The 62767-nt window shown below is 34.0% G+C and overlaps 4 protein-coding genes, 2 long non-coding RNA genes and 1 pseudogene across 9 annotated transcripts; 1 reads left to right on the forward strand and 6 right to left on the reverse strand.

The window, feature by feature from the left end:
* Positions 1–14180: 14180 nt before the first annotated feature.
* LOC127150150 (uncharacterized) lies at positions 14181–14679 on the forward strand. Its single transcript, XR_007822157.1, has 2 exons — positions 14181–14392; positions 14500–14679. It is a non-coding gene; the product is annotated as an uncharacterized LOC127150150 (long non-coding RNA).
* Positions 14680–15256: 577 nt separating this feature from the next.
* On the reverse strand, positions 15257–17954 carry LOC127150402 (uncharacterized). The gene is made up of 5 exons (XM_051088111.1): positions 17875–17954; positions 16669–16901; positions 16323–16561; positions 15728–15842; positions 15257–15618 (listed from the first exon to the last, which is right to left on the reverse strand). Exons 1-5 carry the CDS (start codon positions 17952–17954, stop codon positions 15464–15466), a joined length of 822 nt encoding a protein of 273 aa, XP_050944068.1. The 3' UTR covers positions 15257–15463.
* A 984-nt stretch (positions 17955–18938) lies between these two features.
* LOC127150403 (uncharacterized) lies at positions 18939–19319 on the reverse strand. Its single transcript, XM_051088112.1, has one exon. The coding sequence runs from the start codon at positions 19317–19319 to the stop codon at positions 18939–18941; it is 381 nt and encodes a 126-aa protein (XP_050944069.1).
* A 5769-nt stretch (positions 19320–25088) lies between these two features.
* On the reverse strand, positions 25089–28405 carry LOC127150151 (uncharacterized). Its single transcript, XR_007822158.1, has 2 exons — positions 26533–28405; positions 25089–25395 (listed from the first exon to the last, which is right to left on the reverse strand). It is a non-coding gene; the product is annotated as an uncharacterized LOC127150151 (long non-coding RNA).
* Positions 28406–33252: 4847 nt separating this feature from the next.
* On the reverse strand, positions 33253–46724 carry LOC103492966 (anaphase-promoting complex subunit 5). Of its 4 annotated transcripts, XM_051087034.1 has the most exons (21): positions 46598–46691; positions 46220–46484; positions 45917–46076; positions 45596–45717; positions 45052–45298; positions 42315–42492; positions 41787–41865; positions 41602–41687; positions 41074–41203; positions 40909–40941; positions 40443–40691; positions 39382–39459; positions 37844–38106; positions 36892–36951; positions 36710–36777; positions 35895–36000; positions 35678–35819; positions 35329–35427; positions 34712–34976; positions 33957–34024; positions 33253–33629 (listed from the first exon to the last, which is right to left on the reverse strand). In XM_051087034.1, the coding sequence occupies exons 2-21, from the start codon at positions 46388–46390 to the stop codon at positions 33468–33470; spliced, it is 2766 nt and encodes a 921-aa protein (XP_050942991.1). In that variant the 5' UTR covers positions 46391–46484; positions 46598–46691; the 3' UTR covers positions 33253–33467. The 4 variants fall into 4 exon arrangements, with proteins under 4 accessions (XP_050942991.1, XP_008451782.2, XP_016901128.2 ...); XM_008453560.2 differs by having other exon boundaries at positions 46220–46723; XM_017045639.2 differs by lacking the exon at positions 33253–33629 and adding an exon at positions 33651–33829 and having other exon boundaries at positions 46220–46724.
* An 817-nt stretch (positions 46725–47541) lies between these two features.
* LOC103492967 (60S ribosomal protein L10-like) lies at positions 47542–50032 on the reverse strand. The gene is made up of 2 exons (XM_008453563.3): positions 49589–50032; positions 47542–48354 (listed from the first exon to the last, which is right to left on the reverse strand). The coding sequence occupies exon 2, from the start codon at positions 48335–48337 to the stop codon at positions 47675–47677; it is 663 nt and encodes a 220-aa protein (XP_008451785.1). The 5' UTR covers positions 48338–48354; positions 49589–50032; the 3' UTR covers positions 47542–47674.
* Positions 50033–51041: 1009 nt separating this feature from the next.
* On the reverse strand, positions 51042–55700 carry LOC103493241 (ABC transporter G family member 31-like; annotated as a pseudogene).
* Between the last annotated feature and the right edge of the window lie 7067 nt (positions 55701–62767).

Genomic DNA, 62767 nt, shown 5'->3' on the forward strand with positions numbered 1-62767 from the left:
GAAAAGAAAGGCAGTTTAAAGAAAAATAGAAAAGTGAAAAAAAGAGAAGGGCAAAAGTTGAATGAAAATCAAGAGGGAAAAAAAGTGATTTTGTGGAAGAAAGAAAGAATGTGAACTTGGTTATAAGAAAGGTGGAAGTGGGAGACTTGTTTTCAAATGAAGCACCAAACTTTGTACTTGTGTGCAAAGGAATATGTTTAGTGGTTGTTCATAACTCTAATGATGTTCAGTGGAATATGCATGCTCTGATACCACATGATAGAGATTAAACAAGCAGGGCGGAAGAAGGACCAAAAGATTACCCTAATTACAACTAATTAACAAAAAAAACCCTAAATCGAAATAAGATAAAATTAGGGTTTTTAAGAAAAACTTATGTTCGAAGTTCCGATTGATGTTTGAACCATCACTAGGGTTGACCTACTATCCTCTGGAGTCAGAACCGGGTTGTGGGACCTGTTGGATGAAGGAAATCGAGAGAGAGAGGAAAAGATGGAAAATAAAATGTGAAAAAAATTGCGTTTTTAGTTTAAAATCAGCAGCCCAATTTTTTGTTCTTTTAAAAAATCACAAACCTCTTTACTTTAGGCCCTAAGAGCCCAATTTATAGAGAGTTTACATGCAAGGTTTCATGTCCATGCAAATACATGGGCCAACAACACATAACCCACTAACCATTAGTGGGCTTAATGTCTTCATAGTTTGCTAACACCTATCCCACTATAGTTAGTGAGTTTATCCAACAAAATGTTGGATTTTCCCACTAACTTTGGTCAAAGGGTAAAATTGTCATTTGGTTAAAGCCAAACTTTGACTTTTCAAACTAAAAAGTCAACATTTTGACTTTTTACGATGTTGTCCGTCTTGACTAATTTTGACCTTCCGAGCATGAATCTGCATTTATTTTCTCACGATTCAAATCACATTTGAATATATTGTCGGTCAAAGTTTGACTTTTCAAAAGTCAAAAGTCAACATTTTGACTTTTTACAACTTTGACTATTTCCATTTTTTCTGAGCTTTCGAGTATGAATCCACATTCATATCTTTAATATTTAAATCCTATTTAAGCATAAAGCTCTATTAGTAGTTTAACACAGACGGCTATATCACATATACTTGTCGGTTTCTCTCTCTTCTCCTATTTCAAACAATTTGACTCATTCCATCATACTGTTCTAAGTTTATTCCATATGAGCTAGCAAGGGAACCTAATGGACCTATAGATCACAGGCTCCAACCATCTGAAATTAACAGGCTAAACTCTTTTATACCGAGCTAATCAACATTCGTTAACTAACAGGTCATTCCACTAAAATCTCGTAGTTGCACTCCCCTCACTATAGATATATTTGTGTCCATTTGATATAACCATGATCAATAAGTTAACCCTTCACAGGTTGTTCGTAAGCTTGGCTGGACCGAAAAGTATCGTTTTACCCCTAAGACTACATCTTTCTCCTTAAGTCCCACTAATCCACTATTTAACAATTGGTTTTAAAGTACAATCTATAAACTGGATCCCTCTCGGGCCAATGAGAGGGTGGGGCCCCATTGTTCAAGACTTGGATTCAATCTTTAAGGGAACAACCTATCTACTAACCCTAAAGCGGGTAGGAGTGAATTTCGTCTTGCACCCTGTGTTCCAAACTATACATTCGATCTCACCCCTGAAATGGGAGGCTTATTGGGCCAACGCTAATCAATTGCCCCCACCTATGCAGATCTAAGGATAATCTCGTGTGAACTCGATAATCTCGTGTGAACAGGAGTTCAAAGTTAGCTCAGGATTAAGATTAAGTTACCTAAGTAATCAATAATCGAGATAGTCAATTTTAAACAGTAAACGGCATTATAGCCTAAAAATGACTATTTCATGGTTCTGTCTTATGTAAACCTTTTACATAGGATGCCCTCACTTTCATGTCTGTACATGAACGATTCAGGATTACATTGTTTATATTAACTATAAAGCGGGCCGCATCCATAGTATCTCTGAATAAGGCGCCCGACCTTTATTTATATACTATAGACTATTTGGGCTATTTATTCGAACTTAATTCATATTTATGTCTCTACATAAAGTTCAAGTTTACGCAAACTAGCCTTGGGATCTTAGTTTATTGGATTTAAGATTATAGTATTCAATTTCTCAATAACGACTTTATTGAATAGAATATGATTAAAACTACGAGTTTTAGGACATAAATTCCAACATCAATCCATCAACAAAATAACGGTAAAATATCGACATCTTATTCCTAGATTAGATGACATGTTAGATGAATTACAAGGTGCAAATTTGTTTTCAAAACTTAATCTTAAAAGTGGCTATCATCAAATTTGAATACATGTGAGAGATGAGTGGAAAACGATTTTCAAAACAAAATTTGATCTTTATGAGTGGCTTGTTATGCCCTTTGGTCTAACTAATGCACCAAACACTTTTGTGAAGCTAATAAACTATGTTTTGAGAGAATATATAGGAAAGTTTGTTCTTGCATACTTTGAACATATTTCGCATGTCAAGTCAATTTTTCTTAAACTTAAAAAAGAAAAGCTTTATGTCAAGTTTAAGTTGAAAAGAGGAAAAATTTCTCAAAGTCCATAAGCTAGGCATTTTGACCTTGGTAGGTGGCCAAAAGAGAGAAAGATAACCTCTAAAGAGGTTATTAGAGCGAGTTGAGACAAGCTAGGCGGCCAAAGACAAGTGAGGAGTGGTGGTCGAGAAAGGGTTTGGATAACCTCTAAGTGTACTTGACGAGATGATCTAGGCTACGCGAGAAGGCTTGTCCATTGAGGTTAGCTAGACGGTGAAGGTGTGTCACTAGGTGTTTTGGCTTGTTCTTAACTATGCGAGGAAGCTTACATAAAGGTTAGTGAGGCGTGAAGAACCAGGTGTGGAGGTAGGGCATGCGAGATGGGGTTTACGACTAAGGCTAAAGAGGTTAGCAAGGCATTCCAAAGGCTTAAGGCATTTTTTTAGGCATTTTAAGTGAAGTTGGGTGAGATGGTAAGTCGGTTCAGAGGTGTCCATGTGTCATTGCATGATTAATTTAAATTTTGGCAAGCATGCAGGAGGTGTCAAGAATTTTTCAGGTAAGGCTCACTATAAATAGGTCACTTCATAAAGGAATTTCTCTCATTTTATTAGTACATTTTGGCTGGATAACTCCCAAAAGTTCAAAAATTGAGAGTAGTTTCTAAGCGGGGGTTGCTGATTAAATTTGAGAAGAGGAAAGTTGAGTTTGAGTTGAAAGAAAGAAGAAATGTCATTTTTGGAAGGAATCTGAGTAGTCTTCATTTCAAGGAGGCTACAGAACATATATCTAGAGTTTTTTGCTGAAATTTTGAGGTAACCAATTTAAGAAATTTTACAGCAACTTTGTAGAAGAAAGTTTTCCAAAAAACGTTATGGATGTTTAGTTATGAGTTTTCAAAGTGGAGTTAAGTTTCTAGACAACAATTGAGTTCTGGGTAATATTGGTGGTTGGCTAAGTGACAAGGTTTGCAAGGCAAGATGAGCGTGGATTTTTTAGTTGAAAGAGGTTAGCATGGTGATGTTGGGTATGCAAGGCATAGAACAACGCATGGCCACGCAGCATGAAGCATGCGCCTATGTCATACGCCCTACCTTGCACGCTAAGGATGCACACGAGACACTGAGCATGTGCCAAGTGAGGCGCTCAGTGTGCCCCTTGCAAGGTTAGCATGTGACAATGCCTACACAAGCCCTACACGCACATGCCAGCCCTTGCTATCATGCTCTACAGGCTAACCCATGTCATTGGGTGATTTTGGGCTGTTCTGGTGATTTTTAAAAATTTTAAGTAAACTTTTGTTATTTTATGATTAAATGGAATTAAATGGAATTATTCCCCATTTTTTCAAGTCAAGAAGAGATCGAGTAAATTTACAAGCCAGGGATCTAAGCAATAATCTATGTGTGATAAAATGATTTCTAAAGAAGTTTCTATACCTATTTTACAAGATATTCTCGGAATTATGTTTGAGATAAACATTGAGTTAATTTGATTTTTAAAGCATGTTAAAAGTATGATCTATGCTTCACTAATGTTTGTTGCAATTTATCAGTAAAGTTACATGTTTCCAATTAGACTATTTGAATGAGTTTGAGCTAGTAAACGATAGTTAATGAGTAAGCTTTGAAGTTCTGAAAGAAAGTTATGTACTGTTTTGGAAAGATACTTGTAAAAGCATGAATTTAATGAGAAGGATTTTAAGCAAGAAAACCATGTTTGTTCTATATACCAAGTTCTCGTGGTCAATATGCATGAAGTTTCAAGGGTATAGAGTTATGCTGACTACATAGCTGCTATCACCGAGTTCAGGCAGTATAGTATAAATAAAACTCCGGTATCTTGATTGAGTTTAGGCATGATATAGTCAAGACTGAGTTCAGGAACAGTAAGTCAAGCTAGTTACTATCGTGACTGAGTTTCCAGGATATAGAATTAAAGATTTGTTTTAGAAAGCAAAAGAGCTATTGGAGATTAAAAAAAAAAAAAAAAAAAAAAAAAAAAAAAAGGAGAGATTTTTTAAAATAGAAAAGAGCTTAGCATAGAAAAGTTTTAAAATTTTATACTTTATGTTACATTTTATGAATGATTTATGAAAAAGACTAAAGTTTAATTATTTCAAAAGTATGTTTTATAAAACTCAATTACTGGGCTATTTAGCTCACCCTTCCCAAATGTTTTTCCACTTTCCAAAAAGAGATTATGGTGGTTGAGTTGAATTTATATTAATTTTTGAGAATATAAGTTGAGGTGGATATTGGTCGACTTGTTTTCTTTATTCCATTCTCACTATGTTTGGTATTAATATTATATAGAACCAAACTTCCTCAATAATTACATCTGTTCAATCTCATTCTAATTTATTAATATTACCACATAATTTGATAGACACACATAATAAACACTCCATTAAATAGCTAATACAAATATTTACTTTGAACAATGAAAATTTGAGGACATTATAAGAATAAGAAAATACATGCATTGAACAAATGATTTTTATCACAAGAAGGTTCTATTAGCTCATAATTGTATTGTTAATTGTCTACGAAATAGAAAGATATTATATGGGGATAAGGTTCAAAATGAGGAATGTGGGTTACATCGTATTCGAAATATTTACAACAATAAATCCCACAGTGACCCGAACGTGATATAATGACCACAGTGTCCTAAGCAGATTGGGCTTCAACGTGAAAACACCACTGCGGTGCAAAAGAGTTGGGACTAAATACCTCATGTTGTCGAGTTCTTTAGCCAGCTTCAAATCCGACGTCAAATCAATAAATGAATCTCATATCATGATTCATTCTTCGACGATGTCCAGCAAGATCAAAACTAGTGACATCCTTTGATGTTGTAAGGCATGTAGATGTAGCCGACATCCATTCATGGCTTGTCATAGTCTGGTAATTCCTCCATCACGTATTTCAAGATGATTACGTCTTTGACCCAGGTGTACTCAACATCAACTGGACGAGTGCCCCTCTTAATCTTCTCCTACAATCCTGGGATACGCCTTAGGAAATTCTGCAGAGTAGGGTCAACCAAAACAAACACTATTAATAAGTTATGACTAACAATTTAATCAGAAGAATTTGAACTTACCACGATGGTACGTTTGACTATAGTGAAACTTTTCTACACGTGCGATGCACTGAAATTGTCCTTTAACTTTTTTCTAAGTGCACGGGAACAATGTGTTGATTGTCTGTAACTAGTGGATAGCAACTCGTTAGTGTCAAAGATAACTAACATAGTGAAAAACACAATTTTGAAATACATACGTCGTCGTCCATGCATGTGGTCAGGGTTAGGAGATTCGTGAACCACAAAAGCCTCTTGAGCTTCTCATGGTCTTCCACAACTCCTTTGCTCTCCTTGGATCCTCGAGGTATGCATAAAACTATTTATCAAACTTAGCATGAATTTTGCAGGCAAGATTGTACGGTAAACCCATCTTCTTTCTCTTCTTTCCCCTATCCTTGTTTAATAATTGGGCTCCGCAATTTCCATGGTATCCATCTCTTCCTTTTCGTCCTTTCCTTAGGTATAACCTTTGTAAAATCGAAAAGCGAGATGACCTCTACATCAAAATTCATAGGTTGAACAATTTGTGATTCAATACTGTTAATGTTATAACTAAAATCACCTTAAACTAATACAATTGATAATTCAGTATACCTCTTCTTTCGGCTCTAGCAGGTTTTGGACAGAAGGTGGTGGGACATCCTCCCTCCTGAAGATATGTCGATCGGTACAATACTATCTTTAAGGTCTTCACTTATGGATGTTTCAATTTCGTCATCCAATGTGTTGGTCATCAATGTTGAAAGTCGGAATATCCACGAATACATCCTCCACTTTGTTATAAACCTTTGATGCATTAAACAAAAAATCTTCACCTACGTCATAACATTATTGGGAGTCAATCGCCTTGCCATATTAACAAAGCAATAGGAACATCGAGATTACTCCTTAAATAAAAAAAACCAAGAAACAAGGGAACTTGAAGACATTCATACCTTAACTAATACCAGCAAAAGCTCTTTTTATGATCAATAACTCGGCTACAATGGATAGCTACGTTCATCTAAGAACTCATCCATCCGATCTAATCTAGCTTCCAAGCACCGTAGATGCTGGCTACAATCCCACGTCACCCGAGATCTATTGGGCTGAGTAGGCTGCTCCGTAGATGAGGTGGAGAAATCATCGTTTCAAGAAGAAGAATGGGATTATTGGACACGAGCAGGGGCAGGGGATGCTCGACATGAGAAGGAGTAAGGGGTGCTCAACATAAGTACGTGCAAGAGCATGCTCGACATGAAAAGGAGTAGGGGCAAGCGAGCCTTCCACATAATCTTCTATCATCGAAGTTTTAAGACTCCGATCCAAGTAAGCACACTCATTATCTGTCAGATCAATCTTATATATGTAGGCCTAAAATTGGAACATCATTAGGTGATAAAATTAAGACCCTAAACTCTAAACTACTATAGTTATAGTGGAAGAAGAAAACGAATCGTAACATACTATTTACGACCCGAAGACTTGTGACTCAATCATTTTTAACCTAGGTGAGTGCGTGCAACTCCATCACATGATGTGTGGTAACACTTCGTGCAAATCCCTATAGGAAACCCATCTGCTGATAGAAGATACTATCTCGTAGGCCCAAACCTACAAATACAATGATATCGTTAACACAAGCATATAACTAATAAGCATAAATAATAACCTGAAAGGCGCAGGAAAAATCATATAAGCTATACGAGTAAAGGACTTGTAATTTTTAGGTTTTTTCTTGTGCAAGGCTACTTTTCCATTAAGTTCCCCTTTCAAATTAGTAAGGGTCTTAACTCATATCAATTCACCCTAGTCGTAGCTGATGAAGTCCTCATAATTGTCAATAAGGCCTAACATGGTCCAATCCATATGTTGTCTCCTCTCCCTATCCATCATCGCAAGCTCTATGAAATAGAATACAGACATCTTCACTACATCCACGTCGCTCTCAAACTAAAGATTTGGGTAATCCTTGGCCAACTCAGATCTATTCATGTTTTCCCTATCCTTAAATATTATTGTCTTAATCTAAGGGCTTTTTCCCTCACGTTTGGGCCTATACCTCAACCTTGTTATAATATCAAAATCCTCATGCCCGAAGGAGACCTTATCTCCCAGTAATTTAAAACTAATTATGTCATCTCGTCGATCCTCAACCTCCCTCAATAAGATGTAATATCATAGAGGTCCATTAAACACCAACTTCACATCCAAGAAAGGTCTAAAGACAGTTTTTCTAAACATATAAAGTTGCCTAGGTGTTAACTAATTTTTTATGTTTGAGACGATCTTCGATAAATGCAAAAAACATGTCAAGTTTGCAAGGAAGAAATCAGAACTGCTAATTTTGGTGATAAGAGGCATCTCCAAAACAAACAAAAAACATCTAACAGAAAAAAAAAAAAAAAAAAAAGTAATTTGTCCTAAAACTCAAGCCAATTGCGAGGCAATCTCGACCAAGAATAACATAAATTAACAATTGAACTTAGACATCATTGCACTTGGATGCCACGAGATAAGGGTTTTATATGCATTCTATGATATATCTTGGTCTAATCTCAAGTGAAATCATTTCCTAGATTACCCCACAAAATGCATGTGAAATACAACAAATCTCGGGACTCATTGAGACAATTTCATCAATCTCAGTCGAGCTTCTTCATCTACACAACCCCAAATTGATGAAATTGTTGAGATTCATCAAAGGAAATTAGTTGCATTAACTTAAAATCTAGTTCTACATCCAACTACAATAGAACTATGTTGGATTTTATATCGAGTTCTGCCAAGATGGGCCAAGAAATTATGTTAAAATAATTTCTAAAAATTTTAGAAGAATCTCGATGTCAAGGTCGGTCGAAATTGATCGAGTAAAAAAAATTTATGAGATTTTTGAAAACGTGCTACTTTTGAAATGTAAAACCAAAAGTGTGTTACTTCTCAAAATTTTCCATAATTTCGTGGCAATTCATAAGCGGCAAAACTCTCAATTAATTGGGTATGTCACAAAGTTTTCTGCGTCAAGTTCAGATTTCATCGCATCATGTGACATATTTCGTTATTGTTGCAAAACATTTGCAACAATATAATTGTTCGTCACACAACAATAGCGATAATTTTGGATAAATCGTCTCAAGTATGCAATTTATCATTATTTCGTTGCATGAATAATAGAGATAGAAAATTGTATTTCGTTGTTGAAAATGTGACGATACTAACACTACAAAAGGTGGGGAGACTCCCGATACAAAAAAACATTGGCAGAAGTGGTAAAGAAATCAGAAAACAAATTTTCGATGCAGAAAGGAACGTCGAGAAGACCATCGGAAGAAACGCGTCGGGAGACCAATTCTCGATGCATCACCAACAAGGCATCAAAAATAATCTTCTCCCCACGTTGTCTTTACCAACATCTTCGATGCGTCGACAACAAATCATCTCTGACACCTACAGTTCCTACGTCAACTATGCATTGGAAATAACTACTCCCGATGTTTTTATATCTGAGTCACCATACGTCGAGAATAACTATTTTCGACGTGACGTTTGCACCATATTCTCAATGTTTGTACTGCATCGGAAAATATTTTAAATATGTAATTTTTATTTTTTTTCCTGAAATATTTTCATGTAATATTTTTCTGTAAGATATATTTCCTGAAATATTTGCATTCGTTTTCAATTAAAGAAAATTCAAAATAAAGTAGTAAATTACGAAATACAAACACAAATTCAACAAAAAATTAAATATTCATAATACAAAAAAAAATGTAACAACGTTATTAATACAAATAAAAAATATTCCTTGTTCCAAAAAAAAGCGCAAAGAAAGTAGTACTTCATAACGTACGTCTCCTAACAAGCCTTGTACGCCATTCTACATCGCGGGTCCTATAATGATACAAAAGAGACTAAGTTTAGTACATATATATGCATATCATCACTGTATACTGTCATTTCAAGAACTTAAGAATAATGAAAACATATATACGTACCGTAAAGCTAAGGATCATGTGGTGGTCCTTGTTGTGGCCAAGTCATGTCTTTTATGACCTTTCGCATTCGTTCCACTTCTGAAACTAATGCTTCGTGATTTCTTGTATGCTCTTCAATTCGTTGCATAGCTTAATCAAGCTTAGCCTATAACTAAAGCTCTACTGTGGACTGCAGACATGACATCGTGGAACTACTCGCACTAGTCGTCTTGCGGGCTTTCGACTTGGATCCCCAACCAAGACCTTTTGAGTAGCCCGGTCATCTACCCAGCACCTTCTCGCATATCTCATCCCTAGAGAGTGACTGACTACCCTCTGTGGTAGGCTAGGATTGGAGTTCTAGCATTTGATGCTGCAACAAATTTAGAAACTATCTTAGAAAGTAAAAAATATATTATATATTAAAGAGGACAAATAAGAGCAGAAGTGTTGCTTGGATAACTTACATTCACATCCTCCGCAGCCTAGGACACGAACATCTCATCTCGAACTTATGTTTATCGAAATAACTCCACACGGCTGACTGGCTCCCCGCTTTGCTCAACGAGCTCATGCTATTATTGTAGAAACGACTTTGACCCATTGTTATGATTGTAAAGCTGCTTTTGTCTACCAGCCTTGTTCGTCTATGATTGCTCGTGCATGAAAACAATTATATTTTTTATTTCTTATTCATATTAAAAGTTGAAATCATAACTAACCATGACAAATGGTTCTGTTGCTCACCTGGAATGTACGGCTGATGTAGTGGTCACAGAGGTAGTGTCAATCCTCATCACGTCTCATCAATAGGTACGGCGGGTTGGCACGAGCCTCCTCGGGGTCGCTGTACTTTTTGAAGTGCCTATGATAGTCGCCCTGAAACTCTTTAAAGGTGTTGAGCATCTAATGCTCAACGAACCTATTCATTGCTTGATCATTGAAATCAAGCACAAAAAACCGCTACACATTAGCTTGGTTAACTTAAATATGTTTCAAAAGAAAACATAAGTATAGTGGACTTACCTGGAGGTTGTACTTGACGACCTCGATTTATTATCTGCCTACGTTCGTCCATATAAGGCAGCAGACGGAAAATGTCTTTTGCACACACATACCTATCGCCTGGCTGAAGCAAACAGCATGTAGGAAACTAGGCTTGTCTGTGCCAGGGGCGATTGTCATCGGAATCCACCTATTGGCTACAACGTAGTGCTCCAACTCTAAAAGTTAAGACTGTGCACGTCTTCTAGGAGTTGGAGTCGCAGATGGTTGAGAAGTACCTGCTCAATAAATTATAAGAACATATAATGTTAAAAGAGAACTTGAAATAATCCTAAGTTAAAATGTATATCATTATTAGACTCACCCTAATTGTCACCCACCGACAATGACCCTTCTGCAAGGTTATCTAGATCCTCTACAAACTCGTGGAACATGGCATCCATCTTAAGCGGGAATGACAACTTAGTGACTGTGGACATAAAAAAACAAACATTCAATAAGCAAATACGAACACATAGCTAGAATTGAAATACATAAACTACATAAATATGTGGGTACGTGGTTCGTCACTATAATTCGTTGTCATCGCTTGTTTTGCTTACATGTGACAAGTGTTTATCCACATCGTCGATGAAGCCGCCAGTGACATGACGCACAATCGGTCTTTCAACGATTGTGGGATCGACATCAGTCCTGCACAGAGTGTCATCCTCGATGTGCTCATCTAGTCAAAAGTCTATAACTCTTTTAGTTTCTCAATCAATGGTTGGAGATACACATCGATTTTCCTACCAGGAGATCTAGGACCAGGTATGAGCAGTGACATGAAGAAATTTGCCTCTTTTATGCATTTCCATGGTGACAAACTGTAAAGAAGTAACACAACAGGCCACATACTGTATGAGGTACTCATTTAACCAAATGGGTTAAATCAATCTGAAGTCAACCCCAAACGCACGTTCTATGGATCAAAAGCAAAATCAGGAAATTCAGAATCAAAGTGCTTTCATCCCTCTGCATTAACTGGATGTCTCAACACATTATTTGTTTCCACACATTTATCCCTATGTCATCTTATGTCAGTAGACTCTTCCTACAATACAAACAAGCGTTGTAATCCCGGTACCAAAGAAAAGTGGCACAATACCTTATGCGAAATTATTTTTCCTCTGTTATGATTAACCTTGTACCGAGTCTCGCCACATGTAGGACAATGTTGCAAATGAGCAAACTCTTTCTAATACAATACAAAGTCGTACTTGTACGTGTGAACAGTCTCGTATCCCAAGCCCAAGTCACGAAGTTTTCGCTTGGCCTCATAAAATGAACTAAGGATAGTACTACTACACATTTGAAACGTTGCTCTTAAGTGTTCTAACAACATATCGAACGACTTTTTACTCCAACCATTTAGAACATTCATATGCATCAACTTAACCAAAAAATTCAAAGACGAAAATTTAGAACAATCGGGGTACAACTCATTACGTGCTTCATTCAATAAGTTCTAAAATATGTTTGTTGTATCTTCATCTATATCTATCCCAATATTCCTCGATATTTCATCTTCCAAACGACCTTCCTCCGTTTCCTATTCCTATTCAATCGGGACTTGTAAATCGTTCAGCATACCAAACATATCATCTTCTTCATCAAGCTGCCTACTACTAGTTCCTTCATTAAAAGGGTTATTACTAGTTCCTTCCTCAAAGTTTTCTGTAACTCTAAAGCTTAATGACTCTCATTGATACACCCATTCTGTATAGTAGAGGGATATTTCAATAGTCAGTAGATGTCATTCCACACCCTCTAGTGAGTTCCAATTTAAATTCATACATCTCTTGCTTGGACACCTTATTCGTCTATATGCATCAACGTGAAACTTGGCAAAGTCTAAATTGGGTCACTTTCTCTCTATACTCAAGAGAAAACTTATTCCTAAGTTTCATCCAACCCTTGTCCATCGTTTAAGTCCTTAAAACATAAATAGGTTTGATTAGAAACATATTCCTCTTCTCTCACATCCTAAACTTACTCCCCTGAATATACAATCTCTCAAAATTTTCACTAAAACTAACTTCAAACTACAAAGGCTACCATAACTGTAGGTTAGCCAGTACAACCTAATTATTAACCACAAACAACTTCAATCTTCGCATCCTACCCACCCCTTCCAACAATGCTACCTTACAAGCTATCCTACTACCACCCATTCAAACCCTCATAAACACAAACAAATTCAAAACAAAAAAGCTATTATAACTGCAGGATAGTCATCCCAAATCAACAACAAAGTTATTCAAAACTACTAAGAAATAAACTATTAGAATTGAACTAAATGCTACCATAACTGCAGGATAGCCAAAACTAATCTTAACACACATTATAGAATTTTTAACACAATAATATACATTGCCCCCCCCCCCTCCCCCTCAAAATTTCAACCCTAATCCCTTAAATTTTCAAGTCAAACCCCCTACCCCCTTCAAAATTTCAATTCAACCCCCCCCCCCCACTTCAAAATTTCAATTCAACCCCTCCTCCCCCATAATTTTCAACCCACCCCTTCAAATATTCAATTAAACCCCACTCCCACTCTTCAAATTCAACCCACAAATTTAAAATTTCAATTCTTCAAATCAATTTCTCAAATACCCCCCCCCCCTCCCCTAAACCCACATTCAAAATTCCAACTTCAAAAACCAAAATCTATACCTAAACAATATCCTAAAACTAATTCATCATTAAAATCCTAAAACTAATTTTAAAAAACAAAAACCTAAACTATTTAAACAAACTTAACCTAAACTAACATTTTTAAGGATTTAGGATTTTAAACTTACCTCAAATAAGGATGTGTAGTGGCAGACTGGCAGGAGAGACACGACAATAGGCTCAGGCAACAAGGGCAATGACAGCGACGACTGAAAGTTTCTCCTCTCTTCGTTTCGCTAGCCAAACGGATCTCCTCTTCCTCTTTCTCTTTCATTTCAGTTATGTGTTTCACAGAACTTAAACATCTATTTTATAAGGAAACTCCCAACGCAGCACGAAAACGTCGGGAGCTCCCTTACTTCCGACGTCATTCCCGACGAATCACTAATGACGTCAGGGTTTTTCATTACTCCCGGTGCCATTTCTGACGAACCAAAAATGGCGTCAGGAGCTCCCCTTACTTCAGGTGACATCTCCGACACCATGCAGGATGTGTCGGAAATCTCTATCTAACATAATTGATGTTTAAAAATTTCCGACTGGGAGTTTCCGACACGTGCATTGGATGTTGGGATAAGTTATTATTTCTGATGCCCTACACCTAGACGTCGAAAATATCGTCTTCTTTTCCGACGACTCTATCACAGCGTTAGAAAAAGGTCCTTTGCCTGACGTGGGAAAAGTGGCGTCCGATAAAGGGGGTATTTTCTGAAGTTGTTTCTTCCGACGTCTTATTGTGCGTCAGGAAAACCTCGATTTCTTGTAGGGTAAAATAGTCGTTGCTAAAAGCCAGATTTCTTCTATTGCAAGCCACTATTTATTAGCAATTTGGTAAGCATGAGTGGATTACAAGGCCACTAAGGCCTTGAATACAAGGCCACTAAGGGTGCGTTTGGGGGAAGGGTTGATTTAGGGAAGGGTTAGTGTTAAGATAAAACTAGTGTTAAGTTAAACCTAGTTTTATCATAACCCTTGTTTGGGGGAAGGGTTTAAAAAGGTAGTTTTATGATAATATGTGTTTGGGGGAAGGGTTAGGTGGGAAGAGTTAATGGGGATTTTATGATAAAATGTGTTTGGGGGAAGGGTTAGGTGGGGAGGATTAATGGGGATTTTATGATAAGATGTGTTTGGGGGAAGGGTTAGGTGGGTAGTTTAATGGGGATTTTATTATAAAATGTGTTTGGGGGAAGGGTTAGGTGGGTAGTTTTATGGGAATTTTATGATAAAATGTGTTTGGGGGAAGGGTTAAGTGGGTAGGTTTATGTGGATTTTGTGATAAATTTTATTTGGGAAAATTGTTAAATGGGGTGGGTTAATTAATTTTTTATGTTGTATAATATTTTTAAATTCAATTGTAAATATCATAAAAAAATTAATGCATATTTTTTTACGAAATACTCGAATCCGTATTATTCTCCTCCATTTATAAGCAAAATGGTTGGAGGTTCCTCCATTTATAAGCAAAATGGTTATATCTTCTTCCTCCATTTAATAGTAACTTCTTCCTCCATTTATAAGCAAAATGGTTGGAGGTTCGAATCTTTAGGAAAATTATAAGAAGATCGGTATATATTAGTTAATATTTAGATTAGTTCTTAATTTAGAATTAATTAGTGTTTAATCAGTATTTTAAAATAGTCTTACTTGTGGTAAGACAATAAATAGCTAATTTGTTCTTAGAGAGAAATCTTTCAAGTTCGAATGGACTTTCTTTTCATGGTCACGAATGCATTAGAACATCATGTCAATTAACATTATTGCCGAGTTAAAAGCATAGTATAGCTAATAACTTCTCTTAAAACACATCCATCAAGCTCACAATATTAATCTAAACACAATTGAAAGAATGAGACATTACTAACTTGAACTTCAGTTTGAAAAACTCAAGACATATACGCTTAAGGTGGCCTTGCCTTATCTTGCAAGATAGAGAAATCAGTAATGAAAAGGAAATTAAGAAAAATGAAGGAACATAAATTTAAAACTGAAATATGGAACCAAGTTCTTGCATGTGCTTTTTGGTTACAACCTTTCAGATGACTTATCAACTCGTAAATGCTCATCGGAATTTGATATTAATTATTGGGGTAGAATTCATGATCTAAACAAATATTTGGTTTGTTTGATTGCAGAGAATTAATGACTCGAAAACGAGTAGATTCAAAGGGATGAAATTTTTGGAGCAACTAGGTCAAGGAGTCCCTTTGGGTTGTCCACATGAACCCAGTGACCTGAATTTGGAAGAACATGAGCAGAAACCCGTCCTTTTGATTCCTCTGATCCCTTACTGGAGAGCCTTTCAATGAAGGTAAACCCTGCAGTGTTTTCAAAAGAAATCCAAGTGCATATTAAAACCAGCAGCTAATGATTCAATGTTGAGCTCAACTGAAAACTAACTGCACAAGATAGGGATAAAGAAGTTTTACTTCCTCGACGGTACTAATGAAGGTAAACCCTGCAGTGTTTTCAAAACTTTCTCTACTTCTCCATCGCTATTTTCGGGGTTCACATTTCCAGGGACTGAATCAAGCACCCATAGCTGCTCTGCATCAAGGAATATGAACAAAGGAAAATAATTCCTTTTAATGTGGGCAGTGTATAATTCCTCAGCTCGTAATAATATGAAACATTATGCTCACAGCCAAATCGAACATCAGGTACTAAAATCAAGCTAAGAATTCCCTTGTATTATATATATATATATGAAACGTATAGTAACTACATATTTTGCGAGTGACAGAGAAATATTCTAATTCAACAGAAAATCAGCAAAAGAATGTAGTTCTTTGATATCCACGAAGCAAAGTCAGTATCTAATCAACAACCTGCACTGTCATCCTTGATCAAAACAAAAATAAATCTTACTGGCAAGTCCTATTTCTCTATGAATCACAAAAAAACATAACCTTATTCTCCTAAAGCGTTGAGAATCATGAACATATGTAAAACTGAAATTAGACCTATACAGAATTTTTCAAACGCAAAAATTTAGCGTTGAACACGAGAAGGTTAAGCAAACCTGCTTGGGCAATGAAGCTAAATTTCCATAATCACCACGATTACAGCTCTCCAAAAATTGAAGCGCGACCTTCCCACCCATGGAATGACCCATAACAACATCCGGCCATGCCCAATCTTGAGACTCGATTAATTTCGCTAAATCCTTAGCAGCATTCACCATATCATGAGGAGGATCAAAACCTTCCAATTCAGCTGATTTCCCATGGTTCCTTAAATCCACAAGCACCACTCTCCATTCTGTTAAACCACAATCAACACAACCAAACACTCAACCGTCTAACAACAGTCGAAAATTCCACAAATAATCAAAGTATACTCCAAGATTAAAGATATTTAATAAGTACCCGAAGACGAGGAATTAGAAAGCCTTGATAGAAGATTCCGAGAGAAGGACCTCCAATTTCTTCCCGAACCCAAGAGACCGTGAAGAACGAAAGCGGTTGAATCGTAAGGTCCGTCCGGTGAAGTTCGAACTTCTTCGTAGGCGAGAGTTTGTAGAGATCTCCATGAGTGGCCATTAAAAGATAAATCCGGCGAGTTAATGATCCGAGAAAGGAGGCGGATGCCGGATTTGTTACTAAATGGAGGTTCGAATCCGTATTATTCTCCTCCAACCATTTTGCTTATAAATGGAGGAAGAAGTTGAATCGAAGACGGATTGCGCTGAAGGAGGAAACCGGATTCACGAAAACGCGTTATCGGCGTTCGAAGGAGAAATGAAATCGTGTTAAGGAAACCCTAACACTAGGGTTTCCTTAACATTGGGCCCAAACGGGGGTTAGGGTTGGGCTAACCCAACCCCACAGCCCAAACCCTAACCCCAAACACCCCTAAAGGTTGATGTGTTCAAGACATATGGCAAATTAGTTGAATGTAGAGGGGAGTAACACATGATAAAGGACACTAAGAATAATGGGGATCTATTTTAATAATATTTACAAAAATCACATGATATTTTAATTTAGATTTCTCTTATGGAAATTGTCAAAAATAGAAAAAGAAAATAAACTACTTACACTCCATACAATAATCAAATCATGTGTAGCAAATTTTATCTTTTAGTTACTTTTTCTATAAAGCGTAAATAGTTTTTTTTTTTCTATTTTTGAAGACACTCGTTTCTCTTATATATTTTTGAAAAAACTTATTTATCTAATTAGGAAAATTATTTTAAATAACAACATTTATAAAAATATCTTTAGAAATATAGAAAAAAATATCACAATCTACTTATTATAGACAATGGTAGATTACATTCTATGTTTATCTATGTTTTGTCAAATATTTTAATTCATTTTTCTATATTTGAAAATAGATGTTTAATTTATGTATTCCTTTGTTAATATATTTGAAATTGGATCACTAATAGTTAATAGAACATAATAATTATTTCTCCTCACCCAATTCCAAATTTTTTTATTAATGTTTTGCACGACTTATTTATAAAACGAAACTCTCTTATCAATAAATTCGAGTTGTATTATTAAAAAAAAAAAAGTAAAAAAAGAAATGTAACAATTAAGTAAGCCACAAAGGAATCTATAAGAAACAGTTTTACATCAAACAAAAGGTGTCTCATATTATATCCAACCTCCATAACCTCTGCAACCACCACTACGGCCACCGTCATTGGTGGCCATGGCTGCTGACGGTTGATAAAATTATAAAATCATCCTATCGTCGTCCATGGTTTGTTTTCTTTGGAAGGCCTTGTCCGAGTTCAACATCACGGTTAATTGTACGCCCATTTGCGGTGGAGTTGACATAGTTGTAGTTGTAACTCTTCGTGTTTTCCTTCGTTTTACGACATTCATAGGCATAAACAGCACCCACAATATATATGCAATTAATGGAACAGCTACTCAAGCTAATATATTTAATTATAGTCGTGCTTGATCTACATCTCTTCCTTTTCCCTCAAGGCCAGCTAGGTTAATAGATAAGTCCTATCTGAGCGTCCTGTGGACCTACTAGACCGAGGACGAGCTGTTAAGGATGTTTGTTTAGTCAAGATAGAGAGAATTTTCTCCTCATTGTCTAAATAGGGATGGGACGGGAATTACATTCTTTGTTATTTCTATGCTTTTTTTTATGCAACTACTCTTCAATCCAAAATCAACCATAACATATATCAAAGTTCAATTATGGACTAAAAATGTAATTTAAATCGTATTGATGATTGAAATTACCAATTGGGGGAAATAATTATACTGTCCACTCAATACCACACACTAGAAAGGCATATGTTTAAAACAACCTAAATTACACTTAACTAGAAGATAAAGAAAAATACTTAAGTGAGTTATTTTAGGGCTGTATCAGAATTTTTACATTTCCCATTGTCTAAGCGTACATGCAGATGCAACTAAAGTACAGTTTACTGCATATGACAGTTTATTTGTTGTGCAATTGGAATACCGAATTGAACAAAGATGAGCAAAGCTCCAGTATATGCAACATTTAAGTACTGTTCCAAATTATATCTACACACAGCTATCTTCTTATTAGAGAAAGAAAGAGTAGAAAAACTAAAACACACTTTTACATCAAACTTAGCTTATTGTGTAGTTTGTATGAATAGCTTTTGTTGATCACTTATACATCAACCTCCACCTCATCCACAGCCACCTCCACAGCCACCTCCGCAGCCACCGCAGCCTCCACCGCCACATCCCCCACCGCCGCCATCACCACTACCAGAATCTCCTCCACCACCGCCGCCACCGCCACCGCCACTGCTGCTTAAATTGGTTACAACAGCAGCTGTAGCTAAACCCGCAGCTGCTCCACCAAGAATAGTCATCCCACCATTATTATTGTTCTTAGGTAATTGGCCACGTTCAATATCAAGGCTCCTTTGTGGAGTGGGTTTGGGTATATTATATGTAATTGTCTTCTTTTTACGACTTCTTCCAAACTTACAAACACACCATAAAATCATCACAGCCGCTATCACAGACCCACAAGCTATAAGAACGATGCCATAAGTTTTCATATCTCTCTTCCAATTATTATGATCTTAATAATACTCAAACTAACTTACAATTAAGTACTCTCTTCATAGCTTGTTCTTTGCCTTTTATATCAAGTGGTGAAGACCAAATCCAAAAATAAAAGTCAAAAAAGAAATTAAATGATTGAGTGATGAGGAAGTTTAATTAATTAATTAATAAGTGAGAATTAAAATGATGAAAATGTCTTGAGAGAAAACCAAATAATATTCTAATTGGCTTGGGAGTTTCATTTTAATTTCTAGGAAAAGAAGGGAAGAATAATCATTAATAAATTTATATATTTCTCAACCGTTAGCTTCTTTACATTCTGAATTATTCCCTTTAAAAATAAACTATTCCCCTCTTTACTCTCTTAAGCATAGTAATCACGCCACTAACAAGTATGCAATGTTAGTTTTTTATTTTCTTTCTCGTCCATTCCTTGACATAAGCTATTATTTATTCTAATATAAAACAATCCATTATTATCTTAAATGTTGTTGATGGTTTGATCTATAATCTTAGAATTGCTTAACTAAAAAGGATTATTATTCTTAAAAATAGATTAAAATTTATAGGAAATACTATACTGTGTAGTAGGTAGGTTTTTCAATAATTATTTTCCTTAAACTTTGAAAAGTATTGATTGTAATTGACCATTTGATATTTGGGTTAAGAAAAATAGCATTTGTTGATTTTTTTGTTTTTTTTCTCATTAAAATAAGATGAAAACTAATTGAGGTGAGAATGAAGGATAATATGTAAAGATTGAAAGAGATCTGTGATATCATTCACAACATCCTCCTTTAGTTACGTTTTTTTCTTCTCTAATATAATGTTTATTATATTCATCTGCTAATTAATCTCCATCCTTTAATTTTAAGGAATTAAAAAGATAGATCGTATTTTTCAACGAACCCTATAATTAGGGTAATATATTATTCTCTCATCCAATTAATATCAGAGTTATTATTCATGTGGAATAATATATAATATATATTGTCTCTTGTGCCATCAACCTCTACAAATATATATATATATATATATTATACATACACACATATATATATCGTCAAAGTCTATGATGATCATGTTATTGGTAAGAAACTAAGGAATTTCCTAAAAATTAAGAAAGGTTGAAATAAAAATATAATGGGTTATTTAATATAATAATTAATTTTAAAGACAAGGTCAAACTAATTATTCCAAACCCAAATAACTACATATTTTATGAATAAGTTTGATTTTGTGGGGAAAGAGTGAAAACATCAACACGCCAATGCTCCAAAATAAATAATGCAATATTGAATAAACATGCCTAAGTAATGAAAATAAATAAATAAACCCTACAATTAATAATCACAAGTCAAAAACAAAACTCAACTTGTTTTTTTGTTTTTGTTCTTTTCAAAAAAAAATATTTATTAGATAAAAGTAAACCAAACTAGCTAATGATGTGTGTTTTCCTATTTAAAAATATATGAACCTTCTTTCTCAACCAATTTATAGTGTATGTATCGAAGTCTTTAAATGTAGATTTAAGTAAATTAATACAAATAAAAAAACGGTTAAAAATATTTATATATATAAAAAAAATTATTGAATCGATCAATGATATATAGACGACATTGATACATTTTTACTAGTGTTGACTTTGATAAATATTGATAGAAGTATATCGGTGTCAATTAATGTATAGACATATATTGATGGATTCTAAAATTTTTTAATATTTGAATGACAAGTAGATTTAATTAGAATCATATCTTATTTCTAAAAAGAAAATCAATTTTCAGTTTTATTATTTTTTTTTCTATTTTATACTTTGTAAACTTAAAATGAAGAGTAATATTTACATAATATAATAAAATATAACAATTCATCTATTAAGAACCGTGATAGATCGAGATAGATTACTATCTTTATATATAATATTTATAAATATTTTAAAAAATTTATCGTATAAAATAATTTTTTTTATTAAACTATAAATAATTGTGTTTATAATTTATTGGAGAAAACATCTAATTTCATGCGCCCACTTTTCTATACATATGCAAAAATAAAACTAATTCAATTTTTTAAAAAAATAAAGATCATGACAAATATTTTAGAGATTTTTTCAAAAATATAAAAACCGGTAAAACATTTATACAATATGGAATAATTTTGAAAACTGAAAAATGTTCACAGGCCTACAATGAAAAATACCAAAAATATCTCAATCAACATGCGATTGATCGATCACATGCGCATGCGAGTAATATTTTTCTAAACGATCATGTACTACAATCTAAACGAATGATGTACAATCGTTCAAATCATGATATACATCGTGTAGTTCTTTTTAAATGATGAAAAAAAACTTCAAATTTAAATGATCGTGTTGATCACCATGGTAAACGATCATGATATTCTCGAATATGAGAAACATGAAGAAGAATATTAAAAGAATCGCGAAATAGTTCTAAAGAATCTTGTCAAAAATGATGAAAATGAAATAAATGATTTAAACAAAAGAATAAATCGTTTAGAAATAGAAGAAAAAATTTGAAAAAGAAGATGAAAAAATCGCAAATAAAGTGAATACATCACGAAGAAGAAAAAAGAAGTGACTAATCGTCCTACAATATTTGAGGACAAATCTGAAATTTATGAAAATACAATAGTGATTTCATGAGATTTTTTTTTTTTTTTTTTTTTGTACACATTGTTAGTTTTGTTAGATTCAAGTAAAGTATCCCATATTCTATTAGATGTTAGTTTGGATGGAAGCGAAGAGATGGGGTGCAGGCAGCTCACCCAAGATTTTTTCATTCTACAAATTAGGTGATATATTGTGGGGATATAGAATTAGAGGATTGGCCACAGGTTAATTGATGCAATTATGCTTTGATATTCACAACAATGAATGTTCGTTAAATATTTGCATATGCGTAATATTGTTTCTAATCAGTATTAGAATGAGAGAAAGCCAAAAATGACAATTTATTGCTCCTGTTGAATTTATAATTCCACACTTCATTTAAAATTTTAAATTATCACAGTTCTTTTTACTAACACATATTTTATCTCAAGTTTATTTATATATGTTTAGATTTTACTGTCAACATATTTCTAAAATAGTATAATATTGTTGGAAAATTGCCAAAAATAACTTAAAAAAGGAGGGTTAAATGACTTTTGGGATAGTTTTTGAAAATAAAGAGTTTTAGGACAATTTAGGTGTGAATGTACAAAAATGTCCTTCATTAAATTTCTCTTTCCCTTTCTCTTCTCTTCCACGTAAAAACTTTCAGCTTTGGCTTTCCCTTCTCTTTCGCGTACAGTTGTTTCTCTTTCCCTTCTCTTTCGCGTAGAACACCTCAAGTAAAAAAAAAATCACCTTTTGTTGGCTTTTGAAATTTCCCGCTCTATTCCTACACTCTGCTCTTCGAAGATACTTCGATCGTTCATCACTTGCCGTTCATTGGTCCTCCATTGCATTTCGTTGCTTCTCCTTTTCGAACCATTAAATCAACTTTGAGTCTTTTCTCTTATTTCAGTGAGTTTTATCTCTAACCCATTTTTAATTTATTTGCTCTAAATGTTTGGTTTAGGTATTTGTTGTGAGTTTCATCCATCATTAGGCTTTTTTGGAATCGACTTATTTGCTGGAAATTAGTTTAGTCAAAGTTTGGTTTAGGTTCTTAGAAAGTTAAATGGGTAGTGAAATGAATTGAAGTTAAATATAGTTGGCATTTTGCTTCTTTTTCTTGGGATCCCTTCCTTAAATCTGAATTGGCTACCTCTTAGAAGTGCAATTGAAGCTCTTTTATTTAGCAGTGAGTTCTTTTTATCTACATTGCTTTTCTATCTATTGTGTATTATTGTCTTATATTGTGAGCAATTTCATGCTGCTATGGATGCTTCTCAAACCACTCTAGCTTTCACTTTGATCACTTTCACTTTAATCCATTTGGAGTGATTCTATGCATGTTTATATGCATTAGTTTGTATTGTTCTATGCATGTTTAGTTTGTATTAGCCCCTCCTCGCACCTTCCAAACTTTCACTATTTATTTTAAAATCAAATTAGTACACCTCATAATCCATTTAGAGTGATTCTATGCATGTTTAGTAAGTCTCTTAGGCCTTCATGGTTTATCTCGCACGTATCTCGCACACATCTTGCACACATCTCGCACGTATCTCGCACACGTCTCACACATTCCAAACTTTCACTATTTATTTCGAAATGAAATTGGTACCCCTGCTAATCCATTTGGAGTGATTCTATTGATGTTTAGTAAGTCTCTTAGGCCCTCATGGTTTATCTCGCATGTATCTCGCACGTACCTCGCACACATCTCGCACATTCCAAACTTTCACTATTTATTTCGAAATGAAACTGGTACCCCTGCTAATCCATTTGGAGTGATTCTATTGATGTTTAGTAAGTCTCTTAGGCCCTTATGGTTTATCTCGCATGTATCTCGCACACATCTCGCACGTATCTCGCACACATCTCGCATATTCCAAACTTTCACTATTTATTTCGAAATGAAATTGGTACCCCTGTTAATCCATTTGGAGTGATTCTATTGATGTTTGTTAAGTCTCTTAGACCCTCGTGGTTTATCTCGCATGTATCTCGCACCTTCCAAACTTTCACTATTTATTTTAACTTTCACCATGCTGTTATGACATGTTTAGTCAGTCTCTTATGCAATTATTATTTCATTTGTTCTTTTTTGTTCAGGCTTCAATTATGACATCGACATCGACTGATGGACCCGCGTACAAGATTAATCCTTCCCATCCTTGGCCAGTTGTCATTGTCGACTCCATTCCACTACAACGAAATAATAGTGATTGTGGCGTATTCACCATTAAGTATTTTGAGTACATAGCTGTTGGTTTTGATTTAGATACATTATGTCAAGAAAACATGTCCTACTTTAGAAAACAATTGGCATTTCAATTATGGACCAACACTCCTATGTATTGAACTTTGTTGCGAGATTTGTAGGAGTTGTATATCATGTATGTTGCAAAATATGTATCGATTCTTCTCTATAATGCACAAGTATAGATGCTATATAAATTAGAATAAACGTAGTTTATGAATGGTCAATTGATGACATTCAAATATCATATTTGTTTGCAAAACTACTTGTAGGTAAACGATCGCTTAATATTTTTTATGTTTATTAAGAAAATCGTTTAGACTTTACTAAACGATCGCTTAAAGATATATGCACGATCTTTTACATTAATACGATCTTTTACATTAATGTGATTACATATAAACGATCGCTTAATATATAAATTAAAGCAGTTGAGTAGCAAAGAATTAAAAAATATATAAATTAAATAATTACAAACTAAACGAATAGTCGTGTGAAATATATAAACGATCGTTTAATACAATTAAACGATCGTTTAGTTATTTTAAACGATCGTTTAGTTATGTTAAACGATCTTTTAGTTACATTAAACGATCGTTTAGTTACGTTAAACGATCTTTTAGTTACATTAAACAATCGTTTAGTTACTTTAAATGATCGTTTAACGTAACTAAACGATTGTTTAGTTATATTTAAACGATCGTGAAACCAGTTTGTATATTAAACAAATTAAAATCTGTGTCAATACGTTTGTGTTTTTTGTGTTCATAAATGAATAAGTCAGTTGTTATTTTCGTCTTCTTTATCTATCTAGAAGCATATAAAGTAAGAATGTTTGGAGACATCATTAAGAAAACACATCCAGATAGATAAATAACAAACTAAAAGAAAAGTAACATTCATTAATTAGTGTAATAATTAGTACATTGGTAGAGAAATTTTTAAATTTGTATGCTGGACTTCTCGGTATATGAAATTGTATTGGTACACGTTAATCTGTTGTGACCTATTTCTTTACATCGACCACACTTATGCAATTTCGGAGCTTCACCAACACTTGGAATCCTTTTTTTCTTCAGTCGACCAACTCTTTTGACTACTTTCGGAGGTAAAACAATCATATGTAGATAGTCTTCGCTTGTCTTCCAAGCTGACTGATTTACAATTAGGTAGACGGTCTCCGCATATGCTGCCAACAAACATTCATTGGTGTAATAATTAGCACATAATCTATAAACATTTATATTGCGATCTCGTGCTGCAGCAATGGCATGTGAGCATGGTAGTTGCTCAGCTTGAAACTCCTTGCAAGTGCACTCTTGCAAACTAAATCTTTTACTTCAATTCATTTTTCACTACCCATTGAACTTTCTAAGAACCTAAACCAAACTTTGACTAAACTAATTTACAGCAAATAATTCCATTCCAAAATAGCCTAAACCAGACATTTACGGATGAAACTCGCAACAAATACCTAAACCAAATATTTACAGCAAATAAATTAAAAATGAGTTAGAGATGAAACTCACTAAAATAAAAGAAAACGCTCAAAGTTGATTGAATGGTTTGAAAAGAAGGAGCGACGAAATGCACTAGAGGATCGACGAATGGCAAGAGACGAATGGTCGGAGTATCTTCGAACGACACTAGAGCAGAGCAAAGTATCGGAGCAGAGCGATTTTTTTTTTTTTTTTACTTCAGGTGTTCTACACAAAAGAGAAGGGAAAAGGAAACAACTCTACGCGAAAGAGAAGGGAAAGCGAAAGCTGAAAGCTTTTACGTGGAAGAGAAGGGAAAGGGAAAGGGAAGGAGAAGGAGAAATTTAATGAAGGACATTTTTGTCCATTCACACATAAATTGTCCTAAAACTCTTTATTTTCAAAAACTATCCCAAAAGTCATTTAACCCTCCTTTTTTAAGCTATTTTTGGCAATTTCCCAATATTGTTCACTTTTGAATATACCAATAAAGATAATTGTCTTTATATATCTTTGCTTTTGAATCTAGTGTGCAAACAGCGTGTTTGTTATTCGAACTATATATCACAATTATTATTCTCTGAAAATTATATATATACACATACATACATGTCTTTCAAACATTCATCCTAAAAATAACTTAAAATAAGAAATATATAGTTTTAAGAACTATTTCTCCGATTACTCCATATATTATCAAACATTTACCAATAAATATCCACTCAAATTTTAAATTTTAAACTTATCTTTCAACTAGTAGTAAGATAGAAACAAAAAAAAAAAACAAGAAACAAGTAGGTTGCATGCTGAAATTTATGCTAAACTGATCCAAGGAAATGATAACTAACTTGGAGGGGACTTCAAAACACTACTCATGAGCAAAGAAGGTTGTTTGTACTGCTGATGTGATTTGTCAAAATCAATCGTCACAACCACAATCGCCGCCACAGTCACCGCCAGTACATCCATCGTCTGTGGTGGTCACAACTGTATTAGCCACAATAAGGATTCCACCATGGTTGGTTTGGTCAGAGGGTTGTCCGATTTTGAGATCAGGATATGTGGAGAGCCGCTTAGTTGTTTTTTTCATCTTTTGATGAATTCCACAAATATAAAGACAACATAAAATCACCAAACTGGATAATACAGGACTACAACCTAACAGAATCATACCATAAACTTTCATCTTTAATGTTTATTACGACTCTCTAACTCTCTCTATTTTTGCTTTATGCCAATCATATTAATTTGGTCAACCTGATGATCAGTACAAATATTCCAAGCTTTTGTATAATGCATGGTTTGACTTTTCCTTCCTTCTTTTTTTTTTTTTTTCTATAGAAGGAAACCACCTCGAAGTTTCATTTCTGTTTATTGGAAAAACAAGTCAAATATAGAGGGACTGTACAGTAGCTGCGGGGACTAAACCTCGGTTAGTAATTATTTGGTTTTTTATCTTTAATTTATTAAAATTATTCTTCAACCTCTAGATTTCTTGCTATCTTATCTACTGTTTATCCAGCAAAACTTGAAAGAGTCATTTTTGAAGTCACAGACAAAGTTGTTATGACAGTGAAAAGGATTGGGTTTATTTTTTATCCCAAAATTATTGTAATTGATTAACTTTCAATTATATGGAAAGAGTCAAACAAATTATAATGTTAAAAATTTCAATTTTGAGATGGAGCTTTTTTCTAGTACAAAAATGTGATGAAATTTTAAGATTTTAACTTAGCATTAATGGAGATTTTGTTAACATGAACCCAATTAACCTAGAATTTATATGTTTTCGAAGACATAAGGTCCCAAGTTCCAATTACCCACTCCGATTATACTTAAAAGACCTTTTCAAAAAATATATATATATAAACTTTAAATGAAATTGATCAAGCTATATTTAACATAAGCTCTTTCCTTTAAAACTAAAAGTTCCATCCTCCATCCTCTCAGTTATAAGCACAAGTCATCACACTTGAATTTCTTTTTCTTATTTGTATTCATCAATGATGTTTGTGTTCGTAATAAACATCTGAATCTATCTCTTTACAATCAGTCAAATGTTGGTATCAACGATAAACCTATAAATTAGTTACATCAGTTTGTTATAAAGATTAGTTGTATTCTGTTTGTTGTTAATTCCAGCTGTTGGTTAGTAACTGTCAAGTTTCTTCTATATGAAGAATCTTGCATTATGTAAGTACAACAAGAGAAAATAAAGATAAACTTCTTCACACATACCTCTCTCCCTTTGATATGGTATCAGAGCATTTCCACAAAGGAGAATTAGAGCATTACCCAAACGTTACATTACCCTCGTGCAGTCTCCACCATGACAAGATCTGAGAGTTCGACGTCTGGCAACTCCAACTCCTCAACTCCAATCACCTTTTCTGAACTCAACGCCCAACTAAATCCTTTCATCCTTCACCATTAATGGCTGCCAACGTCGGTTGAGGAACACAGGGAACGGATAGCTGATTGGATCCTTGAATGGTCGGTGGAACGCGAAACTCCTATGATAGCTGGCATTTGGATTACTTGAGGGTGGAGTTCGATCCTCTTATATCAAATGGAGATGGTCAGCAGCGCTTGTAGAGGGTGGAGTTCATGCATCCAATGGTCGGTGGAGTTTGAAGGAAATGGAGAGGCGTGCATGAGGTTTATCGTGATGGTTTGAGGAAAGCAAAGGCCGACAGCTTTGAACAAAAGGAAAGGGAGACGAAGAGCGTGAGGCTTTCTTCTTTTTTTTATTAAAATGTATTTTAATTAACTTTTATTTTTATAAATTTGAATAAAAAATATTTTTATTAATTATTTAATGAATTTACCTTTCATGACAACAAATAACTGTCATGTATAAGTTCAATCTGAAAACAGCGTTTTTTCCCACTAAAAACACAAATTTTGACATTTATAATGGATGACATTTAAAAATTATTTGTAAGTGATGACATTTAAAAATTGTCATAGATTTATGACACTTAAAAATTGTCATAAATTCTTCAAATTCAAAAAAATTTACTTTTTCTCGCCAAAAACGCGTTTTTTTATCTTTTATGACAGTTATTTCTTCTCTTCTTTCAATTTGGGATGGAACCAACTGTCATAATAGATGGTTTTTCTTGTAGTGATTCGATTATTCTGACCACCAACTTGGTTTCTACACCACTTGCAAGATCAAGCAACAACTCTTCATGGAGCAGAGCAATGAAACCTACGCTGTTAGGGAAGAACAAGATTTGATTCTTAAGGGAGCGATTGAGAAACCATCAAAAGGTAGTCTTCTTTCAGCTCGAAATTATAATAACGATGTGATAGCCTCATGGATTATTAGTTCCATTTCAAAAAAAATCGCCGCCAACTTAGTCTATAATTGAAGTGTGAAAGAATTATGGGATGAGTTAAAAAGAGAGATATCGGCAGTCTAATAGGCCACATATATACCAGCTACAGAAAGACCTTGTAACTACCACCTAAGGGAATCTTTCAGTTGAGATATATTGCGCAAAGATCACCACCATATGTTAGGAACTTGTTGAAATAGACCCATGGATGAATGCACATGTGTACGGTTAAAGAAGATGATTGATTTTTTTAAAGCAGAGTTTGTAATGGCTTTTCTTATGGGCTTAAATAAGTCATACCTCTCAAATTAGAGCATAGATTTTACTTATTGATCCTTTACCACCAATAAACAAGGTATTTTATCCTATAATCCAAGAAGAAAGACAAAGATCCATTGGATCTACAACTTCTATTGAAAGCATCACCCTAATGGATAACACTGAGAAAAAATTTACGCCTGAAAGATTCAAGAATAAAGACACTCGGCCAATATGCACTAATTGTGGATACAGAGCCATACTGCTGACAAATGCTATAAGCTACACGATTATCCATTAGGACACAGACTAGCAAATACTAATTCAATTCACCAACAGAGACATAGCAACCCTATGCAAACTAAAAATGAGAAGAGAACAAAAACTCCTAAAGACAGTCAGTTTGCATTTTTTGCAAGACTCAATAATGACCAATACCCACAACTCTTGAGTATGCTTCAAACACATCTTAATGTTTCACAAATTGGTGAGAACTCCATGACAGAAACTACCCACATAGCAGGTCCTTGTCTCTTTACCTCACTCACCAATTCTTCTTGAATCATAGATTCTAGTGCATCTTCTCACATATGTCATGATAAATCTATGTTTAAAGAACTTCACAGCATGCAAAGTATGTCAGTTATACTACCTACTAAAGCCCGTTTAAGGTGATATCTCAATATCAAAAGAGGTGATATTGAAAGATGTTCTTTATCCCTAATTTCAAGTATAACCTGTTGTCAGTACTCTACTTAAGAAAGGAAAATACTCTATATCCTTTACTAATTCTAATTATCATTCAGGACAAGTCAGTTTCGAAAATGATGGAGAAGGTTGAACTAATCAGTGGCCTCTACTTGCTCAAAGTTAATGATGAAAAGATTAAAGACTGCTTTAATGAATCTGCTTTCTTTCTTTTTTTTTTTTTTTTTTTTTTGTAAAGCCTATGCAACTACATGGCATAATTGATGGGACATCCTTCTATTAGTAGAATAAAGGAATTATCAAAGATAGAAATTGCTGATTCATTAAATTGTAAAGAAATTTCGCATATTTGTCACTTAGCTAAACAAAGGTGTCTTTCATTCCCTGCTTTGAATAATGTTGCTGAGAATATCTTTGATCTTATATATTGTGACATATGGGGTCCTTCTAAAACCAAAACACATGCAGGACATTCTTACTTGCCACTATTGTTAATGTTAAGTCAAGATACACTTGATACATCTTTTGAAAAATAAAAATGATATCCTATAAGTCATTCTCAGCTTCTTCAAACTTGTTGAGACTCAATTTTCAAAAAAAAAAATCAAAAGTTTTCATTCTGACAATGCTCCTGAATTGAATTTCAGAAATTTTTTTGCTAAAACTGGAACCACCACCATTTATCATGTGCATACACCCCTCAGCAGAACTTAGTTGTTGAGAGAAAGTACCAGCACCTCCTTAATGTTGCAAGAGCCTAATGTTTCAATCTAAAGTTCCTGTTACCTTTTGGGGAGATTGTGTCCTAACAACAGCATACTTAATCAACAGAACACCTATAGTTCTACTCTCCAATAGCACACCCTTTGCCACTTTGTTTAACAAGGCTGCAGACTACAATATCATCAAGACATTTGGTTGTCTTGCCTATATCTCCACGTTACCAATCAGTAGATCTAAATTTGATTCAAGAGCAAAGTCATATGTCTTTATGGGATATATATCATATATGAAGGACTACAAGTTATATGATGTAACTAAAAAAAAAATTATTGTCTCCATGGATGTATTATCTTTTGAAAATTTATCGTGCCCCCTGTTTAATCAGCTTGAAAGTAAAGGTATTAATGAAAATTTTGTTGATAATACCTCAAAAAGCATATGTGAAGATAGCCACAGTGTAAATGACCAAAATCTCCCTATTGAAACCTCAAAAGAAACCAATAATCCCACCCAAATAACCATCCCTATAGCTCCAAGAAGGTCATCACGACCACATTGCCCACCTTCTTACTTAAAAGACTTTCATTGCAACCTTACATTCACAAAAAAAGGCCATTTCCCCCCACTAAATACCTTTCCTATAATACCTACACCCAAAACCACAAAAACTACCTCCTAAATATTACCTCCACATATGAACCTTCTAATTACCACCAGTCCTTAAAACATCAAAACTAGAGAAAAGTCATGGCAGAAAAAATAGAAGTCATGGGAAAAACCAACACATGGACTGTTGTCTCTATTCCAAAGGATTATCACATCATTGGCAGCAAATAGGTTTACGAAGTTAAATGTAAACCATATGGCACAATTGATATATACAAAGCAAGACTTCTAGCAAAAGGCTATAATCAACAAGAAGGAATAGACTTCTCAGATACCTTCTCACCTATTGCCAAGATAGTCACTTTCAAGACCTTTCTAGCCCTTGCTACATCCTACAATTAGTCTCTTACTCAAATGGACATCAATAATGCCTTCTAAAATGGAGATTTGTTTGAAGAAGTGCATATGTCTCTACCATTGGGCTATCAGACCTCACAAGTATCACAAAAGGGTGAGAAATTAGCTTGCAAACTTAATAAATCCATAACGAATTAAAGCAAGCCTCAAGATAGTGGTTTCTAAAGTTTGCAACAGTCTTGTCTTCACATAGTTTTTACCAATCCAAGTTCGATTATTCTTTTTTTACTCGAGGAAATCGAAATGACTTTATAGCTCTATTAGTATATGTAGATGACATATTACTAACCGATCCATCCCCCCAAATAATCAGCTCAGTGAAAGAAATCCTTAAAGGACACTCCAAACTCAAAGACTTGGGCTAAGCAAAATACTTTCTGGAATTAGAATTATCAAGATCCCAATAGGGAACCATGATCTCTCAAAGAAAATAATGCCTTTAAATACTTGAGGATACTGATTTTCTTGAAGCCAAACCAGCCACTACACCTATGGACCCTAATTTGAAGCTATCAAATAATAAAGGAGAGTCTCTAAAGGAAGATGATATCACTTGCTACAGATGGCTGATTGGTAGATTAATATATCTTCAAATATTCCGACCGGATATATGCTTTGTTGTTCACTAACTTAGCCAATTCATCCAAAGTCCTACAAAGTCTCACCTAGATGCTACTCACCACTTGCTAAAATATCTAAAAGCTAAAAGGGTCTCCCGAACAAGGTGTTCTAATAAGTCTCATTGTCTCTTTCCATCTAAGGGATCATGCTTTGATACTAGAAGGTCCATTATTGGTTTTTGTGTATTCCTAAGAGACTCTATAATATCATGGAAATCAAAGAAACAAGCCACTGTTTCTAGATCATCCGCAGAAGCTAAATATAGAACACTAGCTTTAGTTACTAGTGAGTTGGTGTGGATTTCACAACTCCTTAATGATCTCCATGTAAAGATTTTAAAGTCCACCATAATATTTAGTGATAATCAAGCAGCTATCGCCATCGCTTCTAATCCAATGTTTCATGAAAAAACGAAACATATAGAGATCGATGGTCACTTTGTTTAAAGACAAGATAACTTATGAATTTCTCAAAGTTCTCCCTATCAAATTTAGCTTACAACTAGCTAACATGTTTACAGAAGCTTTGCCTATGTCTACCTTATCTAGACTAATATCTAAGTTGGAAATCATTGAAATTCATCGTCCAACTTGAGGGACAGTATCAACAATAAAACTGTAGATCAGTTACACCGGTTTGTTATAAAGATTAATTGTATTCTGTTTGATTTTAATTCCAGTATTCTATTTGTTAATTCCAACGGAGTTAGTTTGTAACTATCAAGCTTCTATATAAAGAAGCTTGCAATATGTAAATATAACAAGAAAAAATAAAGATAAACTTCTTTGCACATACCTCTCTACCTTTGATAACTGGTTAGAAAGTCTTTTCTCTTTCCCCATTTTATATGGTCCTTACTTCCACAGTGATTTATCTAAATTAACGAAGATATATATGAATACTTCAATAAAATACATAATGGATCTGTTAGTACTTTCATACAACGGTTCCTTTTTTCTTGCCACTATGGAAATTACATTTTGTAAATAACTGTGGTAATGATCAGAAATTGTAAATCTGAGGTGTAATAAAAGAAGAAATAAAAAATGGTGTAAGAAAATAAACATAAATATATACAAAAAAAGCATTAAGCATAGTACTTCTTTTCATGATATATTGAACAAAGAACTTTCTCCTTCCTCAGGATTCTCGAGGGCCATAATATATTTCTTGAAAGAATCTGCTGCTTCCTCCCTTTCCTCAAGCCTCCCCAATTTGTTGTATACCATTGCCATTAAATAGAAAGCTTCAGCTGCCATTTCATGATACTGACAAAGAGAGGATCTTCTGATCAATAACATGGACATAAAACTACACAAGGACCAAAGTGCTATAAAATTATTAAAAAGTTAATCGATAAGGCTTTCCTGATGACAGAATCGAAAATGAAACCCAAATCTTCGGTTAAAGTTACAGATGATCTCTTTGATATTCCTCAGTGTAATGAAAGAATTGTTAAGCCCAAGTCCTGTGAATTCAATATTTCCGAACATGGCACTACAAGAACATGTATTTTTGACACATCCAGGAGGGAACAGACACGAAAACTCGATCAAAAGATTTCCAAAAGGATCCTGTTGTAATTAAGAACATACCTCCAACAACTGAAGCTCTTCCGATGCTTGCTTCAGAGGATTCAGTACGACCTCTGGATCTTCAGAAACTGTTCATGATGAAATTCAACCAGAACTAAGTTCATTTTTCCAAATATTCAAGATTATATACAGGAACATTCAAGTTCAAATATCTAAGACGTTTAAAATGTCCAACACACATTAAAAGTACTGAAGATTTTGGCTTTGATTTGTAATCGATTGGTTTTTGGTATTTAAAAATGAAGTCTATAAACACTCCATTCCTCTCCTTAATTTCTTGCATTGTTATCTACTTTTTACCGGTGTATTAAAAATTCATGCAAAGTTTTCAAGAGTATGTTTTTGTGTTTAGAATTTGGCTAAGAATTCAACTCTCTTAAATAAGGAAGATAAAAAAACCACAATAAAAAAAATATAAAAAAGATAGGAAATAAAGTTAATTTTTAGAAACCAAAACCCAGATGATTGCCGAACATGGCCTTGATCAACATAATTGATTATATAGAGAGGAAAGCTACTGACTTTCAACCTCTATTGAACATTTTCCACGATGAGATTTAGCTTTATGAAACAGAAATGCTTTTATTAATAAAACTGGACAGATGAAATATATTTAAGTGATTGACACTGAAGTAATATTCTTCCGAAAATATGTTCCCTTTTAATTTAGAAAAGTACGATTTCTATAAGGGGGAAAAAGATGAACATTGCAAGTAAGAATTTCATAAAAACGATCAAAACCATAACTGGAGTACCTGAAAAGGTTGGACTACTGAGATAGCATTTTGCTTCCACTATAAAAGCACGGGCTCGGAGCTCCAAACCTCCATGACCAAGAATCATCGGAAATGCTCCATGTAAAAGATTCAAAGCCCTTTTTGAATGGCTAGGTCCAAGGGAGAGCCATAACTCAGCAATTGTCAGAGTGGCCGATGCTTTTAGGAGATCAAGGTTAAATGACTGGCAAAAGGAAAGGCTTGCCAAAGCATATGGAAGACCTACAACAGCATTGCCCGATTTCTGGAGGGAAGGGGGCCAATAAGCACTTTAATACTGGAGGCTAATGAAAGGAAAATGAAGGTACATGACACAGGAAATTAGCCAAATTGCCTTTTTATTCCAAAAAGGTAATTAGCAAGCAAATTTTTAAAGATTCATTAAAACTAAAATCAGCGCCCTTAGCTAGCTATCAAGAATCCTTTACTATCTTTTCCATTTTGTCTTTTCTTGCCCCAGTTATTTTACTACATGAGTCATGAGATATCCAAATCAAACAGGCAAGACGGAAGGATGAGTGTCGTATAGAAACCACATAATCTTCAGCCAACATAAGCCTTGATTCCCATTCCCTACATTATATCTTTAAGTTTACCTTGTGTATTTCAGCCAGCAGAAGTAGAACCGAAGCATTCTGGACCTGTAGATTATATTTATAACACAAACAGAAAAGAGAGTGTGCTACACGTGCTGCCTGCATAAATAATAAAACAATAATAGTCACTTGTAAGGAGATTTAGGGAGAAAAAAAATCTAGAAATTTACTCCCTTGTCCCTTGTCCCTTGTCCCTTGGGCAAACAAATTGAAAGAATATTACCCTCCTGAACACCGAACTTTTAGATGCAACAAAATAATACGATATGTTCCCACAATTAGATGAAACAGAACTATTTATGCACATCCAAACAAGAAAACATCAGCTTAGTTTTAATGGAGTTTTAACCTCGCTGAACTGGTTTGCTGCAAGCAATGTCCGAGCATGACGAAAACTAGCCTCTGTCTTCAGATCCAAATCCACACTAGTAACAGATGAGGCCAAAACTCCAAGTTCATTACAAGCCTGTTGGGCAAGCTTCAAACAACCTCTGATAGAAGGACACGAGAAACTTAGCATTGTTAATAAGCAAACCGTAAATATTCATCATATTTCTATAGACTACCTGTGTAGAGCATGCTCGTGAATGAGCTGTAACTTTAATAGTAAAATCCTTGACTTCGCGAGAGAAAGAAACCTCTCCTCTGCTATTTTAAGTGCAGAAAAGGCCTCTGTTACAGAAAAAACAGAGTTATAAATCATGACAACCATATATTAAGGTATGGAAGTGCATGTTCAAGTGTCAGTTCATTCGTGCATGTGCAATCATATTGTGGGGCCGGTCAGGTATATAGCAAAAAAGGAAGCCCCTCTCGATTTATCCACTAATTTCCAAAATTAAAAGATTGTGGTTCCACCCCTGGAAGAGATAGATTCCGTGAAAGAGGCAGATTGAAATGAACAGTATAGCCATGTTACAAAATATAATACCCTAAACACATATACAAGGTTGACAGCCCGGCTTAACTGTTGAAAAGTTCTATCTTAACAGTTAACAGAACATTATCTAAACAGATTGAAACGTTGAAGAAACATTCTATCAAGATATGGTGTTACACAAAAAAGTACTCGCTTTCATGTAATTTAGTAGCAGAAATTTCACATGCAAAAAGCATAAGTAAAGATAATGTTGGAAAATCTTCCAAGACGTTATTTATTTTACAGAACTCCTCGACAACAAAAGGAGTGATGAAAGCCAAAATATATAAAGCCAAGCAGCATAGGAAAAGAATAATTAATAACAAATATTATGATCATGAGATTAATAAGAAATGAAATGACAGGTGGCTAAGCTACCTCACCAACATAATAGTAACTTGATGTCATATTGCGGGTAGAGAAATAGTAAACGAAATGCATCATGGAAGCATTTTCCCTGACCTTTATATCCTTTAAAAATTGCCAAATGTTGTATGAGTTTCACGTACGCTAATGATGCATCAGATGAACTGTATGTTCCCATAAAAGAAACCAAAGCTTTTACAATAAGATTAGTCTAGAATAATTTTGAATTTCTTAGAGATATTCAATACTAAAAGATACCCATATGAGTTAGAAATTACCTTGATGTGTCTGCAAAACAAGTTGCATAAAGAATGGCATTTATTCGTGCAAGAGGAGCACTGAGATGGCCAGGGAAGAAAAATGGTCAGGCAATAAAACAATTGCAAGCTCAATTATTATCTCGAGGGATTGGGGGGAAAACCGTAAGAGAAAAATTAAAATAACACATAGATAGCTAAAATTAAATTCCAATTACAAACAGTAGTTAAAAATAAAAGTACAAGAGCAGAGATGATGTTCTCAGTATAACAAATTGATCTACAGGATTATAACTTTTTTTCTAATAAGAAATCAGATTTTCATTTTTCATTAAAAAGAATGAAAGAAAGCATTTGCGGAACTCTAAAAACAAACGTGAGAGATTCAAAAATTGGCTCAAGAGTAAGGGAACTACTGTTAGAAAATAGAGTAATAACGAGATTCTCTTTAAGAACGTGCTATTACTCATGAAACATTTCGACTATTACTTGCCTAAAAAAGACATTGAGCATGACTTTCTTTCTCCAGACAGGAGTAAAGGAAGCCACCCAACATAAAATATTTACACCGTTTTCAACAGTAACATGCAGTATTTAAAAAAAAAATGTTTATCCCACATCAAATATGCATTTTGGAGCACAAACCAAATGGGCACAAAATATAAAAATAAGAAGCTGCCCTGTATATAATCAACAATCGAATGGCTAATGTAAAGAAAACATGAAGTAACTCACATCAGAGAAGGCATTTTACAGTAAAGCAAGTGCCCCATTGTTAAATATACAGATGTAGTAGAAGTACAAAACAAAGAATTATATGGTATCCCCCTTTTATATGAAATGTTATGTCCGTAACAACTAATCTACAAAATATTTGCTTAGTTTAGTTGTTCATATTAAATTGTACAAAAATATACATGCCGTGCACACACAAAGAAGTACTATATGAAAAAGAGAATCTTCTTAAGATCACCTGCCATATATCTCAAATGCAGTTGCTCGTAGCAAGTACGAAGAGCCTAATAACTGTAAGACAGATCCAGGAATTGAGGTAGGTTGTGCAAAAAATGGTAATTCACTGGAGTTGTTCCCTGATTCATTGTCTCTACACAATACATGTGAACCTGCAGGCTTTTGTAAATTCTTAAGCCATGCAGTACTAAAGGATCCATCTGTTGTCTTTGTAGAACTTTCAGTGCCATATTGACAAATTAAATGAGTACTCAACCTTAGCTCCTATAAGAATTAAATGCAAGTATCAGAATAGAATAGAAAATAATAAGTCCCTAATAGATATAGATACTCCACATAGATCTACAATGAAGATGATCCTTTTTTCCTACTTGAGAAATAAATCAAAAATGAAAATGTGGAACTTCCAGTGCCATATTGACGTATTAAATAAGTACTCAACCTTAGCTCCTATAAGAATCAAATGCAAGGATCAGAATAGAATAGAAAATAATAACTCCCTAATAGATATAGTTTCCCATTGCTGCTCCTTTGATCTGCCACATATGGAAGAGTAAAATCCCGAAAAAGGTGAAATTCTTCTCGTTAGTGATATATAATTAAACTTACCTTCAACCACCAGTTTAAGCTTTTAGGTGAATTGGTGGTTTAATATGGTATCAGAGCAGGTGGGAGGTCATGTGTTCAAGCCCCTACATTGTCGTTTTCTCCTCAATTAAAATTGATTTCCACTTGTTGGGCCTTTCAAATATTTCAAGCCCACAAGTGAGAAAGAGTGCTAGTGATATATAATTAAACTTTCTTTCAACCACCAGCTTAAGCTTTTTGGTGAATTGGTGGTTTAATACTTCTTATGGTTGCTCACCTATAAAAATCTCAACACCAAAAATCCAGCACACCATGCTCAGCCCCTCGATGTGCTGCCTTTGTTTCAAAGAACTTTCAATGCCATATTGACGTATTAAATGAGTACTCTAACACACCATGAAATTCTTTCTTATTTCTCAAGTCAAAGACCCAAGACCACTTATTTTTGCATTGCATTTTTACTAGGAAAGCTTGGAACACTTTGTTTAGAATCTTTGATTTCGAGGTTTGTCTTCCTAGTAAGATTGACAGTTGGATACTGAAAGGGCTCAAAATTAGAGGTTATAGTCCAAAAGGTTACATCTTGTGGAGTTGTGCTACCCGTTCCCTTCTGTGGTATATTTGGAAAGAAAGGAACAGTAGAATTTTTTTAAGACAACTATAATTCTTTTTATTCTTTTTTTACTGCGTTGCAACACACAACTTCTTAATAGAGTACAAATTAGACCAAACACTTTTCTAATTACAGTCTTTCTATGATTCTCAACAATTGGAAGGTCCTTATTCTTTAGTTTTTCTTGGGGAGGGCCCTCTTGTCCCTTACCCTTGGGTTGTTTCTCTTTTGTTATAGGATCTATTTCTTATCCAAAAAAAAAAAAAAAGAAAATAATAATTTCAACAAAGTATTTAATTATGGAAACAATGAAAGATAGTCATCCTGTTCGGCATTACCTTACAGACACTTATTGGAGAAGTTCTAAGCTTTACAGAAGCTCTCGGACCAAATGATAGAAGAGGTCTTTGCACGTGCTGCAAACAATTTACAACCCGTCAATAATTAATGAATAAAAAGATTTACCTGCTCTCTCAGTACGTTCAACATGCAGTTAAAATTTCCATTCCAATCAAAGACTGATTTTTTTTCAGTCACAGCAGATAGGTATAAAGGATCCATACAGTTGCTGTGGATCAGAAAAGAAAACACTCCCCACTAGGGATGAAGAAACTAAAGCATGAGAACTTAACAGTAACCAACAAATGATTAAATACAATGTCCTGACTTTCTTCCAGCATTAATCTACTAAATACAAGAGTACTACAATTTCACGCATTAAACAGTGAGGTTATGAGCGAAGCAATAAATCATCTATCAATATCTGCACATGGGAGGGGGGCGAGGGTTGTCAATTTCTTGACTGCTGACAGGTAAACTGTCAAAACAAACTATTAGAGAAGATAACATTTGGTTCTACCTCCCTAATCCTTTGACAGGACTATGGGATAAGGAGACCGTGACAAGCATTGAATAAGGGATCCGAATTCATCCATTTCTGAATCTCTTTGATTTCTTCTCAATCTCAAATTCCAGTAGCCAATGCCACAAATGTTGGGAATCTACTCGTAAAGAAATAACTTCTAGAAAACCACTCCAAGTTTACTTTAATTTCCTCATTGTTCAGAATTCCTCCAGTGTGGTTGCAAACATAAAGAATATAATTTAGTTAGTTGGGCTAAGTAGGGCGGTCAATTCAGATTTATTTATTTTAAAGTACCAACACTTCAGTTATTCCGCTTGGGTCAGTTTTTGTTGTCTTAGTTGGTTAAAGTGGTTTTGTAGTTGGATTTTCGGGTGGTTCTGGTTTCTGAAAGTCATGAAGGCAGAAACATGAAGTGAACTATTAATACCCAATTACTAATCTTCAGGGGCTACAAACTACACACACACCAAGTGTAAAAATAAACATACATTATCAGAAAGATTCTATAAAATGCAGAGTTGTACCCATATTTACCATCAAATGAAACTTAGCCATAGCAAGATGGTTGGAGGCTACTAATCGTTTCAACTTCAAACTTTCTGCTCTTCTTAGAGATTCCGTCAAAAGCACAAACAATTGTTGCTGGACAGAGAGTGAAATTCCCATGCTCATTAAAGGTGAGTAGGATGACCCAAGTATACCACTAGTGCGTGAGAAACCACTTTCAGATAATAAGTTCCCTATAGCTGCTAAGGTATATGCGAGGCAAGTATCGTTGCTTTGCTGTAAAGAATATTGATAAAAAAAGAATTAATAGTAAAAAAAATTAAATTTAAAGTTTATCTATGATCATGGGTTTTAATATCTGTCCACATATAGAGCAGCTAAATATTAAGATAATGACTCCAAAATCATTGAAGAAAAAGCATTAGTTCGATTTCTAGAGCTCCAAGTTCATTTTCCTCCATATTAGTAAAATGTAATTGCATACAAAACTTACCTGTTGCGATACATGGACTGCTTCAGTCAAAACCTGACAATTAAAGACAAAATGAAGAACAATTAATTAAATAAAGCAACAGGAAATTTTCATTTGCAAAAAATCTAACCTCGTGATTAGAGAGGAGAACTGAATCTTGGTAATTGGTAGAAAAGAGAAACTGACCTCTAAAGCTTGTTTTGGATGACCAAAGTGAACATGCATCATCCCTAAACATAATAAAGCAATTTCATATCTTCCAAAGCTGTTGCAGCCAGATCCAGGAGAGATGAAATCAAATCCTTCAGTCCCTGCACTTTTGTGGACAAAACCGAGGGAAAACAATAAGAAAAAAGTTCAGACACAGTAATCAAATGTTAAGAACTTTAACAGGGTCTATTCTATAGGCAACCGTCTCCTAGAGTTGTTCTAAATAATCAAGTGTTGTTTGATCAATCCCCCACCCCCCACAGACACACACACATCACTCCCTTTTTAACAGTTGAAACTCCCTGACTAACTTCCCCCCCATCCCCCAGAAGTCTAGAGGCTAGAAGTTGAGAAAAGATAACAGAAGAAAAATGTGAAAGAAAATGTTCATTTTATTATATTTTAAAATGCATTATATCTCTTCATTCAGAGAAAGGGTGGCCATATTGGCTTGGGTAATCACCAACCAACATATGAAAGGAAAAGGTATAGTTAGTCACTTACCTATAGTCGAAATACCGGTGGACATTTTCTAAAGCAGAAAAATAATCATCATGATAAAGGGTGTTCAAATAACGCAGAAAGTGAACCTGCATCAGCACAACAAAGAGATGAGCACGGCATGAAATGCTAAATGAAATCTAATAGAATAAATAATCATGAACATAATAGGAGAAAGATCCAATTACTCGATGAAGTTCCGGTGCCATTTTTTGGAGCTGTTTGAGGACCAATTCAAAAGCATTGAGAGAAAATAAGCTTCCAAACCTGCACCAATTTTAAATAATTGATTAGTGTTGTAGCAAGGAACAAAATTTTCTGGGTTGATTATATTAAACCACCAATTCACCAAAATCTTAAGCCTGTGGTTGAAGGCAAATTTAATTATACACCACTAACACTCCCCCTCACTTGTGGGCTTGAAATATTTGAATGACCCAACAAATGGAAATCAATTTTAATTGGGGAGGAAACAACAATGCAGGCTTGAACACAAGACCTCCCCTGACCACGTACTCTAATACCATATTAAACCACCAATTCACCCAAAAGCTTAAGCTAATGGTTGAAGACAAATTTATTTATCACTAACAGAATATGCAACTACTTTCATTGAGAAAAAAACAAAAGAATACAAGGACATGCAAAAAAATTCAAGCTCACAAAAATGCCCCAAAGAAAGGGCTTCCAACTAAGTAATACTTACTCTTACTTACTTTTCAATTTTTTCAGCTTGTGCATCTAAGTAGCCTTGCATCTGCCAATTTGTCCTCAGGAATGCGCTACCACTGGGATCAATATCTCTCGAGGTATTGGAAAGAGAGTGGGAGTAGGAATAACCTTCTTTAGCTTTACTAGTACTTTTGCACTTTGGGAATGACAGAACATCAACATCTGTACTTTTGACAAATACAAATCAATCACTATGATAAGAGGCTTAAATTATTTAATTCTATGGGAAAACTGAGGATTTGCAAAATTAGTAGTAACTTACATAAGATTGTGATAGAGTTAGTGCATCTTAGATTAAGTATAGTATCCAAGGAAGCTCAAGGGGGGCTGCCGACCCTAAGTTACATGACTATTTAGATAATGATATAGGCACCGAGTCTCAGAACTATCAAATGGTATGGGAATTTTGTAACCATTCTCTTTCTTAGAGCTCAATTCAGTACTAAGCTTTCAGTGTACCAATTATCTCTTTAGACTGTTAACCAAGTCTACATTTTGAGGAGAATTCGGAAATACTCTTTGAGAATATATCTATCTTTTCCTTAATCAGAACCTGAGATATATCAAAGAAAATAAAAGAGAGGGGAGATGAGATATTCCCTGACAACAAGGGTTTTCATGAAGCCTTCCCAATTGCACAGTTGGTGTAAATTTTAGCTAAAAGATAATTATAAAAGGACTAGACACGAGAGGAACAAAAAGAATTCCCAGCTTGTCTCTTCTCCATTGAAGATTTTTCATTTTAGCATTCCTTTCAAACAATAGCCTTACCAACGACCATAAGATACCAATTTTTTCTTTGAAGGGACCACCAGCAATAAGCTGGAACCTGGAAGAAGACATCAGCACTGTTATTGGGAAAACCTGACATGTATCGACAAACTTGAGGAGTCTAACTCGGCAACCAGAAGAAAGAAACAACCAAATAAAAAATGGCCTTGATCTTCCTCCTCGTCTTTATTGTTTAAACATGGCACACCAGCTAAAAGAGGGAGACAGAGACATATGAAGTCTTCTTTCCAATAACTCACACATGAATTCAACCTTAGAAGAGAGAAAAAATCCACAGGAAAACCCGGCTCAGTTTACACACAACAGACCAGCTTGGTTGGCCTAGAGCTTAGGGACGGAGGAGCTTACATGGAAAGTTTCATGTTCTTCAAGCAGCCAAATCTTGTCTTCTCTGTCATTGAGAAAAGGGAACAGAGGAGGTTAGGCAAAGTGCACTCCTCAATTTCAGCATCAACCAATTTCCTTCTAAACTGGACAAAGAGGCCAAGCAAATAGTCTGGGAAAGTCCAAGCTAGCTGGGACATCTAAAAGCCAATTTTCTTCCGAAAAGGAAGGAATGCCTCCACCAATTTCGATCTTATGCCACCTCAGCAACAAGGCAACTCTTGACAATGAAGACTGAAGAACCGTTGAATTTACGAGCCCACCTTTAGATAATGAGAGCCATATAAGGTTCCTTCATAGGAAAATCTTTTCATTTATGAACCACTACCCACGTTTTGCAAGGAGGCTGTGTTTCTAGCTTTAAATTAGTAGCTCCTATAGAAAAAAAATCCCATTTCCCAAAGTGGGATCCCGCTTCAAGGTTAGCTCCTTCCACAAGAATTCTCCAATGAACCTCTCAAGACCTTTCACAACCTTTGGCAAGCATTTAAAAACAAAAAATAATAGAGGGGGATACTTGAGAGAACTGCATTGGCAAGAGTTAACCTCCCTCTTCAATTAAAAACAAATGATTGGCATTGATTTGCTTACCAGAGAGCAAATGTTGAGACCATGTAAAAAAGAATAAAATTTATCATAAGCTTGGGACTAGATCTTGTAGTTTTAATTTGTAATATGTTAATTAAAAAAAAAAAAAAAGACAATACTAAGTTGAAATCCTTGCCGCACAATAACCACCTTCCTCATTCTGTTTTGTTATTTCACATTTTGATTCTCTAAATAAAGTGTTCTAAATTAGACTAAATTATTACATATATCCTAACCTAACCCAACAATTCACTAATTTGTAATTGATCAAGGCACAGAGCTCAGGTTGAGGCTATAATTACAAAAAGAAATTAAGAGAGCAAACCATAGAGAAGCTAAAATCTTAAAGTGTTGAAAAAATGAAATCAACAGAAAAGTTAAGTGCTGCAGCAGCAAACCAATGACTCAATGTTTGTTAAACAAAGAGAATAAAATAAAAAATGAGAGAACAAATAAACTTCTTATTGAAAAAGAAAAAGTGAAAATGTTAATAGTACTAACTTATGAATTAAAAGCAACACTGAAAACATAAACTTACATAACTTAAAAAAAAAAAAAAAAAAAAAAAAAGTGAAAATGTTAGATCTAACTTTAAAGGGAAAAAAAATGAAAGAACTAAACTGAAAAATTAAATGTAAGAAAGAAAAAACTCATAACTTAACATAAAGAAAGTCCAATTTGGTCCCCGATGAAATTTTTCCCTTTTTTCATCTAAGAGTTGGTTATTTCCTTCCAAACCAATTTTGTTATAGCACTGATGTACCTCATTCCCCACTATAATACGAAGAAATTAATGATGGAAACAAAAGATGATATATAGATTTTAATCTCTCAAGAAAGTTAGTCAAATAGTATCAGGAAGAAAAAAACGTGCGATCATTTATTATGTACGTGGTTTATTTATTTTTCCAAGTTGTTTTTCATCTAACGAGCCAATGAGTAAACATGTGCCTGTACCTTCAACCAATCCAGAAAGTGCTTCGGGCACATGAAAATGAAAAGGGATGCTCTGAGTGGTCCTTTTTCTTGCTTCAATTTCTTCACTAACCTTTTCAAAAACAAGATTCTCCAGGTCCATACTTTCATATTCTGGCAATGTCTCCAAATCATTCCTGGTATCATCTAATTCAGGTGCTCCATAAGGACAATTTGAAAGAGTTTCTTTGCAATACATTCCGATATTTGTAAGAAGATGGCAAACACCCTGCATTGAATTTTCAAAAATGAACATCTAACTTGTAAAGCAACATGAAAACACAAATTCAATATTTTCTGGTAACCAAACAAATTGAGATTTGAATCAAATGATGTGGGCAATATTATGTAACAAAAAAGTTAAAAACAAAAACAAAACTCAAAGACGGAAATGTTCATTTATCGATTTGCTCAATTGCTCCTATTCCACACTGAAACAACTACCGATACATTAAACCAGTTTTCAAGATATTAAGAGGGAAGGGGGTACTAACTAACTATTAAGACGGTAAGTAAACTAGAGTACCTCAAATGATAATACATTGAAAGCAAGAACACAGCGACGAAGGAACATTCCTAAGTTGCTGTTGGGGTCCAAAATAATCTGGTCATCTTCCACAACACCTGAATCTGGACCTCCAAGGATTCCTGATTAAATCAACGTTTAACTACATTAGTGAGATGCAAGGTTGAGGAAACTGAGAAAACAGGAGAAAAATGACCACATTACACAGCGTAAGAGAGTAATATTCCCCATAAATTAGAACTTAAAGAAGACAAATAGAAAGTTTGATGAGAAATGACTGAGGGTTGAAGGTAAACAACAATATGGATTTGCAGAACTAACCTCGCATCTCACTGAAGAAGTTAAACAGATCGTCGGGGGAAGCTAAAGATGACAGCCTACTTGTTAAGTGATCGATCAACCAATGATCTAGTAACCCACCAACTTCCCTCAATTGATTTATGAGCTCTTCAAGTTTGGGTTCCAAAATATCGTCACACGACTGGAAAACAAAGCATTCCACTACATAACAATCTAAAACAAAAGTTTATAACACTACCAACAAGCATTCACTGGAAATATGAGCATGTTTATGAAGGAAAGAACTAAGATTCGCAGAGGTTAACGTTGGCACTAGTGAAGTACCTTAGTGAGAGCCAACAAGAACAGACCAAGACGATTATGCTGAGCCACTGAAGAGAAAGGAAAGGGTACAGAGATTTGAGCTGGCGGAGCATAAATCTGAAGCAGTATGCAGACAGAAACTTTGTGCGGCGTAACCGCGAATCCTCCTTGCGATTTGAAAATCCCAGCCATTTTAGAGCAAAATTTTCCCGCTGTCTCTGCCTTGTAGAAGATGCGATTTTTTTAGGCAATAAGTTTCAAAGCATTGTTAGTCCAGGTGCACCATCTACAAGCAGCACCGGAATGTTCACGGTAAAATTCACAGAAAATGATAGCCACAAAGTTCAAAACTCAAATGCAGGTTATTGCCTTAAGAGGGTATCAAGTGCAAGCTACCACCTTGAGAGCTGAAACGAAGTTAGCGGAAGCTAATTTTGATGGTCGGAACGAACCGAACCGCCGAAGAGAATGGAGAGTGGAGGACGGCGGGAAGGAAAAAGAACAAGACGAAGAGGGAGAAAGGAGAGTTTTCAAAAAGAAAAATAATGTGAAATTACCAATTTGGTCTCAAAGGTAATTTCAACTATTTTTTCTTGTTTTCCATTGTTACCGACGACTTGATTTTCGATGTTCATATTTTTTTTTTTTACATTTTATTCGAGATAATTGCTCTACTTCTGCATTAGCTAATTACATTACAATTAAACATTTATGGACCATTTTTAATTTAAAAAAAAAATGACCAAAGAAATCATACAAACCACTTTGGAAGAAAAATGATTTATTTATCAAAAATTTAAAAAGAAAAAATTGCTAAATGAGATGGAAAGCATGTACTTAAATCAAGTAAATTAGTTTTAAAGTGAAAGTTTAATTCCCTCCAAAAACAACAATGTGGACAATTAAATTCAGAAAAATGGTTGATCTTTTCTATTGTGTACGCAAGCCAAATCAATCATGCCCAGCAAGTTTCAAGTTCAGAAATCTTTCAAACCCTTCGTCGACTCAATTTTGTTAACTTAAATTCATTGAATAATTGATAAGCTACGAATGAATTTGATTGAATTGATTTAGGACTTTTAACCCATTTTTGTCTCAATAATTCTCTTTCAAATCATGGACCCTTTGACTAATCTGAAAATATTTAGGTGTCAAGAAAAGTAATATTCATTATTTACCAAAACATCAAACCACACCGTTCTTATCAACGAGTCTTTGTAAACTATGATATCTGCTTCTGACTTCAGCATTGTGACACTAAAAAGAAAATTAGAAAACAATCAACCTATCTGGTCCCAACTAAATGTCTAATCACGGGAGAAGTTGCAAAAGAAGACAAAGAATTTACTTGGATAAAAGATAAAAATAGTATAAAAAAGCAATCTCTGTCTCGTTTCACAAGAGTTTAAACAACCAAGGTAATAATGTCAACAATGATTTCAAATAAAGAGAACAATAAAACACAACAAAATGAATCTAGGCAGTTTGAGATAGAAAAGCTCTTCCAGGCTGACGGTTTGCAAGAGGCCCATGGCATCCAAGAAGCTTGGCGTTAACACCATCTGGAAGAATCTTGTTCTCTGCCTTGTACTTCAGATAATCAGCTCGGCTGAATTTCGTGAAACCCCACTTCCTGCTCACAATGATCTTCTGACGGCCAGGAAACTTGAACTTAGCACGCCGGAGAGCCTCCTGTGCATTCTGTCCGTTGTTGTCCTTGCAGCGAACTGAAAGGAGAACCTGACCAATGTCTACCCTTGCACAGGTTCCCTGTGGTTTGCCAAATGCACCTCTCATACCAGTTTGGAGCCTATCAGCTCCAGCACATGAAAGCATCTTGTTAATCCGAAGAACATGGAAGGGGTGCACCCGAACCCTCAAATGGAATGCATCCTTCCCAGCAAACTTGGTCATATACTTATTGCAAGCAATCCTAGCTGCTTCCAAAGCCTCGCTGGACACGTTTTCTTTCTCCCAACTCACGAGGTGGACACAGAATGGGAATTCATCAACTCCTTTCTTCTTCATTCCAACATCGTAGATCCTGATCTTAGGATCGGGGACACCCCGACAAAATCGTGACTTAGGGTATGGCTTGTTTTTAATCTGTCGGTAACACCTAGCAGGTCTTCTCCCCATTATGAGTGTAATGAAACCTGCACAGTTGTAGAAAAAATATATAACAATATGACGCAAAAGTTCACTTGAAAAAGCACAAAACTAGATGACTAATTGAAATCGCTCCCAAATCTCACGACTATCTCTCTCCCCGTTGTCAAAACCTAACCTATTTCCCTTTCCTTGTGACATCAAAATGCTGCTGGTTCATCCTCATAACTTAAGACAGTTGATGAACAGAAGATTCAGCTAGAGAGATATAAATCTGGATTTAACTTAAAATCAACTAATATTCAAAAGGTGGCCCAAGTTATAGTTTGGTCATTGAAGTTATAACCAATAGAGCTTGTACAGAAAGGGCTATATCTATTTATTGGCCATTAAACATAAAATATAATGAACAAAGAATGAATCAGACGGCAGTCTTGTAAATCATACAGACATATCCTTGAAACTCGGCACAACTACAATTAGCCACGCCAGGAGAACAGTAAGATATGCCCGATTATCATAAGTACCTGCTTCAATCATCATCTTCTATTCGCCCATAATCTTATGACCCACAATCAACCATGTAAAAGTTGTTGGAACTTATTATAGATTATTAATGACGCTAAGTGGATTCATATAGCACCGAACTCACAATATAATCAACTCACTAGCCGAACTTTAATGTCTTAACATGATTCCCTGATCCAACCTTCAGATCCCCTCGTTAAAGTCAAGGGGAATACATGAACAGATTCAGTACAAAAGGAAAGCATAATCCTACCATAGCTAAAGCCAAAATTTGCATATAAAACATTAAACTTTCAAGTCTACTATTGTCTTGGGAATAGACTCAGATGAGTAAGGAAAACATCATGTTCAAGTGAATATGACCACCGGCAGTACAAATCTGGGCAGTCATGGATTGCACCAAATCGGCCAATTTCATTCTTCACGGTCCTCCCTTCAATCTATGAAATAGAGGCCAAAAGAAATGCTACCATAGAAACCCCTTTTCATTTTTCACTTAGAACAAGAAGTTTGATTCATTTTTTAGACTACCATCTTCATCTTCGTTAGTCATTATAGCTCAACCCAATTCATGAGATTTTCTTTGTTTTAGATGAGAACTAAACTACGATTTCCCTAACGCAACAGTAACACTAACAATGGCTAGTTCTCGAGTACATGAATTTTTTTTTTAAAAAAAAAAGAAAGAATCAAATTTATGATCGAAATAAGGGCTACAAAGCAAAGAGAGAAAGACAAAGGAAGCTTTCGTACCACCAATGGGGCGACGGGGAGACGATCTGTAGCAGTGGCGGCGGCGCGACGAGATTGACGATCTGCTGCGGTTGTTGCCCTTTTTATAGCAGATTTTGACGGAGAAGTTGGGCCAAATACCCTTTTTCAATAGTTAAATTTGTCAAAGAAATTGACTGCTTGAACAAACGCGGGGGGATATCCCAACCTAATTCATTTCACACTCCATTTATTTCAAATTTAACTTTATTTTTGTTTTTGTTTTTTTTTTATATATTTATGTTCTTCCAAGTTCCATTCATTCAGTTTATATATATATATATATATATATATATATCTATTTGATAGAAAAACTGGAACTGAACTAATCTTTCGGATTACAATTATAATAGCTAGTATTTTCGATTATTATAATCTATAAATGCTACTATTATTTCAAATCTTTATTTCTTATCATGTTTAAAAAGCCAAACAAACTTTAAAACAATATTCATGGGAACAAGCCACCTCGAGTAAGGAAGAAGCAAAAGTGATGTGGTATACTCAACCAAACCCTTATTTGCAAGATATTACACCCGTGAATTTTGACTATATCTAACGTGAGAAAGAGAGACAAAACTCAAATCTGAGTGTAACCAACCGAAAGGATTGAGCCCAAAAAAAATTAAAACCACTCCACAAACAAAATTGGAAACCGATCAAATTCATCCAAATGTTCCACATGTCGAAAACCTCGCAATACTACTAATTAAATAACTTTTCAAAATTCAATATTTTTGTTTATAACAAAGTAAAAATTGGTATGGTTAATTTATGGTCAAACTAAATTTTAATACGTGTCGCATTTTGTTTGTTCCAATTCGATGTTTGCTTAATATATAATTATATATGATTATTCAAATTAACACACACACACACAACCGACTCTCACATACACACGTTTGTAGTGACGCCACCAAACGAGCGGAGCTAATATTATACAATTATTGTTTTTCTTTTCTTATTACAATTTTTTTAATTATTTATAAATAAGTAAATTTGCTTTAAATTCCATAATATAATATAGCAAAAACTTTATAATTTATTACTAATCCATTGATAAATATATTTGTAAATATCTTGAAATATTTTTATAATTGTTAAGACTTAACGTTATTTTTAATTTTTCAAAGTGTTATTTTAAGTGAGTAACATCCTCAACTGTTACATTCTAATATTTTTATTTTTTTTTTTTGCTAAAAAAAAGTTAAAAATAGTTGAAAATTGTTGTAATTTATATATTTTAAATTTTTAAAAAAATTATATTTAAACATCGTAATATATGGGCATAAATGGATTTTTTTTCTTTTTTTTTTTTAAAGAGAGGATGACAAGATTTACTTTAATATGATGAAGCACTGAGTTAATGATAACAGTAACACTAATTTTTATTTTAAGAATATATAACCTTTCAAAGATCACTAAATTCATAATGTAAGAATAATATTCTCCTATGCAACTTTGATTAAATCAATACATATAAAAACAAAATGTAAAACTTAAAGAATCCAATTGTTTATTTTGAAATGATTGAGAAGAAAAGGAATATGTTGTTAAGTGAGGTTGCATATATTGAGAAAAAAAGGAAGATGAAAGCAAAAGGCAAAGCCATTGAAACTCCAATCATTCCATCACCATATCCTAAGCTTACTTCCAAATATTGCTTCACAGGTCCTTCAATCATCGTCTCTGCATCACCACCAAGCTGTGAACTTATAATTTCCTTTAGTGTCCATGAAACAGGGCAAACATAGTAAAACCAAATCCACCAACCTGAAATACTCTGGTTTACCATCCAAAAACAAAACAAAAATATCAAAACCAAATTAAACGTTGCAGACATTAAAATGGAAAATTGTCATAAATAACCTTCAAATATTTCATCTTTCACAACTAATGAATTTCCTGAAAGGGTGCTAGCCACCAAAAACCAAAAAGCTTTTAAGGATACTTCTGACATTCTTTTCGTTAAAAGATGAGTAATTCTTTACCGTTTTAGGGATGAGAAAGTCATTGAAGAGATTCCATAAAGAGTAAAATGCAGAAGAAACAATGGCTGCCATATGTTGTGTAGAAGTGAATCCAACAGCGATCATACCATAACAACTGAAATATGTGAATGTCAAAGAACGTGAAAAGGATATAAAGTAGAAGTTCCCCTGCAAAAAATAAATCATTTTCCAAAATTATATATAACCAACATTTAAAATAATTTTGCAAAACTTTGATCAATACAACAAAATCAAATCTTACCTAAACTTCTTTCAAAATTAACAATTAAATGTGATAACTCCAAAGATTATGGTTTGTGCAGCAATGTATGGAATCTCTATTAGATCCTGTTGAATGTGGTTACAAAACTTAATTAGTGAATTGGTTGTTGTTATAAATGAACAGTGTAGAGTAAATTAACGAATTACTTACTTGTGTTAATGCATAAACAATTGGAGAATACATTCCAGCTGCTCTCTCACGGAAGAATATTGTTCTTTCAATGAAAACAATTAGTTGTATTGAAGAAGCATTATTTACTACTAAGAATAAACATGCAGTATAAAGAGCTCCCATTACAATGAACAATTCTTGAGTTGAATTCCTTTTCATACCAATATTCCAAAATATTGATCCAAATATTAATGCACCAATCAATGTGAAAATGAGTTTCATTGCATTGTAACGGGGACTTCTCCAATACACAGTTCTTTGTTTGCAGAGGCAACTCATGAATTGAGATAATTTATTTTGAGAATAAGTTGATTCAAATTTTAATGGCTCTTCACCCTCAGCTGGAACACTATAATGTTTTATGGAAGCTTCAATATATTTATATTGTTCTAAGTTTTTGTAAATGTCAGCAAAATCTTTCCTAATTCTTTGTTCAAAAGCCGGTGTTGTAACCTCTAACATCCAAGTAGCTGGATTGTATGATTTTGGTATTTGAGTAACTCCACTAATTCCCTACAAAAAAATCAACCATTAATCCATTATATCAAAATCAAAACAGAAACAATGTGATTTTCTGTTCCAAATGTGTTAGTTTTGAAACGTTTACCTCAAAATAGTCGATCATTATCTGTGAATGTGTTCCTCACTTTCTCCCATATATAAATTTTCCTCCCCATTTTATAAGAATTAGCTACACAAGAATAAAGTCAAATCATAAAATATGCCAATTACTATATTCCCAAGTATGTTGCTAAAAAGATTCAAATGAGATTATAACCAACTAACCTCATCAAATGCCTCAAATATGTCAATACTAGGTTGATGTATAGTACAAATAATTGTTCTTCCAGTATCAACTGTATTTTGAGCAGCTCGCATTACGATGGCTACAATGCGTGCATCGAGTCCAGATGTAGGTTCATCCATGAAGATAATGGAAGGATTTTCAACAAGTTCAACTGCAATGGTTAAACGTTTCCTCTATTCTGTTGATAAACCCCTACTACCAGGAACGTCAACCAAAGCATGTTTAAGTGTGTCTAACTCAACTAAACTCATTACTTCTTCAACAAACTCCTAAATCGATTAATCTAACATTACAAAATCGACAAGAAAAGCATAGACAAAAAAGAGTCGTGAAATCAAATTTACCTTTCATTTTTGTTTAGTAATTTTGTTAGGAAGACGAAGAGGGCGGAGGGTTTCTTCTGCAGTGACTTGAGGAGAATGAGTATCATTTTGCTTATCATATCCCGATATTCTAGCAAAGCTATTTTGGTCTTTGGGATGACCTGAAATTCTAATATCACCTTCAATATAACCATCAGTTTTTCTTCTAGCTAGAACATCCATTAATGTTGTTTTTCCTGCTCCACTTGCACCAACTAATGCTGTTAGAACACCAGGACGAAACACACCACTCACATTTGATAACAACTACAACTTCTTTTCTCCTATTGATAATCCATTTTCTTTCATTTTCTGTTAAAAAAAAATGAAAATTAAAGAACTTAAAATACACAAATAATCATATCATACAAATGTAGTTAAGGATTTTTAAAACCTTTGGAGTATCAACAAAATAACTTCTGGAGTATCAACAAAATAACTAACATCGTGAAAAGTCATTGCTAATGGTTTGAAAGGAAGAATCATTCCTTTTTCTTTCTTCCTTGTTGTAACTGATGGTGATGGTGTTATACTGTCTTCTGAACCTTAACAAATTAAATTAACACATAATTGTTAAAAAAAACACACACAAAACTAGTACATAAATAAGGCCTCTCTCCAGAGGCATATCTATTGGAATTATGACTTACCATTAACTTCAGCAAGATTGGCATCTTCAAGAGGGATTATAGTTTGGGTTTTTCTTAAAGCTGCAAATAACGAAAGGACAACAAAATTAGGAAAACATTTCTAACAGAAATTAGAGCTTAAAATAATTTAGCAATTAGTGACAAATTAAAAGTTAGATCATTACTATCACACTGCAATTCATGTCCTAATTTACATACGAAATTTTAAAGATTTTCTATAAAGAATAGAATTTATGAAAAGTTAAAGATATACTGCAATGAAGATAAGTCAAAGCGAAGGTAGGGACAACATTGAAAAGGATCGCATAAAGGAACAAGACACCTACACCCAACCAATACCAATAGTTGCTGCTAGGGATACTGAGTGAAGAATGTTGTATCTAACAGTTTCATTATTTCCAAACAATGATGTTGATGTCTGCAAAATATCAATTTACCAAATTAAGTCAAATATTAATAATACAAATATATTATATTATAAAATTTTAATTAATACATATGTGTGTATCTCCATCCACCTTGTAGCAGTAAATTCATTAACAGAAATTGCACGTTGGCCATAAGTAGTTAATGGGGACACCCAATAACCCCATGACCACCGTGGCTTAATCATTGCTGAAATTAAAATTAATTTAATTTATTAATTACTTATGTAATAATCTCACTTAGTTAAAATGATATAATTAAGATAGTATTACCTTTTGGTTGGATAAATCCACCGAACAAAATATGATTAATAAGGCAGCTGAACCAAATGTATTGACAACTACCATATCCTTTGTTATGGATGTTATCATACGAAATAGCTCCAATGTCATTTGATGAGATGAAAAGGGCAATAACATGGATTGAAAGAACCTGAAAATTTTAATTCATCATTTTAATATAAAGTTAGTAATATTAGTTTTAGGCAAATGATTCTAAAATAATCAAAAGTAATGGATGATATATACATATACCTTTGTATGCTTGGAACAAAACCGACTGTGTAATACACAACACAAGCCCAAGCCACGACTTCAAGTATAGAATAAGGGACACGTAAAATCCAACTGCTTATGGACCATGTCCATGTTGGATAAAACAAATTGTCTCTTTCTTTGTAAAATACAGGCAACCGAGATATCATTAGAGGTAGCTCGGAGAAGCCATTAAATATTATGTAGACTAACCCATAGAAGAGACAAGGTTGCCATTATTTTTATATTTTGGGTGTGTCCTTGTGCCTAAAAACATTGTAGATCATGTCACAAATCCAACAAACACCATCTGACATGTCCTAAAAACGTAAAGAAATTTATGACGGCTTATCAAAAGTCATTCTCTAGGAAAGCAAGCTCTAAAAAGCTTCCATTTTGAGGCTGCAAATTTGGTTTTGGCCAAAGCTAAAAGATGTGTTTGAGATTTGTCATAAGAATAATTAAGCTCTAACTTCAAATTCTTTCCAAACTTTGAATTTTTGAATGCTTCAGCAAATTCTGAAGCACATACAAAAGTGTACGGTTGAGATGGATCCGCCTAAAATTGTGCTTAATCCTTTTTCGATGTCACCTACAATTGTTGTTTTGTTTAATAACTATTTGATTTTCAAAAACTAAATATATAATTCAATAGAAATATTAATTCTTAACTACGTACCTCTTGTAAAAAAAATCAGCAATTCCCTTGCAAGGTGGTAATTGAAAACCTAAAGCATTGAAAAAATCTAAGGCTCCTTCTTGAGGGCCTTGATGCACCAAATATCCATCGGATAACAATACTATATCATCAAATAGTTCGAATGTCTCAGGAGGAAGTGATAGAAGAGCCATGAATACAATTGCTTCCATTTCACGAACAAAATTTTCCTATACATTTTTACTATTTGATATATTGTTGAGCTATCAAGTCCGGTTGATATCTCATTCATCAAAAGAATTTTTCTAGGAACAACAATCATTTCTCCTAACACCCAACCAACAAAAAAAAAAGTTTAATAACATTGGAAAAATGTAAACAATTGACATAAAGATTTACACGATTCATTAAACACACCTGTAGTAACTCGTTTTCCTTTGATCGTCAGAGATTCTATGAATCATATGATCACCCACTATTATTCGTGAGCGTCCATCAAGACCAAGAATTTTCAATACACAATCACTTAAAATACTTTCCTCTTTCCCACCAATTGATGTTGCCTGAACAAGTTATCATAAACAAAAGAAGTATTAGATTGCAATATCCGATATATAGTCATTGTTATATATTAAACACTAAATTATAAAACATATCCTTCACTTTCATTCTAATTTGTTTCTAAAATATATACTTTGAAATGTGTTCCATAATCAATCATTTTAATCACCGTGCAAAATATATTTTTCAACCAAAGATTTTCTACTCTCACGAGAGTAGTTTTAGAATGTTGACAAGAGGGACGAAGTTGAAGGTATTATTTAATAATTTAATATAAATTAACGATGAGTATATTCATTCTCATGAATGCATCAATATCCGGATTAGGTCGTATCCTCATTTATTTTCTAAGTAATCCAACTCTTTTACGTTTCGTACACGAATAGATTAGAGAGTTAATTACTATATATACGTTTCGTCCAAATATTATGAAATTAAGAACAAACTTAAAATACACAAACTTGTAAAGGGTTCGCTTGACATCTAGCAACAAAGTCAAAAGTTTCTCTAACAATTAAATCAGCTAAGAGATTGTCCGATCGACTTATGTATACACAAGTTCTTTGGACGCAAAATTCATCAACATTAGTCCATTATAACTAATGTATCATAATTATAAAAACAATATTAATTAATATAACATAATTAAAAGAATTTAATAAATATGTTTACTATGTATTCACCACATTAGAGTTTTATAAATTTAAAATATCGAAGAAATTAAAATAGTTGCTCTAAAAAATTTAAATAAGTTGAAGGGTTATACATTGATTTTTAAGTTTCCATTAAGTTTTCCAACAAGAGCTTGAACCAAAGTTGATTTTCCAGAACTTGGAGGACCTAACAGTAATATCATCCTACAATTTCACGTTAGGAAATAAAATAATTCACAAGTTTCTATAAACTAAATAATATCTACTTGAAAAAATATATTAATTTATAGTCACCACATTTTTAACTATCTTTATTATTATTATTATTGTATGAGAATTTTAGATGTTCCTTAGAGAGGTTATTTTGTATTTATATATTAACGATAAAATGTATGAATAAGATATAGTTTTATAAATCAAAGTGATGATGTGATCCGTACCTTCCAGATTTGATGATGCCACTAACGTTGTTCAAAATGGTCAATGGATATCTTTTAGATTTAATAATTCTTAATGTTGTTAGGACTTTCTCCAAAATTAAAACATGTACAATAAAATCAATATATAAGAAAATCAAACAAAAGAATAATATACAATATATATAATAATACTTAATATGTAAAAATAAAAGATTAAAAGAAAAAGAGAGAATAGTCCAAAATTAATTAGTCGGTAAAGATCTTTGAACGCATCTAAACATCCACTCCAATTTTCAAATTCTCAAATCTCACTTCAACCTGAGCTAATTCCACTCCTGGTCTATTATGATAAATAAAAAATCATCACTCTCTATTTTAATATTATAATTCAATTAAAATAATTTAATTTCAACCTCAAATTTCAAACATAGACTATTATAATCACGTAATAGTTTTAGTGTATAACTTTTTTAAAAGTTTAATTATTATAAATCGTTTGATAACCTACTCAAAATAATGTTCAAAATATATTTATATATACCTATGAAGATGGTGTTTGATTTGAGAGAGTAGATTGAAATTATCTTGATGATAGATAGCCAAAACCTTATTAAGGAGGAGTTGATGATCCGCTTTCTTGAAATTTCGAACATCCAAAAATTTTTTGATCACCGTATCTATTCGTATATTCATCTCCTATAACTCTAATCTTTATTTCCATGTCATTCTCTCAAGTATATTTGGATGTGATCCTTTTGTATCCTCCCTTCTTTCTTATATAAAAGATTATTTATCTACCCCTAAAAGAATAGGAAGTCTAATATATTAATATATATATATATATATAAAAACTAATATATGTAATTTAAAAAAGGGAACATTTCATAAATATAACAAAACACCAAACGATTTACGATAAAATCCATAAAATTAGCTATTATTTAAATATTTCAGGTTTGTCCTTTCATCTTTTTTTTTTTCTCTTGATCGTCTTTCTCTTGCAATTTCTTTCATCATCTTTCTTCTTCTCCTTTTTTTTCTTCTCCAATTTCTTTCCATCATCTTTTTTCTTTTTTTGGTGCAATTTCTTTCAATTATCTTTTTTCTTTTTCCTTCTTTTTTTCTACGATTTATTTTCATTGTATTTCTTCTTTTCCTATTTTTTTTTTGTAAAAATAGCAAAATCTAGAAGATCGTGTATAAAGAATTTTAAAAAAAATTTATTTAAATTGGAGTAGCCAAACGTAAACATGTAAAAAAGTAAACGATTTTGTAGAAAAAAATAAAATATCATGTATAAAGGATCTTAAAAAAAATGGAGTAGTCAAATGTAAACAATCGTGTAAAAAAAAATAAATTATCGTCTAGAGAAATCTAAACGATCGTATACTAAAAGAATTAAAAAAAAAATGTACCAAATTTTGAAAAAAATATATTTAGATTTGGGTCCCCACCAAATTTGAACGTAACTAAATTAACGTAGGATTGAAAAATGGCGTACCAAACAATAAACAAATCTTTATGTTGTTAACGGAGCATTTTTGGTATTTTACATCGTGGATTTCTGAACTTTGTTGCTTTGTAATATTTTTGAAAAGACAACATTCTAAAAAGATAAGATAATATTTGTTTATAAAATTTAATTAGATATAATTAATTTAGAAAAAAAGGGGAAAAGTGCCGATAAAATTCACATATTTGTATATTTGTATATTAAAATTAAGGTTAGATTTGAAATTGTCAATTTACGGTTAGTGACTTTTGTGTGCTTAATTAATTAGATTTTGGACTTAGTTGGGTTCTCAAAAAGAGGTTTTTTATTAGAAAATTGGAAGGTTGATTTGAATTTACGACAAAATTCGAAAAGCTAAACCCCATACACAAGGACTGTATAATAGCTAAAAATTCTATAAATACAAATATTATGTATTAGAAATCGTAATTGAACCACAGAAATAATACAAATAATACTCTGTGTACGAAATTAATTTTTTCTACATCCTTAGCCTAGTTTCTACTTTTATTTTCTTCTTTTGATCAAGAAAACCTAATTGACTTTTATTATTATTTTATATTTTAGTTTAATTATTAATCTTTCCCATTTTTCACTGTATCTTAAAATTTGTAATGTTTCTTCTTTCAAAATAATATTTAATTGTTTACCTATAATTAAAATCCACCTTGAAATTAGAGGTTTAAAGTTTTTCACAGTCTCTACATTGACTTTATTAAAAAAATTAATGCGGAATATCAAAACTACCCAGAAAATTTGCATATTACACTAATAATATTTCATAAATATCCTAAGATATGCCGATATTTCATAACAAGATTTTGTGACTTTTTTAACCCTTATAAATTCTATCCATCTTTACAGAATCTCTTTCGGAAGGAGAGGTGATTCAATATGCTCGCCCAGAGGTTGAGGCCCTATATTATTAATAATTCAAAAATAGAATCGTTTTCCTTTCCTCATTATTGTTTGTATTGTTTGTAATTGGCCACTTGATTTGGTTCATCATTAATGTCTTATCTTTGTAGATGAATTACATATGAAAATTTTCCTATTTTCCCATACAAAATCAAGAAATTAGTAATACTTCTTTTCTTTGGGATACCTACCCAATTCTAGTAAATTTTTGGAGTCAAAATCATGACATGAAACGGTTAAAAACTCCACCATAACCCAATGCAAATCGAATGCACTAGTAAATCACATGGATCTAGGAACGACTTACTGTATTTTATTTGTGGACAAGCTAGAGTTTGAGAAACGAAGATCTTTGGTAACTTTCATTGTAAACATTCTCAAATAGGCTTTTCTGTTGGTATACCTTATCTAGTAAAGCACAAAACTAAAGTAGTCGTCTTCTCTTTCCTTCTTCAATCACTAAAAGTTCCTAAATGGAAATTCCGACTATATGTATCCTCTCTATATAAATATATAATATTTAATATATATTTATTATGGATATAATAGATATTATATAAATAGGATTATAGTGGATGAATCTTCAAACGAGACATGTACCGATCGACTAATCCGGTATATTTTCCACATTGATAGGAGTACGTTTATGTTTCTGCTTTCAAGATGCCTTGGTGGTGAAATGGTAGACACGCGAGACTCAAAATCTTGTGCTAAAGAGCGTGGAGGTTCGAGTCCTCTTCAAGGCATAATGTTGAGAATGCCCGTTGAATTGGAAGGAATAAGTTCGGCAGCGGATCACGAAATCTTGGCGATCTTCTCTATCTAATGTTTTAGGGATTGGCGACTTACCCATTCAGTGACTTTGGCACTGGACGTTCCAAAAATGGGGTACTATCGGGTCGGGTGAATTCAATAATAGAGGCCTATTGGCATTCCAGCCTTCCTTCTCCTTTCAGGGCCTACCCCAAAGAGAATCCAGTGTTTCTTGGTCGTGAATATCTGAATAGGACGAACCGCCCCGTGGTTTGCTTCGGAACAAAACAATTAGAATTAGGCTCGTTGAACTGGAATGTGTATTATCCATATAGGGGATCTTTCAATGGAGAAGATCCATCGACCTAAGACGAAGAGAGGGGTCTATCTATTTTATTTAGTTATTCAGTTAAACCAATGATTCGTTATTGTAACAGATAGCAACAACCATTTCATCCGGGAAAAGTCATCTTTTTCTCAACAATGTCTTTGTCATTTGATCCAATAGTGTTCCCTTAGATAGGAACAGATTTGATAAATACTGATAACTCTCGGATGGAGTATTAGAACGGAAAAATCCATTAGATAATGAACTATTGGTTCTAAGCCATCTCTGGCGATGAATCAACAATCCGAAGTACTTTTCTTGCGTATTCTTGATAAACAAGAGTTTATGTAGAGATATAGACCAATATATTTGGGGAAGAAAGCAGCCACTTTGACATCTCTTCATCTCCAAAGAATTCTCGATGTGAAAACACAGAGACAAAAGGATGATCTTTGAATAGGAAAAAGAGTGGATCTGCAGGATCCCAAATGAATTGGCTTATTCGAAAAAAGCCTTGTACTTTGGAAGATCTATTTCGTGTCTGGTACTGCACGGTTCCACTCTGCAAGAACTCCAAATCATTCTCTTGAAGCTCATCCTCTTTATCATAAATGATCCGTTTGCCCCGAAATGACCTAGCCCAATAGGGAAATCCCAATTCATTGAGCCTTTTGATACAATCAAATAGAAAGCCCCAAGGGCACCATATTCTAAGAGCCCGAACTATGTGATTGAAGAAATCCTCCTCTATCTCTATCTGTTGCGGGTCGAGGACTCCTTCCCCTTCTTCAAACTCCGATTCGTATTGTTGATAGAGAAATCTCTGATCAACGATAGAACAAGATCCATTTTGTATCATATCTAAGGGATTCCTGGGTTCGGGCCGAAGAAGCAATGTCACTCGATCATTATCAAATCGACTGCAATCTTTTTCTGTCCGTGAGGATCCCAACAGAGTGCCTTCTACTTCTAATAGGCCATGAACTAGATTAGAATCATTCTCAACGAGTCCATAGATCCCATTTTTTTCATCGGGTCCGGGTAGAGACCAAAGGTCTTGAACGACCAATTCGGCAGAACAAATCAAAACATAAAGAAGTATCATTAATTTCTTCATGCTCGTTTGAAGTTCGAAGTACCAGTTGTACAAATAAGAACCTCCTTCGTTACATGATTTCTTCTTCATATAGATAGATATAGGATCTATGGAGCAATTACTTAGAAGTACATTTTGTGCAACAACCCTTCCTATCTGATAGAAAAGGATCGCATGATCCTGAAACGATCTTACCTGGGATAGCAAATCCCAAGTTTGTCTATGAAGAGCAGATTGAATTATATTAGTGTCTATAATTGATTTCTTCTGCATAATACTAATCGATAGGGCCTCATTGGTAAGTGTTACAAGATCTCGTACATTGGAACCCATGGTTATGGAACCGAATCCATTAGTATGGAACATTTTCTTTTCCAAGCGAAATCCCCTAGTATATGAAAGAGTGAAAAAGTGCTTTCGTTGTTGTGGAATAAGAAGCCTTCGTATTTTAATGCATGTATTCAATTTATTCGGAGCTATTAGAGCGGGATCCACTTTTTGGGGAATATGGGTCGAAGCAATAACAAGAATATTTGTAGTGAAACATCTTTCAAAATCCCTGGAGAGATAGTTCACTAATAGACCAAGGGATAAGTAATTCGACTCAGTCACATACAGATTATGAATGTTTGGAATCCATATTATGCAAGGAGACATTGCTTTTGCTAATTTGAATTGAAGGGTGATATAAAATCGGTCTATTTCCAGCATCATATCCTTAGTTAGCGCATTCATCATAGTTAGAAGCTCCAACTCCGTATCAAGGTCACGGTCGATATCGTCACTATCATCAATATCGCCACTATCATCAATATCGTCACTATCATCAATATCGTCACTATCATCAATAAGAAAACCCTTAGGCTTCTTATCCAGCAACTTGTTCAGAAATACTGTAACGAAAGGAAGATAGGAGTTTGTCGCTAGGTATTTGACCAAATAGGATTGTCCAGTTCCTATAGAACCTATCACTAAAATACCCCTAGAAGGGGGGAGGGCTAATAAGCGGAGCGAAAAGGGTTTTCCATGAGATGGGAA

The sequence above is a fragment of the Cucumis melo genome, chromosome 7 (assembly GCF_025177605.1).
Source record: "Cucumis melo cultivar AY chromosome 7, USDA_Cmelo_AY_1.0, whole genome shotgun sequence".
Taxonomy (NCBI): Eukaryota; Viridiplantae; Streptophyta; class Magnoliopsida; order Cucurbitales; family Cucurbitaceae; genus Cucumis; species Cucumis melo.

What these genes read in the sequence shown, in the direction of transcription:
- LOC127150402 (XM_051088111.1), bottom strand. Translation starts at nt 17,954, where the DNA reads ATGACGGTGGCCGTAGTGGTGGTTGCAGAGGTTATGGAGGTTGGATAT. An exon ending in TAGCTTCATTGCCCAAGCAG is followed by an intron (nt 15,843 to 16,322) that starts GTTTGCTTAACC and finishes GATGCAGAGCAG; the next exon opens with CTATGGGTGCTTGATTCAGT. An exon ending in ATTAGTACCGTCGAGGAAGT is followed by an intron (nt 15,619 to 15,727) that starts AAAACTTCTTTA and finishes AAAACACTGCAG; the next exon opens with GGTTTACCTTCATTGAAAGG.
- LOC127150403 (XM_051088112.1), bottom strand. Translation starts at nt 19,319, where the DNA reads ATGAAAACTTATGGCATCGTTCTTATAGCTTGTGGGTCTGTGATAGCG.
- LOC103492966 (XM_008453560.2), bottom strand. Translation starts at nt 46,390, where the DNA reads ATGGCTGGGATTTTCAAATCGCAAGGAGGATTCGCGGTTACGCCGCAC. An exon ending in CTTCTTCAGTGAGATGCGAG is followed by an intron (nt 45,718 to 45,916) that starts GTTAGTTCTGCA and finishes TGATTTAATCAG; the next exon opens with GAATCCTTGGAGGTCCAGAT. An exon ending in TGGCTAAGTTTCATTTGATG is followed by an intron (nt 39,460 to 40,442) that starts GTAAATATGGGT and finishes AATTGTTTGCAG; the next exon opens with CACGTGCAAAGACCTCTTCT.
- LOC103492967 (XM_008453563.3), bottom strand. Translation starts at nt 48,337, where the DNA reads ATGGGGAGAAGACCTGCTAGGTGTTACCGACAGATTAAAAACAAGCCA.